At 38.3% G+C, this 72,089-nt stretch overlaps 1 protein-coding gene across 2 annotated transcripts; it reads left to right on the forward strand.

Moving 5' to 3' along the window:
* Positions 1-3,437: 3,437 nt before the first annotated feature.
* LOC122709265 (cytochrome P450 2C9-like) lies at positions 3,438-29,298 on the forward strand. 2 transcript variants are annotated; one of them, XM_043926486.1, is made up of 9 exons: positions 3,438-3,675; positions 5,184-5,346; positions 5,555-5,704; positions 10,883-11,043; positions 12,216-12,392; positions 20,096-20,237; positions 25,011-25,198; positions 27,927-28,068; positions 28,784-29,298. In XM_043926486.1, the coding sequence occupies exons 1-9, from the start codon at positions 3,499-3,501 to the stop codon at positions 28,963-28,965; spliced, it is 1,482 nt and encodes a 493-aa protein (XP_043782421.1). In that variant the 5' UTR covers positions 3,438-3,498; the 3' UTR covers positions 28,966-29,298. The 2 variants fall into 2 exon arrangements, with proteins under 2 accessions (XP_043782421.1, XP_043782422.1); XM_043926487.1 differs by lacking the exons at positions 27,927-28,068; positions 28,784-29,298 and adding an exon at positions 25,940-25,995.
* Positions 29,299-72,089: the final 42,791 nt, after the last annotated feature.

The following is a 72,089-nucleotide window of genomic DNA, read 5'->3' on the forward strand; positions in this document are numbered from 1 at the left end:
TCTACAAACAGTAAATGTTGGAGAGGGTGTGGAGAGAAGGTAACCTTCCTGCACTGTTAGTAGAAATGTAAATTGGTACATCTACTGTGGAAAACAGTATGGAGGTTCCTTAAAAAACTAAAACTAGAGTTACCATATGATCCAACAGTCCCACCCCTGGGCTTATATCTGTAGAAAAACACTTCGAGATTATACATGCACCCCAGTGTTCACTGCAGCACCATTTACAAAAGCCAAGACATGGAGTCGACCTAAATGTTTATTGACAGATAAATAGATGAAGAAGGTGTGGTACATATGACAATGGAATGCTACTCAACCTAAAAAACGAAGGAAATAATGTCATTTCTAGCAGCATGGATGGACATAGAGATTATCATAGTAAGTGAAGTCAAAGACAAATATATATCACTTACATGTGGAATCTAAAAAGTGATACAAATGAACTCATTTACAAAACAGAAACAGACTCAAAGTTATGGCTACCAAAGGGGAAAGGGAGAGGGGGAGATAAACTAGAAGGTGGGAATAACCTACACACACTACTATATAAAAACAGATAGTAAACAAGGACCTCCTGTATAAGACAGGGAACTCTACTCAGTATTCTATAGTAACCCATATGGGAAAATAATCTGAAAAAAAATAGGTATGTGTATAACGAAATCACTTTGCTGTACACCTGACAGAGAAGACAATGGCGCCCACTCCAGTGTTCTTGCCTGAGAATCCCAGGGGCGGGGGAGCCGGCGGGCCGCTGTCCATGGGGTCACACAGAGTCGGACACAACTGAGGTGACTTAGCAGCAGCAGTACACCTGAACTTAACACGACACTGTAAATCAACTATGCTCCAATATACTCCAATATAAACTATTGGAGTAGTTTATATAGTAGTTATATATACTCCAATAAAAACAATATACTCAACTAGACTCCAATATAAAATAAAATTTTTAAAAATTTTGTAATTGGGTCTTGACAAAAACTTATTTCTCCCTGCAAAAAGATCTTAGAAATAACTGCACTAGTCAATCTAAACAAATATGATATCTTTGTAGAATATGTGATTATAAAGGACTGCTGTTAGTGATCTAGTGATGTTCACCCCTCCAGTGATATTTAGATCATCATGACCACTAACTGTCTTCTATTTGGATCTGCATGTACTGGTGGTTCTGGGCTGAGGGTCTGTTTAATGAAGTCTATGCCTGTGATCCTCCACTGAATCCACACCTGTTGTTCTGTGTAAAATCTTCCTTGCTCTTGATGACAAATTGGAATTATAATGGAGTAATCACAGTTGAGACATACAAAAATGGAGTCAGCAGGCCATTGAGTATCCAGTCTCAGGGTTGTCTCCGCACCTCTGAGAACCTGATGTTTCTTTGACCTGTACCAGACCCAAGGACAGGACTAGCCCTATTCAGAAAACACTTACCAGCTACATCCTTATATTCTCAAGGTCTCCCATTGTAACTGTGCCACCATTTTGGACCCCAGCTAACGGTTACTTAATAGGAACCCCTACTTTGCCAGCTCCAACAGTGATTCTTGACAAACACTTTTTGTAATTTTGTGAATTTTGCCCTCATAAGCCTCCACATTTTTATAGTCCAGCAGAGAGAGTGTGATTCAGTTGTTTCTTGAATCTCTGTCTCTTGGGCTGCAGTCCTAACAAACTCCCAGTAAACACCTTTTTATATCAGTCAAGTCTGCATTTTCCGTGTATTCTTAATTTCATTATTTCTGACAAAGACAGACTCCAAAAGGCAACAGAAACAATTGTGTCTGGAGGCAAGTAGGAGGCTTGAGTCATAGTTTCTCAAGCCTTCCCCACTAAATTCTTGAGACTGTCTATTCCCTCTATTGCCTGAGCAAGTTTTGCTTTTTGGTGTTGGAGAAGGGTGAATATCTTTTTAGAATTTCTTGTCTTAAGAATCTATGACTTTTCCCCTCGAAGTCCAGGGACATGTGTATCCTGTGATGCCTGTTATTTCTGAACAATCAATGAACAATCAGTGGGGTGCATATTCAGAGTAATATTTTAGGCTATTTGGTTTTGTTTTTCTAAAATTGTTCTTGAGGCAGCTGAGGTATATATGAGAATGCATCACAATGGGAGTCAGAAGATCTCAGTTTAAATCCTAATTTTATTTATTATGAGCCTTGTGATGCTAGACAGTTCTCTTATCTCAGAATCACCTTTTCCCTCATATAAAAAATATCAAATTACTATCTCTACCTTCCTTTTTTTTTTTTTTTTTTGCTAAGGTAGATGTGAGATTTCAAGGTAAAAATCCCGTAAATTTACTTAGATAATTACTGTATATGTCTTTGGTCATTTAAGAGGTTTGAATTATGTTAATGTTAAGCATGAATTCCAAGAATGACGATCTGGTTAAAATCAAGAGGTGTTTATTTGGACCTTGATAGGACTGTAGCCCAGGAAGCACAGATCCAAGAAGGTCTTAAATTATGTTCTTCTAGGCTACAAAATGGGGAATTTATAAAGACAAGAAACCACAAGAGTAGGTGAAGTTTTTGTCAAGAACTAGACTTGTGCTGCGGTTCATGGGGTTGCAAAGAGTCGGACACGACTGAGAGACTGAACTGAACTGAAGTGAGACTTGTAGATGGCAAGAGGTAAGGATGCTTGTAAGCAAAATTGGTTGGACTTAGAAATGGTTACAGAGTTGTGAAGCAGTGGATGCAGGGATGGGGGATCGGAGGGAGGAGAGTCTGGAGAGGACTTTGAAAATACAAAATCGTAGCAAGTACCTGCTAACATATATTGTTTTGAAAATGGTTGGTGGAGTCCTTGAGTTTGACACAGAAAAGAATTCAAGTTCTCAGTGATACAGGAACATTTATGTCTAAAAACCACATCCACAATGACTGCCGAACTTCATTTTGGATGCCAGAACCATAGTTACTCTATTCTGATTTTTAAACTATCTTAAATATGTCATAATTAATTATTTTTTTATAACTGTAATGGTAGTGCAGTACATTAAAAATTTTAAACACATACATTTTCAAGGACAAATTATCCTATATTGCATTACAAGATAATTTTTTTTTTTTAATAAAAAAAGGCACAGATTACACCAATTTCCCTCAAAGTCATACATTTGCAACTGGTCATTGACTAGAATCCAGAGTTTTGAGCTGTTTGGGGCATCAAGTTATTTATTTTAGTGGTTCTAATTCTTGGCTGCACAATGGAAATACTTTTTTGTTGTTGTTGTTAGCAAACCTGATCCCAACCCAGTGCAATTAAATGACAGTCTCTACAGTCGTCATTGAACAGAAGGAAAACAAGACTAAAGGACACTTTAATTTTATCTTTATCAATGGCCAAAGTCCATTCAGAATAGAGTACAAAGTGGATGTGATCGAACGGTATCTTTATTCCTCAGAGAGGCCCAAGTTGAATTAGCAGGGCCTGTTACAAAAGCTCTTGATTTCAGGCTCACAGTGGTCTGAGTAAGAAGAGATGGCATCAGTGGATCTGGCTGTGGCCCTGGTGCTCTGTCTCTGCTGTCTGCTTCTCCTCTCACTCTGGAAACAGAGCTCTGGGAAAGGGAAGCTCCCGCCAGGCCCCACTCCTCTCCCAATCCTTGGAAACATCCTACAGTTATATGTTAAGGACATCAGCAAATCTTTAACCAATGTAAGTAGGTTTTATGTTCCTCCAGTGTCTTGTAAAAGGTAAGTAAAATAAGCCCAATTTAACGAATAATATATATTCTTACGAGCACACTGTTAAAGCAGGTCAGTTTGAAGCAAATTACTCCCTGTAAATTTGATATTTTTCTTGCCTTTTCAGGCCTGTTATTATCATAAATAGAGGAACAAATTAATGTGTTTTGTGAGTAGAGAAGCGTTTATGCCTTTGTAAGGTAGAATCAAAATAATTAACTTTTAAAAGCTGGGAGTGTTGCCTCCTTTATTTCACATGGGACTGGAAGTAAAGGGTAAGTGAAATGTTCTGTGATTAGTGATTTCTTTCCAGAAATAATTTACTATATTGTTGATCAGTTGCTCAGTTGTGTCTGACTCTTTGTGACCCCATGGACTGTAACACGCCAGGCTTCCCTGTCCTTCACCACCTCCCAGAGCTTGCTCAAACTCAAGTCCATTGAAGTTAGTGATGCCATCCAGCTATCTCGTCTTCTGTCGTCCTCTTCTCCTGCCTTCAATCTTCCCCAGCATCACAGTCTTTTCTAGTGAGTTGGCTCTTCACATCAGGTAGCCAAACAAAGTACTGGAGCTTCAGCTTCAGCATATGATTAGTGATTTCTTTCCTGAAATCATTGACTATATAAGTTGTGTGTTTTGTTCAAATGACCAGGAAAACAGAACTTTTCTGAAGAAGGGCATTGTGCCTGGTGTTAAGGAATTAATTTAGGATTAGGATGATCACGGAGGAATGAAAGAAACAAGTCATCAGTTAGGGTCCCACTGGTGGCAGCAGCGTTCATTTGGATTCTGCAGGAAACTGCCATCTGTACCCTGTGAATGCTGCCACATAGAAAGTGTTGTTCTTCCATGAGATGCTGCATGTCCTGGCACTGCCTCTATGATGCTTCCTCTCTTTCTGTGTTAGTGATACCAGAGGATCTCAAACTAGGCTGGGCATTAGAGTTATATGAACTTATTTTTTAAATTATAAATTTCTAGTATTCATCATAGGGCTACAGAATCAGAATTCTAATGACTGCTCCACCGGTGATTCTGAAGCAGTGAGTTGGCTGTTGGTCCAAAAGGTGGGCCTTGAGGATTGCTACATTGCTCTCAAGGATCAGAGGGTGACTATGATCTTCAAATTTGAATCGTCTACATATTAGCCCTGGGATGCTGGACATGGAACAGAATTCTGCAACCTCAGTTTCCTTATTTATAGTGGGGAAAATAAACCCACTGAAAGTGCTGATCTGAGGATTAATTATAATCTGTGCACCAGCTACTTGGGCCATTACCCAGCATTTCAGGTCATTCATAAGTAGAACCTATAACATTACCACCATATTTATGCATTAAATTCTGAATTTAATACATAATTAGGCTCTCTCTGGCAGAACAAAAACATAATAGCAGGATGATAATACATTCAGCATCAGGCACAGCATAGTATCTCATATTGACTTCTTTTGCTGTTACATGCCTCTTCATTCCCAGCTCTCAAAAGTCTACGGCCCTGTGTTCACTCTGTATTTTGGCATGAAGCCCACCGTGGTCTTGCATGGATATGAAGTAGTGAAGGAAGCTATGATTGACCTGGGAGAGGAGTTTTCTAGAAGAGGCAGTTACCCAGTGATTCAGAGAGCTACTAAGGGATACGGTAGGTATGTATGTGTGGGTGTTCAGCATTGGCAAAGGGTAGGAGTGGGGATGATGGAAAAGAGGAATTTGAAAATGCCGCCCCCCTCTCTCCGCCCCCGCAACGTGGCCCCCCAGCAGATCGTGTTCCCTCTCTGAGGCTGCCATGTGTCAGCTCACTCCTCCTTCCCTAGAACTTCCTTCCTAGTTTCTGTTTCGCTCCCTGGTAGGAATCGCTTTCAGCAATGGCAAGATATGGAAGGAGACCCGGCGCTTCTCCCTCATGACCCTGAGGAATTTCGGGATGGGGAAGAGGAGCATTGAGGACCGTGTTCAAGAGGAAGCACGCTGCCTTGTGGAGGAGTTGAGAAAAACCAATGGTGGGTGATTCTATTTTCTCTTAAGTCTGACCTTAACAGGCTGCTCTCTCTCCAGTGACATCCTTGGAAATATTTCAGGGAAGGCCGCATCTTTCATATGGGTATTGGCTGTCAGCCCTCAGATGGGGGGAGGGGGTTATAAAGCATAGGCAGCCAAGGAGCTTTTGTGTATCTGTGCTTATTGTGTGTGTACTCCCATGACTGTGCATGCAGTGTGGGCATAAAGATCATTTAATCAAATTATCTCCTAAACTTTTTGTTTTCAAACCAGAAACCACAAAACATAGTTTTGAGTCATTTCCTAAAAATATTAAAGAACAGATAAGGGTAGAGATAATGTGGTTGTCTATTCTGGAATATTTTACCAGGGAATACTTGTTAATTGGACAGGGTGGGAATGACCATTATGGGACATGAAACAAGTGACATGTGTGTTCACTTAGGTGGACTATATTTATGTATTCAGCCTTACAGACAATTTTGAGAGTTACTTCCAGGGCTCAGGCCTACAATTCTGGCCAATAGTAATACGATCTATGGTTTTAATCATCTTGGTATATCTTAGTGCAATTCTCATCAATTATGCTTTCTTTGAAAATACAGCAGTCTTTAAAAAGTATCAGCATTCATTATTTCTTGTTATTCAATACTAATTTTACTAATTTGTATATTTTGAATAAATGTATGCTACATCTTAGTTCTGTTAAAACACACATATACCAAGTCAGTTCAGTTGAGTTCAGTCTGTTAGTCGTGTCCGACTCTTTGCGACACCATGAACCGCAGCACGCCAGGCCTCCCTGTCCATCCCGGAGACCACCCAAACCCATGTCCGAGTCGGTGATGCCATCCAACCATCTCATCCTCTGTCATCCCCTTCTTCTCCTGCCCTCAATCTTTCCCAGCATCAGGGTCTTTTCAAATGAGTCAGCTCTTCGCATCAGGTGGCCAAAGTATTGGAGTTTCAGCTTCAACATCAGCCCTTTCAATGAACACCCAGGACTGTCTCCTTTAGGCTGGACTGCTTGGATCTCCTTGCAGTCCAAGGGACTCTCAAGAGTCTTCTGCAACACCACAGTTCAAAAGCATCAATTCTTCTGTGCTCAGCTTTCTTTATAGTCCAACTCTCACATCCATACGTGACCACTGGGAAAACCATAGCCTTGACTTTTGTTGGTAAAGCAATGTCTCTGCTTTTTAATATACTGTCTAGGTTGGTCATAACTTTCCTTCTATGGAGTAAGTGTCTTAATTTCATGGCTGCAATCACCATCTGCAGTGATTTTGGAGCCCCCAAAAATAAAGTCAGCCACTGTTTCCACTGTTTCCACATCTATTTGCCATGAAGTGATGGGACCAGATGCCATGATCTTAGTTTCCTGAATGTTGAGCTTTAAGCCAACTTTTTCACTCTCGTCTTTCACTTTCATCAAGAGGCTCTTTAGGTCTTCTTCACTTTTTGCCATAAAGGCAGTGTCTGCATATCTGAGGTTATTGATATTTCTCCTGGCAATCTTGATTGCAGCCTGTGCTTTATCCAGCCCAACATTTCTCTTGATGTACTCTGCATATAAGTTAAATAAGCAGGATGACAATATACAGCCTTGACGTACTCCTTTTCCTATTTAGAACCAAGTCATGAAATATTTATTTAACTAAATTTTATCTTAGCAACACCTGCTTATCTTGTCTTCTCCAAGTAGAATTTGGTTCTGTTTTCAGTTTGTAAATTTTGCCCCATCTTTTTTGGATTTTAGTAACCCACTCCAGTGTTCTTGCCTGGAGAATCCCAGGGACGGTGGAGCCTGGTGGGCTGCCATCTAAGGGGTCGCACAGAGTCGGACACGACTGAAGTGACTTAGCAGCAGCAGCAACAAATGTACAGTCTGGAATATATTTCTCTGCCATCTCATTTTGTCTAAATTCCTGTGTTTGTGGTCTCTTTTCCACAGGCTGCAGGACTGTAGTTCTTCTAGCTTGTCTGCCCCTTGGTGCTTGAGATTAGTCCTGGAGCTGTGCAGGCTTCCTGGTGGGTGGGACTGAAACCTGCTCATTGGTGGGTGCAGCTGGGTCTTGTCCCTCTTGTGGGCAGAGCTGTGTCACAGGGTATGTTTAGAGGAAGCTGTTGGCTCAGGATAACTTTAGACAGCCTAAAGTTAATAGGTAGAAGTCACCATTTTGGTAGAAATATAAAAAACCTCAGATATACAGATGACACCACCCTTATGGCAGAAAGCGAAGAACTAAAGAGTCTCTTGATGAAAGTGAAAGAGAAGCATGGAAAAGCTGGCTTATTCTCTCAGATCATCCCACCCTCGCCTTCTCCCACAGAGTCCAAAAAGTAGTTAGCTTCCAACTAATAAAAATAAATGGAAAAAAAAAAAAGAAAAAGCTGGATTAAAACTCAACATTCAAAAAAAAACTAAGATCATGGCATTTCCCCCCACCCCTATCACATCATGGCAAATAGATCGGGAAACAGTGGAAACAGTGACAGACTTTATTTTCTTGGGCTCCAAAGTCACTGCAGATGGTGACTGAAGCGATGAAATTAAAAGACACTTGCTCCTTGGAAGAAAAGATATGACAAATCTAGACAGCACATTAAAAAGCAGAGACATCACTTTGCCAACAAAGGTTCAGATAGTCACAGCTATGGTTTTTCCAGTAGTCATGTACAGATGTGAGAGTTGGACCATAAAGAAAGCTGAGTGACGAAGAATTGATGCTTTTGAACTCTGGTCTTGGAGAAGACTCTTGAAAGTCCCTTGAATAGCAAGGAGATCAAACCAGTCAATGCTAAAAGGAAATCAGTCCTCAGTATTCATTGGAAGCATTCATGCTAAAGCCCTAATACGTTAGTTATCTGATGTGAAGAACTGACTCTTTGGAAAGACCCTGATGCTGGGAAAGATTGATAACAGGAGGAGAAGGGGACAACAGAGGATGAGATGATTGGCTGGCATCACTGACCTGATGCTGGGAAAGATTGATGACAGGAGGAGAAGGGGACAACAGAGGATGAGATGATTGGATGGCATCACTGACCTGATGCAGGTGACTTTGAGCAAACTCCAGGAGTTGGTGATGGACAGGGAAGCCTGGCATGCTACAGCCCATGGGGTCACAGAGGATCAGGACAGGACTGAGCAACTGACCTGAACTGAACTGATTGATATTTCTCCTGGCATCTTGATTCTAGCTTGTGCTTCATCCAGCCTGGCATTTCACATGATGTATTTTGCATATAAGTTAAATAAGCAGGGTGACAATGTACAACCTTGACATACTCCTTTTCCAATTTGAAACCAGTCTGTTGTTCCATGTCTGGTTCTAACTGTTGCTTCTTGACCCGCATGCAGGTTTCTTGGGAGGCAGGTAAGGTGGTCTGGTATTCCCATCTCTTTAAGAATTTTCCACAGTTTGTTGTGGTCCACACAGTTAAAGGCTTTAGTGTAGTCAATGAGGCAAAATTAGATGTTTTTCTGGAAGTCCGTTGCTTTTTCTATAATACAACAGATGTTGGCAATTTGATCTCTCGTTCCTCTGCCTTTTCTAAATCCAGCAGGTACATCTAGAAGTTCTCAGTTCACATACTATAAGCAATATCATGTGATAGTTATTTTTCTGGCTTACTTCACTCAATACAATAATTTAATATTGCTGAAAATGGCATTATTTCTTTATTTTAATGACTGAGTAATATTTATTGGGGGTTTTTTGGTGACATTAGTGGTAAAGAATCTGCCAGCCAATGCAGGAGATGTGGGTTCAATTCTTGGATTAGAAAGATCTCCTTGAGAAGCAAATGGAAACCCACCCCAGTATTCTTGCCTGGAAAATCCCATGGACAGAGGGGCCTGGCAGACTATAGTCCCGGGGTCACAAAGAATCAGACATGACTTAGAGACTAGACAACACAACAATATTCATTACGTGTGTGTGTGTGTGTGTTTCACACCTTCGGCATCCAGGCATCTGCCGATGGACATTTAGGTTGTTTCTGTGTCTTGTGCCAAGTCACTTCAGTCGTGTCTGACCTTTTGTGACCTCACGGACCGTAGCCCACCCAACTCCTCTTTCTATGGGATTCTCCAGGCACGGATATTGGAGTGGGTTGCTGTTGCCTTCTCTAGTTTCCTTGTCTTGGCTATTATAAATAGTGCTGACATGAAATCGGGATGCATGTATCTTTTTGAATTAGAGTTTTTATCTTTTCTGAATATACGCCCAGGAGTGGGATTGTTGAATCATATGGTAGCTCTATTTTTAGTGTTTTAAGGAATCTCCATACTGTTCTCTATAGTGGTTCCATCAATTTATATTCCCACCAACAGTATAGGAGTGTTTCCTTTTCTCCAAATCCTCTCTAGTATTAATTCTAAATATATTAATTTTAATGGCCATGGTAAATGAGGGACATTAATTCTTAAAAAAGAAGAAATTTTAAACATGGAAACAAAATTAAGGGAATTCCACTCATCAAGTTACTTTTTTTGTTTCACTTATCTAGGGATTTATGTTTGAAATTAAAATGTTACATTTTATTAATATAAATTAGGCAAAATATAATTAGACAAAAATCCAATTTATAATAATTGGTTAATTGTTCACTTGTATCTTAGTTTTTCTTCTCATATAGCATGGATACTTTGTGTTTTATTACATTTATTCTTTCAAATGCATGACTTCAACTACAGTCTCTCTCTCTCACTTTAGCTTTTCCTCCCTGATTCTGCACATGAGTTTTTCAACTATTCATTTTGAGTTCCCTAACAATTTTCTTTCTTTCTGTCAGTGTTTAATTTGCAGACAGATGATATTGAACATTGATAACTTTCGTTATCAAATCATACAAAATGGCCTCTTTAGATGTTCTTGTCATTTTCCCTTCAAATTTATAGGCACCTTGAGTGAAAAGGGTACAAGTAAAAGTGGGAGGAGTGAATTGAATAGTTGTAAAAGCCTGTTATTTAACTAGCTGTGCTGAAATATCCTACTCAGGTTAAGGTAAAGTGATGTGTTGATTTTATGCATGCTGAATATTTATTTTTAAAGGAATTTGTTGATGAGATATCACTTTAGAGTTTCTAAAATTACCTTTACCTGTTATCTCAAACACCAAGTGTCTCTTGCCTATGTTTTAATGGTGTTTTCAAATTGTTTGTTATTCTTTAGGGTCGCCCTGCGATCCCACTTTCATCCTGGGCTGTGCCCCCTGCAATGTGATCTGCTCCATTATTTTCCGGAATCATTTTGATTATAAAGATCAGATTTTTCTAGATCTAATGGAAAGACTGAATGAAAACATCAGGATTCTGGGCTCTCCATGGCTGCAGGTGAGGCCAAAGTCCTTTCTTCTCAAGGATTCATTTTGGCTCTTTCCCCCATGAGATCCAGATCTCTCTGGGCACCAAGCTGTGAGGTGAATGTGTGAACAACACAGTCCTGCCCAGAGCTTAGCATCATGGCGTACTCATCTGGGGATGACTGCAGAGCCCTTAATGATAGACAGGAAAATACGTGCCCAGAATATAGAACTGCAGCTCAGTCCCATTTACCTTGTTCAGTGGTTTTTCCACCAAGATCCAAAGACCAATTTCTGTAAACTACTTTGGTAACTTCCCCAAAGCATGACCACAGCAGTAGAAGTACTTCCAGGTCCTACTGGAAAGGCTTCCATTGCCCACAAGTCTTGTTCCCCAATTTCTACTCATGGATTCTTCAGCATGTTAGCTGACAGAAATATCTATTTGGGAAGAAAGAGAGTATTTCCTTCAAGGGGCTCCCAGGGGACACTGAATATGATAGGAGAGTTTGATGCTTCAGTTGGTATCTTAACTAACAAAATAATTGCTTTGAGGATGACAAAATGATGATGTTTTAGTGTAGGAACCGCAAACCAACATCACTGGTGTACCCTGTGCTGAGCTAAATGTTCTGTCCTCTGCCTAAAAGTCAATGGTTTGACCTTACAGAGGTCACTTAATTGCTGTGGTTCCCAGTTACTTTATCCATAAAATGTTGAGTTGTGTTTCATGGTGTCTTTAGGACCCTTTTAGTCCTAAAATACCGATTTTATGATTGAGGCCACTAAACAGAAATAGAAATATCAGGGATCAGCTTGTTTTCTGTATCAGATTACCTAAACTCCCATAATCTGATATCATCTATAAAAGGTGAATCATTGTGTTTCATGGTATCTCTTATTACATAATTGTGAGGAGAATTGATGCAGAAAATGAAAGAATTGATACAAAGATGCCTTTATACTGTAAACATGATGTATGAGTATAGGAGATGAATACCATCTTTGATCCCTGGTCATAATGTTCTCCCTGAAATACATCTATTAGCATAGAAAACTATGCATTTGTGAAGTTAAAAAGTCCCATCTATACAGTGACTGAATTATTTTGATATTTATAATTCATTTTCTAACCAGGGCTTGGCATATAATATTTAAATCTTCATTAAGTGTTTTCTTTTAATGAACAATTTTTTTTTCTAGCTCTGCAGTTTTTTCCCTGCTCTCCTTGATTATATTCCAGGAAAACATAAGAAATTCTTTGAAAATTTTGCTTGTTTGAAAAGTTATGTTTTGGAGAAAACAAGGGAACACCAAGCATCTCTGGATATTAACGACCCTCAGGACTTTATTGATTGTTTCCTGATCAAGATGGAACAGGTAAAATGTTAATGACAGCTCAATTATTTGATTGCTTGTGCATTTTTAGGGCTGTTGAATTTACCAGTGATGTTTCAGTGGTTTGGCCAGCAATGTTGACAAACATTTTAAGTACATGATGTATGTCCAAATATATGGTATGCATTATGGAAGATATAATGTTTAATTGTTAAATTAGTTGAATATGTTGATTCTACTGTTTACCTACTAATAATCTTCCTACAGAGAAGTACAGAATGACACCTCAGATGAAATGGAAACAATTAGAAACAAGTTAGGAAATGCAAAATATCATGGAATAATATGAAGTTGAACATGATCATTGCACACACTGTATTAGGGAATGGAAAAGAATGGCTTAATCTAGCTGGGCTTCCTGCATACCAAGTGTTTGGAAATAAATCTTAATATATTTGCAGTGAAGGACAGGGGAAGGAATTTTAGGTGGTGAATACTGTATATATTATATATAGTATACATAGGCCTGTGATGAGGAAGAGTAGGTGGATGGAAGAAAGAGAGCACTTTGAGTGTGAAGTAAAAATGAATTGTTATGAATGAAATGAAATGAAATGGAATGGAGTGGAATTAAATGGAATGGAATGAAATGAATGGAATGAAATGATATGGAGCTGGAATTATATGTCTGTGGGCATGAATTCTATACCATGTGTTGAAAAGACACCCCTTTTCCCTCTTGGCCCCTTTGTCAAAAATCAGTGCACTCAAAATTTGACCCTTTATTTGTGTAAGTAAGTAAGTGTTAGTCACTCAGTCGTGCCCAACTCTTTGCAACCCTGTGGACTGCAACCCACCAGGCTCCTCTGTCCATGAGATTTTCTAGGCAAGGATGTTGGAGTGGGTTGCCATTTCCTTCTCCAGGGGATCTTCCCAACTAGGGATTGAACCCGGGTCTCCTGCACTGCAGGCAGATTCTTTACTGACTGAACTACAAGGGAAGCCCTAGATTATTTGTGTAATCTGACATCTATTCCATTAATCTAAATGTCAGTCCTTATACTAGTAGCATATCATCTGGTCATCTTAATTATTAGTTTTGTGTTTAGTTTTCAAGTTGAGAACTGTGAGTCCTCTAATTTTGTTGTTAATTTTTAAAAGTGTTTTGGCTATTCTGAATGCTTTGAATTTTCAGGTTAATTATAGGATAAACTAGTCAATTTATGCAAAGAAATTAATGATTTTTATAAGGATTGCAGGAAATCTATTGATCGATTTATGGAGTAACATCATTTTAAAATATAGGTAAAATTCATATAACATGCAATTCACTGTTTTAAAGTATATGATTTAGTTGTATGTACTTGCATTCACAGTGTTGTGTGATCACTAGTTCTCTTATTTCAAAACTTTCCTATTGCTCTCCAGAAACATACCATATCCATTAAATGATCACTTTCCATTCCTTCCACCCCATCATGTGTTAACCTGTTTTCTGCTTTATGTCTATGGATTTGCTTGTTATGAATATAGTATGGGACTACTCAGGTGGTGCTAGGGGTAAAGAACCCTCCTGACAGTGCAGGAGACATAAGAGATGTGAGTTCAATCCCTGGGTTGGAAATATCCCTTGGAGGAGGGCATGGCAACCCACTCCAGTATTCTTGCCTGGAGAATCCCATGGATAGTGGAGCTTAGCAGGCTACAGTCCATGGAGTCACAAAGAGTCTGACACGACTGAAGCGACTTAGCATGCGTGCATGAATATAGCATATAAAAGAACTTATAGCATTGCCCCTTTTGTTTTGGGCTTCATCTAGTATAATGTTTTGGATTCTTGTCTAAGTTATCATGTATATCAGTATTTGTTCCTCTCTTGTATGGCTGCATGATATTCCATTTTAATATACGTACCATGACTTTTTATACATTCATGTATTTGTGGACATTGGTGGTGTTTCCCTTTGGGTCTGAATGAACACTGTTGCCACAAATACTTGTGTACAAATTTCTTCATGGACATATTTTCATTTATATTGAGTATATTCCTAGGAGTAAATCTATGAAGCCTATGGTAATTTTAAGTCTGACATTTTGAGAAATAGCCAGACTTTCCCATGGTGACTGAAGCATTTATATTCCTACCAGCAATGTAAAGCATTCCTATTTTCCCATGTAATTACCATTATTTATTTTCTAGTTTCTTGTAGTTATTAAAGCTAGTCTGGTTAATGTGATCTCTCTTTGTGGCTTTAGTTTGCATTTCCTTAATGAACAATGATTTAGAATATATTTCATGTGTCATTACCCATTTTTATTTCTTCTTTGAAGAAATATTGTTATTCAAGTCCTTTGCCCCTTTAAAATTAGGTTCCTTGTCTTTGTTGTTGAGCCTTGATATTTTGGTATTATAAAAATAAAGTAAAAATTGATATTTTTGGTATTATATCCTTACATATATGTTTGCATGCATGCTCAGTCACTCAGTTGTGTCCGACTCTTGCAACTCCATGGACTGGAGTTGGCAGTCCATTAGGCTTCTCTATCCATGGAATTTTACAGGCAAGAATACTGGAGTGGGTTGCCATGCCATCCTCCAGGGGCTCTTCCCAACCCAGGGATTGAACCCAGGTTTCTTGCATTGCAGGTGGATTCTTTACCATCTGAGCCATCAGGGAAGTACAAATTATTAGAGAAATACAAATAAAAACTACAATGAGGTGTCACTTCACACTGGTCACAGTGGCTGTCATCAGAAAGTCTACAAATATGGCTCAATGGTAAAGAATCTGCCTGCCAATGCAGAAGCCACAGGAGATGTAGGGTTTGATCCCAGGTCAGGAAGATTACCTGGAGAAGGAAGTGGCAACCCACTCCAGTATTCGTGCTGGGATAATTCCATGGTCAGAGGAGTCTGTCAGGCTGTAGTCCGTGGAGTCACAAAGAGTTGGACACGAATGAGTGACGAGGCATGCATGCAGTAAATGGTAGAGAGGATGTGGAGTAATGGGAACCCTCCTACACTATTGGTGTGAATGTAAATTGGTGCTGCCATTATGGGGAACAGTATGAAGGTTTCTCTAAAAACTATTAATAGAGTTCTCATATGATCAGCGATCCCACTCCTATAGTGTTCTCCCCACTATAATTTGAAAAGTTATGCACCCCAGTGTTCATAGTAGCATTGTTTACAGTAGCCAAGACATGAAAGCAACCTAAGTATTCATCAACAGATGAATGGATAAAGAGGATGTGATATATATATTCAATGGAATATTACTCAGCCATTAAAAATGAATTAAGTAATGCCATTTGAGCAATATGGATGGACCTAGAGATTATCATACTAAGTGAAGCAAGACAGAGAAAGACAAATATTATATGATATCACTTATATGTGGAATCTAAATATATATATATATATATATATATATATATATAAGTTAACTTATTTATAAAACAGAAACAGACTCAGACATAGTAAACAAACTTATTTTGTTAGGTAATAAAGGGAAGGGGGTGATGAAATGGGAGTATGGGATTAATAGATACTCAACTACTATATATAGAATAGATAATTACTGTAAAACACAAGGGACTGTATTCAATATCTTGTAAAATCCTATAATGGAAAAGAATCTGAAAAAGTGTATATCCTCTGCTGTATACCTAAAACTAGCACAGTTTTAAAAATCAACTATACTTCATTTAATTATTTTTTCCTTTTGCCCTTCCTCTGATGGAAACATGAGTGGATTTTTTTTTCCAGTTGCACTGTCAGAATTTGCTCAAGCTCCTAGAATAAATTTCAAAAATTATGGTAGCTCCTGGATGACTCAGTCATCCTGTGGAGTCATCCCTCTCTCAGTGTTTTCCACACTGAGCTTTTAGCAATTTCTCAAATATGATTCAGATTTTCCTACCCTAGCACTGAATTTCATTGTGATTTCTGTTCGTGAGCTCTTCTTTGGTAAGTCTGACTCCCTTTCAACCTCTCCAATTTAGGGGGCAGTGGTTTTCCTTTTGTGCTCAACTCTCTTAGGAGTCTTAAAAGAATTGTTGGTTTTAGTCTGTTCAGGTTTTCACTTGTTATTAAGAATGGAGTTGAAACTTCCAGGGTCTTTACATGTGGAGCTATCAGATTTATTTTTCTACATTTATGCATTTGTAAATTTTCATTCTGTTTTTTATTTCTAGCCTCATTTTATTGTGGTCAGAAAAGATAGTTTGTATCATTTTTATTTTTTTCAATTTGTCAAGAATTGTTTATGACTTCACATATAGTTTACTGTGGAAAAAGTTATATGTACACTGGAGAAGACTCTGCATTCTTCTGTTGTTGAGTAGAGAATTCTTTATATGTTTGTGAGAATAATTGACTCTAGGGTTGTTCAAGTCTTATGTATTTACTCATTGATCTTTTGTCTAGGTGTACTATACATTATTGAAAGCTGAGTTTTGAAATCTCCCACTGTTATTGTAGACTCTCCATTTATCCTTTCAGTTCTATAAATCTTTGCTTCATATATTTTGGGGGCTCTGTTGCTTGATGAATATGTGTTTATAATTATATGACTTGATGAATTCACCTTTCTTCAGTTCAGTTCAGTTCAGTCTCTCAGTCGTGTTCCACTCTTTGCGACCCCATGAATCGCAGCACGCCAGGCCTCCCTGTCCATCACCAGCTCCTGGAGTTTACTCAAACTCACACCCATCGAGTCGGTGATGCCATCCAGCCATCTCATCCTCTGTCGTCCCCTTCTCCTCCTGCCCCCAATCCCTCCCAGCATCAGGGTCTTTCCCAATGAGTCAACTCTTCGCATGAGGTGGCCAAAGTACTAGAGTTTCAGCTTCAGCATCAGTCCTTTCAGTGAACACCCAGGACTGATCTCCTTTAGGATGGACTGGTTGGATCTCCTTGCAGTCCAAGGGACTCTCAAGAGTCTTCTCCAACACCACAGTTCAAAAGCATCAATTTTTCGGCGCTCAGCTTTCTTCACAGTCCAACTCTCACATCCAAACATGACCACTGGAAAAACCACAGCCTTGACCAGACGGACCTTTGTTGGCAAAGTAATGTCTCTGCTTTTTAATATGCTATCTAGGTTGGTCATAACTTTCCTTCCAAGGAGTAAGCGTCTTTTATTTTCATGGCTGCAGTCACCATCTGCAGTGATTTTGGAGCCCCCCAAAAATAAAATCTGACACTGTTTCCACTGTCTCCCCATCTATTTCCCATGAGGTGATGGGACCAGATGCCATGATCTTAGTTTTTTGAATGTTAAACTTTATTATCACCTTTCTTAGTCCACTATGAAACATCCCATTCTTATTTGGTCCCTTTAAACTATTTTTGATAAAAATTTTTTCTAACATTATTATAGCCAGTCTTGCTTTATTTGGCTACTCATAATTTGCAAAATCTCCTTCCCTCTTTCTCATTCAATGTATTTGTGTTTTGGCATCTCAAATGTACAACATCTTGTACCACATGCAAGGTTTTTTGTTGAGAATAGTTGACATATAACATATTAGTTATAGATTATAGTGCCACATAATGATTCAACATATGCATATATTAAAAATGATGACTACAATGTATATAATTAACATTTATTGTCACACATAGTTATAGATTTTTTCTTGTAAATCTTAGAATTTGCTCTCTTAGCAATTCAATAGGGAATATGTCATTAACTATAGTCATCATGCTGTATATTACATCACCAGGACTTATTTATTTTATAACTGGACTATTTGCATCTTTGATTCCCTTCATTCATTTTTATCTCTCCTCCCAACTCTTGCAGCCACCAATATATCCTCTCTATTTATAAGATCAAGTTTTTAAAATATTTCACATATAAATTTGATCATATGGTAATTTGTCTTTGTGTGTCTCATTTATTTCACTTAGCATAACTTCAAGGCCCATCCTTGTTGTCACAGACATCAGGATTTCCTTCTTTTATGGCTAAATTATATTCTATACTAGTATAGATATATTAGGATTATGTAGTGGAATATTTAGATGCACAGTTTAAAATCTTATTCCTTCAATATCTGTCCTACACCATGAGTTTCAATTGATTAAAGTAATTACTCATATTGAAGAATTTATTTCTGCCCTATAATTTTTTGCTCTAATGTATTTTATAATTTTTGTTTCTTAGTTCCTTAAATATGGCTTATTTTTGTTTGATCTTTTTCCAATGTAGCTTTTTTAATTTCCTTCCAAATTTTTTGTGTGTTTTAAAATTAATTTCTTAGTACTTATAAAAGAGATTACTGTTAACATGCTAAATTCATAACAATTCAGTATGAACTGATTCCTCAATAGCTTCAAATCATGTACATTAACTCTGCTCCCATCCAGCTTCATCCCCCTTTATTTCATTGGTGTCACAAAATCACATCTTTATATTTTGTGCCTAGAATCATAAACTAGAATCATATAATGATTGTTTCATGATTTTTTTTCTTTTAAATAATATGGGAAATGAAATGAGGCTTTTATATTAGAATGCAGTAGCTTTTGCTTTTCCATTTATCTACATAGTTATTTTTAACAAGGAACTTTGTTTGTCAATCTGGCTTTGAATTATCATCTTGTCCTTTGGTTTTGCTAACTGGAACCCCTTAGCTTTTAATTTGGGGATGTCTTATGTCTCCTAATTTATGGAGGGATGGTTTTACCAAATACAAAATTCTTGGTTGACGTATTTACACTTAAGATTTTAAATATATCTTTCCATTGATATTTGGCCTATACAGTGTCTGTGGAAAAAATGAGTGATTATCCTAATGATGATCCTTTGTGCATGACGAGTTACTATTCTCTTGATGCTTTGAACATTCTCTCTTTTGCTTTGGCTTTTGACAGTCTGATTAAAATATGAAACAGATCACCAGCCCAGGTTGGATGCATGAGACAAGTGCTTGAGGCTGGTGCACTGGGAAGACCCAGAGGGATCGGGTGGAGAGGGAGGTGGGAGGGGGGATCAGGATGGGGAATACATGTAAATCCATGGCTGATTCATGTCAATGTATGGCAAAAACCACTACAATATTGTAAAGTGATTAGCCTCCAACTAATAAAAATAAATGGAAAAAAAATATGCCTTACAGTGAGTCTGTTTGGTTTCATTCCTCTTGGAGTTTGTTTAGCTTTTTGGATTTCTAGATTCATGTACCTCATAAAATGTTGGAAGTTTTCAGTCATTCTTATTCAAATACATATTTTCTATTCCTTCCCTAACTCTTTTCTGGGATCTCATAAAATGGATGTTAGTACAATTGATTGAGTGCCATGGGTCCTTAGATTCTATTCATTTTTCTTTATTCCTTTTTCTTTCTGATAATCACACTGGAAATTTTTATTCTGCTTCATGTTTGCTGTTTCTTTCTTGGATTTCCCATAGTCTACTGTTCAAACTTTCTGATAAATTGAAAAATGTTCAGGTAGTGTGATTTTTAGCTCCAAAATTCTGTTTGATTTATTTCTATAGTACCTTTCTTGTTATTCTATACTTGTTTGTACACTTTTCAGATTTTCTTTAGTTCTTGATGATTTTCATTAGCTATTTAAGCATATTAAAGACATGTATCTTAAAGTTTTTGTTTAGTAAGTCCATATCTGGACTTCCTCAGGAATGATTTGTGTCAACTTATTTTTTTTGCTAATTCTGGTCCATAATTCCTCCTTTTTTGTATGGTTTGTAACTTTTTAATTAAACTATTCCTAGGAAAAGCACAATCAAGAACTGGAGTATACAGTTGAAAACTTGGCAAACACCGTATTGGATTTGTTTGCAGCTGGGACAGAGACGATGAGCACCACACTGAGATATGGGCTCCTCCTCCTGCTGAAACACCCTGAGGTCATGGGTATGATAACATGGTGGGCAGGGTGACTGCAGAAGAGATGATAGAAAGATGCTTGAATGTATTCTACCTTGTTTCTCTTAGAGAATCACTTAAATCTCTGACTAAGCAGCTTAATTTTTTTCCCCAGATTTAATGAAGGGATAGTAATGTGATGTCTTTACATAATATGTGAAGATATTAAGCACCTGACTTTCATAGGAGGTCATGTGTAGCAAGCACGGCCAGCATGAATTGGCCTCGAGCTGCATATTGGTTTTGATTATGGAAAGACTACTCTGATGTCCCTACATGCTGAAAATGCAGTGTTCTAGAGCCATGGTCCAAGGACTTCCCCAGTGGTCTAGTGGTGATAACTCAACCTCCAATGCAGGGAGTACTGATTCAAACCCAGGTCAGGAAACTAAGGTCCCACATGCTGTGGACAGAGCTGCCAAAAATCAAAAAAAGAAAGAAAGAAAGAAAGAAACCAGGGTTGGGAAACTGGAAGCTCTCCTTATTAAAGAGATTGGAAATCAGAAATTTAGTGAGGTCACCTGATGCAATTTCAACAATCTAAGAAGTCCTCTAAAGAGTTAGATTGATAATAAATTAGCTTAAGATGTGTATGTAAAGAAATTGTATTAATCAATAGGTTTTTTTTCCAGAAAAATGGTTGTTGCCAAAATACACATTTTAAGGGGTCAAGAATTTTATCTTTCAAAAAGAACTCCAACTCTTTGTGACCCCATGAATCGCAGCATACTAGGCCTCCCTGTCTATCACCAACTCCCGGAGTTTACTCAAACTCATGTCCGTCGAGTCGGTGATGCCATCCAGCCATCTCATCTTCTGTCATCCCCTTCTCCTCCTGCCCCCAATCCCTCCCAGCATCAGGGTCTTTTCCAATGAGTCAACTCTTCCCATGAGGTGGCCTAAGTATTGGAATTTCAGCTTCAGCCCCAGTCCTTCCAATGAACACCCAGGACTGATCTCCTTTAGGATGAACTGGTTGGATCTCCTTGCAGTCCAAGGGACTCTCAAGAGTCTTCTCCTACACAACAGTTCAAAAGCATCAATTTTTTGTTAGAAATTAACTTAAAAAAATTAATTAAAAAAAATTTACAATACTGTATTGGTTTTGCCATACGTTGACAAGAATCCGCTGTGGGTGTACATGTGTTCCCCATCCTGAAGGCCCCTCCCACCTTCCTCCCCTTCCCATCCCTCTGGGTCATCCCAGTGCACCAGCCCCGAGCACCCTGTATCATGCATGGAACCTGGACTGGCGATTTGTTTCACATATGATAATTTACATGTTTCAGTGCCATTCTCCCTTATCCCACCCTCGCCCTCTCCCACAGAGTCCCAAAGTCTGTTCTGTACATCTGTGTCTCTTTTGCTGTCTTGCATACAGGGTTGTTGTCACTATCTTTCTAAATTATATATATATATGTGTTAGTATACTATATTGGTGTTTTTCTTTCTGGCTTACTTCACTCTGTATAATGGGCTCCAGTTTCATTCACCTCATTAGACCTGATTCAAATGTATTCTTTTTAATGACTGAGTAATATTCCGTTGTGTATATGTACCACAGCTTTCTTATCCATTCATCTGCTGATGGACATCTGGGTTGCTTCCATGTCCTGGCTATTACCAACAGTGCTGCGATGAACATTAGGGTACACGTGTCTCTTTCAATTCTGGTTTCCTCAGTGTGTATGCCCAACAGATTGCTGGGTCATATGGAAGTTCTGGTTCCAGTTTTTAAAGGAATCTCCACACTGTTATCCATAGTGGCTGTACTAGTTTGCATTCCCACCAACAGTGTAAGAGGGTTCCCTTTTCTCCACACCCTCTCCAGTATTTATTGCTTGTAGACTCTGATAGCAGCCATTCTGACAGGCATGACAGGGTACCTCATTGTGGTTTTGATTTGCATTTCTCTGATAATGAGTGATGTTGAGCATCTTTTCATGTGTTTGTTAGCCATCTGTATGTCTTCTTTGGATAAATGCCTATTTAGTTCTTTGGCCCACGTTTTGATTGGGTCATTTATTTTTCTGGAATCGAGCTGCAGGAGTTGGTTATATATTTTTGAGATTAATTCTTTGTGTGTTGCTTCATTTGCTATTATTTTCTCCCATTCTGAAGATTGTCTTTTCACCTTGCTTATATTTTCCTTTGTTGTGCAGAAGCTTTTAATTTTAATTAGGTCCCATTTGTTTATTTTTGCTTTTATTTCCTATACACTGGGAGGTGGGTCATAGGGGATCCTGCTGTGGTTTATGTCAGAGAGTGTTTTGTCTATGTTTTCTCTAGGAGCTTAATAGTTTCTGGTCTTATGTTTAGATCTTTAATCCATTTTGAGTTTATTTTTGTGTATGGTGTTAGAAAGTGTTCTAGTTTCATTCTTTTACAAGTGGTTGACCAGTTTTCCCAGCACCACTTGTTAAAGAGATTGTCTTTTCTCCATTGTATATTCTTGCCTCCTTTGTCAAAGATAAGGTGTCCATAGGTGCATAGAAATTAACTTTTAAAGGCTATGGTTATGTTTAGAAGCACATATTTTCTTGTTTGTCAGAATACCACTGAAATGGTTATAACCTATAACCTATGAGAATTAGCCTTTCTAAGTTGGAGTCAGGAAGCAGCCAACAAATATTCAACAGATTTTTGAATCATAGAGAGCATATTGAGGGTTGACAATGAAGTCAGTAGAGAGGATGAAGTTATAGCCTAAATGTCAAAAGAGGAAATGTCATAATTTTGTGGTTGTTGTTCAGTCACTAAGTCGTATTCAACTCTTAGTGACCCCGTGGACTTCAGCATTCCAGACTCGCCTGTCTTTCCCTATCTCCCAGAGTTTGCTTAAATTCATATCCATTGAGTCGGCGATGCTATCTAATCACTGCCATAAAGTGATGGGACCAGATGCCATGATCTTAGTTTTTTGAATGTTGAGTTTAAAGCCAGCATTTCACTCTCCTCTTTCACCCTCATCAAAAGGCTCTTCAGTTCCTCTTCACTTTCTGCCATTAGAGTGGTGGCATCAAACAAGGAGAAGTCATTTATGTTCTTACAGTCCTTAAGGTTATGTTTGGAAGTACCTAGTTTCAAAAAAGGTAGAGGAAGACATAGGCTGATAAAGGAAACTCTGCCAACCACAAGTCTTGATAACTTCTTTCAAGTAACTCTGTTTCTCCAATAGGATGAAAGGTTTACTGTCTAGAGAAAGGGAATCTAAGAGGCCCTACTTAAGACACTGGGCAGAGACAGGGGAAAAGAGTAAGGTCACAGCTTAGAGGAAAGGTTAGGGAAGAATCCACTTCTTGAATTCAGAGATTTTTAGCTCCTTTCCCATCCTGCTTCCTGAAATTCAGCAGCCAGAGGAAAACTCCAGTGAGTGAGCACTCTGGAGAAAAGACTTCCAAGTTTTGCAATATAGACAGAAAATTCTCTCAACAGGTCTCACAGAGTGAATGAAATAAGAACATCCACCCTAATACACAGGGTCATGATATTTCAGCATACCTGGATAAAAGAGAAAAATATCACAAAAACACTTAGAGAGATGTAGCAGGTTCTAGATAAAAGAGTTTACAACCACATCATAATTCAAGAGCAACTATCAAACTGGGTATTAATTTTTAAAAGGGTATTTTCAGACTTGTATGTTTAACAAATTTTTACCCACTCTTTCCCCTTTCTCATCCAAATGCCTGAAGTCATGTCAGAGGAAGTCATGGGCTCCAGGGTTTGGAAACCTCATGAAGGAGAGTGAAATTATCAGTGTTGTTGCTAGACAGCAGGCCTGGAAAGTATCCATTTCTAAATGGGTTAGATGAATAAAGCAGATGTTTCGGGAGATACCAAGAACAAAAGAGAGGTGATGGACTCCCTGTGGCTTCTGAATAATAGGGTTATTATGATTAGGACTTTGAACATCTACCTAAGCATTTGGAAATAATCCTGAATCAGGGCACAGAATTTTATGAATTGACCTAAAGAGATGTGGTTAAGTCCAAGAAAGTACCAAATATGAAGCATGATCATAATTGTCTTACCAGAGAGCATTGTAGAATGATGATACAATGAATATTCTAACCATCAAAATTTGTGGTGTAAATATATTGGGGAAATAGATTAAGGGGGTGTGTATGTGTGTGTGGTGTGTGTGTGATTTTGTATGAGGAAGGATGGAGATGTAAATTCTCAACTCTCATACCAAGATTTCATATTGTTTAAGAATCTGTGAGTGAGAAATAAAAATAGAGAGTCATTATTTAGAATAGGACATGAATTTCAGAAGAAACTGCTAGAATGCTGAAGGTGGTGGCATTTGAAAGCTGGAGAATGACCTGAGTACCATTACAAATTGCACACGCATAATACACAAATACACAAAACACACATATTATAATTTAACTTTTCAACCCATATTATTCTGATATAAAATTAATATTTGAGTCTTGTTTCTTTCTTCAAGGACTATAATTTCTTGACTTTATATTCTGTTTATATTTGAAACATTCCATCATTTCTCTTTGTTTTATCATGTATGCTAATATAAAAGGATGTATAGATGTATCTTAAGCCAGGCTTGTAAGAGACTTTTACGTGTCTGTATTATGGCCATTATCTCGCTCAGTTTAGTTCCATTTCTGGCCATATAGTTAATGTGTACAATGATACTGGGACACCATCATAGTGTCTCATGTATCGCTGAATTGGTATGGAATGTGGTGTGAATTTTCCTCTTTCTCCATCAATCTTCCTTACCTTCCTTATCAGCTAAGGTCCAGAAAGAGATTGACCGTGTAATTGGCAGACACCGGATCCCCTGCATGCAGGACAGGAGCCACATGCCCTACACGGATGCTGTGATCCACGAGATCCAGAGATACATTGACCTGGTCCCTACCAACCTGCCCCATGCTGTTACCCGTGATATTACATTCAGAAACTACTTCATCCCCAAGGTAAGATTGGTTTCTCTTTTACTGACCTCATTGGTCTTGAAGTTCTCATTTACACAGTATGGGGGCAACCCTCGATGAACACAAGGTGAGAGAAGTAAAAATAGTCATGTGTGTGGTGGCTTGGTGGGTTGTGTGTTGTTTCCAGTTTAGTCTGTAAAGCTTTATAACAGATTTTGACAGGTAGCAGTGCAAGACTTCCAAATTTGTTCTGCTTCTTTTATGTTGTTGGGCTAACCATAGCTGTCCACATTTCCAAATGAACATTAGTATCAATTTGTCAATTTACCAGAACACTGCTGGGATTTTTTATCAGAGTGACATGCTAGATCAGTTTGGAAAGACTTAATATCATGACACATTGAATTTTTCATTTATTGGATATGATATAGTCTTTCTATTTTAAAGGCTTTCTTTAATTTTTTTCAGCCAGTGATTTGCATATTTTTTGTCTTTCCAAGGTGTTTATTGTTATTGTTATAAGCATTTTAAAATGCATTTTCCATTTTTATGTGGAATATCAAAATATATAATTGATTTTATCATTTTGATGACCTTATATGTAACAACCTTGCTAAATTTAAAGTCATTTTGAAAACATCTCTAGTTAATAGCAATTTCTATATATATTATCCTGCTATCTGGGCTAATATCTTCATGTCATCCTTGTTTCATTTCTGATATGAAGGAAAGTGGAAGTTAACATCTCACTATTGGGAATGATGTTTTATGTATATTTGTTAGAATTTTTTTTTATCAGATTAGAGAAGTTTCCCTGTGGCTCAGTGATAAAAGAATCCACCTGCCAATGTAGGAGATGCAGGAGATACCATTTCAATCCCTGAGTCAGGAAGATCTCCTGGAGGAGGAAATGGCAACCCATTCCAGTATTCTTGCCTGGAAAAACCCATGGACAGAGGAGCCTGGCAGGTTACAGTTCATGGAGTCAAAAAGAGTCGGACATGACTGAGCAGGAGCATGGACAACATATATTTGATAGAGCATAACAGGATGTTTTACTTAATACAGAATTCAAGTTAAATCATTTATAAAACAGAACAACTTCACTATATGGCAATATGTGAAAATTTCTTCCATTAATAAATGCTTATCTATCCATATCTGATATCCATTAAAAGCTCCCTACTTCAGTATGCATACCTCAATAACAGTGATTATTGTATGCAGAAGAATAATAGCATGTGCACACAGGAGTTATCACTGAAACAATAATATTATTTAATGTACAGGCTATACTTAAAATTTCCTAATTTTCTTAGTATAACCTTTATAGTTTCTTTTTCCTCATAAACCAGGTGAAGGCTTATACTGTCATTTACCCCATTATTATTGATTATGCAGTGTTGTTCACATGATAAAGTGGTACCTGTCAGATGTCTCCAGGGAACAGGTCTTTTTTTTTATACTTAATACATAAAAATCTATTGCATGGTACATTAGAGCTTTGAGAGAATAACACTTCTTAATCATTCGCCCAACAGTTTTAACTTTGCTAGTAAAGCTTGTTTAAATTAATGATACTAAGCTGAATTGGTGTAAAATGATGTTTCTAGTTTTATCATAGTTCCTGTGTCTCAAATCTAGGATTAATCTGCAATGAAAGCAACCACATATTGTTTTAAAAATAATTTTATTTATTTATTTTTGGCTGTGCTTTGTTGCTACCTGTGGGCTTATCTCTAGCTGTGGTGTGTGGGGGTTAATCCTCGTTGCAGTGCACTGGCTTCTCATTTTGCCGTGACTTCTCTTGTTGTGTAACATGTGCTTTAGGGCACATGCTTTAGGGCACTAGTTGCAGTGTCTGGGCTCAACAGTTGTGGTTCTCAGGTTCTAGAGCAAAGGCTCAGTATTTGTAGTGCTTGGGCTTAGCTGCTCCATGATTCCAGCATGTGGGATCTTCCCAGGGCAGGGATTGAACCTGTGTCCCTGCATTGACAGGTGGATTCTTTACCACTGAGCTACTAGGGAAGCCCTACCGTATGTTATTATGGCAACGGTAAACGGTCTTCATGGCAACGGTAAACACTAATGTTTGTTACCATGCATGCAAGCCAAGTTGCTTCAGTTGTGTCCTACTCTGTGACCCTATGGACTGTAGCTCACTAGGCTCCTCTGTCCAAGGGATAACCCCAGGCAAGAATACTGGAGTGGATTGCCTCCTCCAGGGCATCTTCCAGACCCAGGGATTGAACCTGTGTCTCTTAAGTCTCCTGCGTTGGCAGGCAAGTTCTGTACCACTGAGTCACCTGGGAAGCCCCATTTGTTGCCATACTTATTATCATAGAAGATCATAATCCATTTACAAAAACACTATGAACAGATAACTCCAGACCTTTCAAGTCCAATAGAGACTTCCCATATTCAACCATAATCCACATATAAGATGAGTGAAAATTGAAATGATAAAGAAAAGCATCTGGTGGGGTCAGACACCACTGTCCAAATGTGATAAGCAGAATTGTTCATAAGGTCTGGAAATACCTAGAAATACCTAGTATTTCAGAGGCTGTTCACTTAGCAGTATCTTTGCCACTAGTCTTAAACTTATTCTTCTTTATTGCTTGTTCTTTCTGCCTCAAAATGTCACTGCCCTTCTTTGGACTGAGGATTCTTCATTATTGATCATAAGATTGTACTAAATGATTTGCAGCAGTTCTTGAAGCTCTGTGACTTTTTCATAGTTCAGTTTATCTTCATCTGTTCTTTCCAGGGCACAGATATATTAACATCACTGACTTCTGTGCTACATGATGACAAAGAATTTCCCAACCCAGAGGTGTTCGACCCTGGCCACTTTCTGGATGAGAGTGGCAACTTTAGGAAGAGTGACTATTTCATGGCTTTCTCAACAGGTAATAATTTTTTTTCCCCCATTCAGTACTTTAGAGGACAGGATACCTTCTAAGGATCAGTTGGGAGTTATATAGTACTTACCCTGGGGCTGGTAGAAATGCTCATGCCCATGATGAGGGGCAGCAACCCAATACCTATGCACTTTCCCTCCCCATGAAACATGCTCATTATTGGGCTAGATTACTGGAGCTTTGGAGAGGTGACCCAGTTCTTCCCCTTTAGAAATAAAACTTGAACTGGGAACTGAAAATATCAGAGAACTACAACTTAGCCAAAGAGAATCTTCTGTTATAAAACTTGAAACTTCAAGGTGTGTTAGAGTTTGATGAAGAGTAGGTATACTTAGAGCAGAGAACAGAGGCTGTGAAGAATGAAAAGAAACATGTGGGACTATTAGACTAGGATCAGAAAATACAGCCAATGTATGTGAGTTTCTAGAAAAAGATGGGTAGAAATTTGAAAATATGAAATTGCAGTTATAATGCATGAATAATCAAGTGCTTGGAATAGTCAATAAATATTTCTTGAAGGAATGATATTTGTTATGATAAGATGTTAGGTGGATAGCATATGTGTTCATCCTTTTCCCATCTGTCCATCCAGCCATTCCATCCATCCATTCAAACATTCGTCAAATGGATACTACATAGTCTCTTTCTGACAGCCAGAAAGACAGAGTTCAAGGAGTATGTACCCTCTGTTTGTTGTTTCCAGGGAAACGGATTTGTGTGGGAGAGGGCCTGGCCCGCATGGAGCTGTTTTTATTCCTGACCACAATTTTACAAAAATTTACCTTGAAATCTGTGGTTGACCCAAAGGACCTCGACACCACCCCAGTTGTCAATGGGTTACTTTCTGTGCCACCTTTTTACCAGCTCTGTTTCATTCCTATGTGAGGAATGTTAGATCCTCTGATTTCTTCAGTGATGTTGTCTTCAACTCCCTCTCATCTGCGGTATCGTTCACCTGCTTCCCATCATCTTTTCTGAGAGTGCCTGCTCTGACCTCTCCTCATTTATTGTGTAATTTCAATGTAGAAATGTATCTGCTGTTCTTCATACTCTGTAACATCCATATGGCCACCAGATATGCAAATAATTATATAATGTTGAGTAGTTTTATGTGCATAGTACTATGCGCTCCATACAATATAGAACAAGATGATTACTGTGTGTACAATACAGAGCTATTTCTGCTATGCATATTCCTAATAAAACACATAATTTGATAAGCCAGCTCTCAAGCTTTCCTTCTTTTGTGCATATTGCATATAAGGGAGGAAAGAAAGAAGGCAAAGATGTCACGTGTCCTCATATGCACAGAGGACAGAGGGAATAAGAGTAGAAAAGCTCCCTGGGCTGAATCTGAAGGTGGAGGAATTGTTTTCAGAAGCACTTTCATCCCTGTAGGAAATATTGAGATCAGTGATTGTTGTCATTTAATCGCTCAGCCATGTCCAACTCTTCTGCGATCCCATAGCCTGTCGCCCACCAGGCTCCTCTGTCCATGGGATTTCTCAGGCCAGAATTCTGGAGTGTGTTGCCCTGCCCTCCTCCAGGGGATCTTCCCAACCCAGAGATTGAACCTACACCTTTTAGGACCTCTCATTGGCAGGCAGATTCTTTACCATTAGCACTATCTGGGTAGCCTGTTCAGTGTGTACTAAGAACTCTAAAACTCAACAACCAGAAATACAACAAGCCCATTTTAAAAATGGGCAAATTACTTCCCAGGTGGTCCACTGGTTGAGATTCTGAGTTTCCACCTCAGGGGGTAGGAGTCTGATCCCGGTTGGGTACGTTTCATTGGACAGCACAGTGCAGTCAGAAGAAAAAAGAGCTAGTGATCTGAATGGATACCTCACCAAAGTAGATATATGCATGGCAAATAAGTATGTGGAAATGCTCAACATGATATATCACTAGGGACTTGCAAACAATAACAGCAGTGAGATACCATTACACCCAGATAACAATTAGTAAAATCCAAATCACTGACAAACCAAATATTGGTGATGACGTGGAAGCAACAAGGACTGTTATTGTTGTGTACAATTTTGCATGGTGCAGTCACTTTGGAAGTCAGTTGATAGTTTTACAAAACTAAATATATGATTATGAAATGATCCAGCAATCACACTCCTTGGTATTAACCCAATGAGTTGAAAACTTCTGTCCACATAAAAACCCTCACATGAATTTTCATAGTTACTTTATTTATAATTGCCAAAACCTGGAAGCTACCAAGAATCCTTCAGTAGGTAAATGCATAAACTGCAGCACTGTTTACATTTACCTACTTCAGTAGGTAAATGCATAAACTGTTCAAAATAATTGAACATTATTTTGTTATTAGAAATGAGCTGACAAACCATGAAAACTCATGGAAAAACCTTATGAGAATTACTTAGTGAGAGAAACCATCTGAAGACTACATACTATGATTTCTACCATACAACATTCTGAAAAAGGCAAAATTATGGAGACAGTGAAAAAAATCAGTGGTTGCCAGGAGTTTGGTAGGAGGGAAGAATGAAGAAGTGAATCACAGATTTTTAGGGTAATGGAACTATTCTGTTTGCTACTGCAATGATCTATTCAAGTTATTATGGTTTTGTCAAAAAACATAGAACATAACGCAGAAGATGAAACTTTTAGAAACCATGGACTTTGGTTGATGATGCTGTGTCAGTTCATTGAGTGAAACAAATATACCACACTGGTGAAGGCTGCTGATAGGAGAGGTTTTTGGGTATGGTAATGGACATGTGGGAATTGTATACATTTCACCTAGTTTGGGTGAGAACCTAAAACTTCTCTAAAAATAGCTTCTAATATTTAAAAGAAAAAACCCAACTCTACTTCACAACTCTTGTCAAGGCAAGGTGCATTCATCTATGGTGGTGCAGACTTTAATGCTGATGCCCTCCTGATCATTTGGACATCAATTGGAATTTCAGTTGATGTGCGATATCACTAAATTGAGAATGAAAAATGCAGAATTCTCAGATAAGTTCTGGTATTAATGAATTGATGACAGTTTAATTTCATGGTTGCAGTTGCCATCTACAGTTCACTTGAAAAAATTTAAGATCAGGTGAGTTGATCACAGAGCTCCAATTATTTGTCATTCTTTCATACCATAAGAAGAATCGCCATTCATAAACCCTAGCAAGAAGAAGGAGGTACAGAGCAAGACCCTCCTTTCTCAAAGAATAAAATAGTTGCTAAAGGAGAATGAGTGAGCTTATTTTACTCAAAATAAACTGATTTAGTTCTATCAGAGTGAGAGCCATTTGAGCTAGGCAACAAATCAGTGCTTAGGTGTGTCCTGATTAAAGTGGTCACGGAGACCTAGGTTCACTCAGCTCAAAAGATTACAAAACCAAACTTTTCTGACCTCCAATTAAATAAACAGGTTCTATAATTATTAACTATATTAATATTTACTTTGAAAGCCACTGATTAGGGTGCATTATGAACCTTAATGGTACAGTAGATACTGGTGTACCTAGTTGCACTGAATGTTTTGCTAGAAGGAGAAGTCCAAGACCAAGTATGTGGGTTCCAATGTGAACCCTTATACCTGTGGTCTGTATGTCCTTGCCTTAAGTACTGACTCTCAGAGAACCTGTCTCTTCACACTTAAGTTGAGAGCAGTTTACATTAGGCAAAGTTATTTGAGAAAATCTGAAGAGATATGATGGTATGGAAACCGTGTGAATTGTCAATCTCCCAAAAATATCAGGGGTAAAACATTTTGTAACAGGGGCCTTGACAAAACTTAATTTTTCCTTAAGAGCTTAGAAACAACTGGACTAAAATTTGGGCTTCCCTCATAGCTCAGCTTCCTGGAGAAGGAAATAGCAACCCACTCCAGTATTCTTCCCTGGAGAATCCCATGGACAGAGGAGCCTGGCAGGCTACAGTCCACGGGATCGCAAGAGTCAGACACGACTTAGTGACTAGACCACCACCACTATAGCTCAGTTGGTAAATCATTTGCCTGCAATGCAGGAGACCTGGGTTGGATTCCTGGGTCAGGTAGATCCGCTGGAGAGGGAAATGGCAAACCACTCCAGTATTCTTGCCTGGAGAATCCCATGGACGGAGGAGCCTGGCAGACTACAGTCCACAGAATCGCAAGAGTCTGACACAACTTAGCGACTAAACCACCATGTTGACATTTGTACATATTTTCATTTGTGCAGATTCATTAGTGATCTAGTAAGTATGTCTTTCCAGGGATACTTAGATCTTCATGACCAGTACATGTCCTCTGTGTTTAGCTGTGTGTACTGTGGTGCTTCTGGCTGTGGGTGCATTTAATGAAGTCCCAGCCTTCCCTCCTGTACTGAATCTTCAACTGTTGCTCTTTGTATAATGTCACTTCCCTGGTGTGCATCCTTCAGTCCATTATTTCTGACAATGACAGACTAAAAAGCGACAGGAGAAGCTATATCTCAAAGTGACTGAGAGGTGGGGAAAGACATGGTATTTCAAACTTTCCCAATAAATTATTTTTCAGTTACACTGATATTTTCAGATTGTGTCTTTATCAGTTAAACTGATGAAATTTTAACTCTTCAGTGATGGAAAGGGAAACCATGTATTTTTCTTTTTCTTCTTTTATTGTAATATAGTTGATTTACAATGTTATATTAGTTTCAGATATACAACATAGTGATTCAATATTTTATGATTATACTTTCTTTAAAGTTATTACAAAATAATGACTTCATTTTCCCATGTTGTATAATATATCCATGTTGCTTATTTATTGTATACATAAAAATTTGTTTCTTAATCCCATCCCCTGTTACACCCCTCTCTATTTGTTTCTCTCTACTGGTGACTACTAGTTTGTTCTCTACATCTCTGAGTCTGTTTTGTTACATACATTCATCTTATTTTTCAGATTTCACATGTGTGTTGACATAAAATATTTGCCTTTCTCTTTCAGACTTTACTCACTAAGCATAATGCTCTCTAAGTTCACTAATGTTGTTGCAAATGGAAAATTTTCATTCTTTTTTATGGCTGAGTAATATTTCAAAGCATATGTGTATACCAACTATTTTTTTTAATCCATTTATCTGTTGATGTTCATTTATTCAGGCATCTCCATTTGCAGTTCTCAAAAGTCTATCGCCCTCATATTTCAGTATGAAGCCCATTGAGGTCTTGCATGGGTATGAAGCAGTGAAAGAAGCCTGAATTGATCTGGGAGAGGAGTTTTCTGGAAGAGGCATTTTGCCTTTGGCTGAAAGATCTAATGAAGGACTTAGTAGGTGTGCATGTGTGTGTGTTCAGCATTGGTTCACCCACGGCTGGCTGTGGAGAGGATGGAAGAGAGGAATTTGAAGAACCCCCAAACATACTTCGTTTCATCTCTAAGGCTGCCATGTGTGACACAGCCTCCCTCCTAGTTTCTGTTTCCTCTCCTGGTAGGAATCATTTTCAGCAATGGGAAGATATGGAAAGAGACCTGGCATTTCCTCCCTCCTGACCCTGGGGAATTTCAGGATGGGGAAGAGGAGTCTTGGGGATCGAGTTCAAGAGGAAGCTGGTTGCTTTGTGGAGGAGTTGAGAAAAACCAATGGTGGGTGATGCTATACTCTAACTCTGACCTTAACAGACTACTCACTTCTCCAGTGACGCCCTTGGAAACATTATAGGAATGGCCATATCTTTGCCATGAATAGTGGTTGTCAACCCTCAGATGGAGGGAATAGGGTGTGAAGCAAAGAACCAAGGGGGCTTTTATGTATCTGTGCTTATTGTATGTATGCTCCCAAGATTGCACATACTGTGTTGTTATAAAGGGTTATTTATTCATAGTCTCTCCTGGGCTTTATTTTAATAAAATCAGAAATCACTAAAAATAGTTTTGAGTCATTTCCTGAAAGGGAGAACAGTGGTTTTCCTATCTCACAAATATATGGTCTATTCCAGAGCATTTCACCTGGGAATACTTTTAAGTGGACAGGGTGGGAATGACCTCCTCATATCCTTATGGAGCATGAAACAAGTGTCATCTGTATTCACTTAATTGAACTAAATTTATATGTTCAGCCTCACAGAGAAATTTACTTCCAGGACCCAGGCCTACAGTTCTGGCCTAAAGTTCTTCCATCTATGATTTCAGTCCATTAGGAATATCTTCATGCAGTTCTCCTTAATCATGAGTTCTCTGTAATCATGCAGTTCTCCTTAATCGTGAGTTCTCTTAATCATGAGTTAAGGCAGCACTATTTTAAAATACCAGCATTAATTATGTGTTGTTATTCAACACTCACTATATTTATATTTTAAAAATATATGCTATGTCATAATTCAACAAAATACACAAAACCAAGTTATTAATATGAAATGTTTTATTTAACTAGATTTCAACCTAATCAATACCTTTTTACCCTGTCTCTTCTAAGTGAAATTTGACACTATTTTCAGTTTGATAAAATTTGCTTCATCTTTATTGGATTTTAATAGTAAATCTCTGGTAATTATTTACCTCCCACTACTGGGCCTATAATGTTCATCACAATGACTCTGATAGCAGTTGCTAAATACACATGCTCCTTTTGTTCCATGCCCTACCATTTCTTTGAAACATTTAGAAATTTTTGTACTAAACAAACAAACAAAAAAACACATGTTATCTAGCCTCTTAACATGTTGTTAAGTGTACATGATACTATTCTTAACTATAATCATGTTCTTGTACATCAGGCCTCTAGACTGTCATCCTGTATGGCTGATACTCTATTGAACTCTCCATTTCCTCTCCCCAAAGCCCTGCTAATCAGCAGTCTACTTTCTGTTTCTATGAATCTGGCTTACTTTGGCTACTTCATGTAAGTGGAATCATACAACATTGGTCCTTTTGTGATCTACTTTTTTCACTTAGCAAAATGTGCTTATGGGTCATTCATATTGCAGCATGTGACAAGATTTCTTTCATGTTTATGGCTGAATAACACTTCAGTGTTTGTATTTACACATTTTTAAATTCAATAATTATTGCGAGATCTTTAGGTTCGTTCCACATCTTGGCTATTGTGAACAATGCAAATATCTCTGAGATCCCAAATCATTCTTTTGGATAAAAACTCAGAGGTGGAACTTCTGGGTAATATAATAATTTTACTTTTAATTCTTTGAAGACTCCATAATCAAAATATGAATGCAAGGACCAGTCCAACCACAGCATTGGTTATTGATAAGCTGAGGCCAGCACAGAACTTAATGATTAGTGACGTTGAGCATCTTTTCAGATACCTGTTAACCAATCTTCTTTATTTTTTAAATGAACACAAATTAAAGATACTATTTATTTCATTAATGAGGAAATCAGTTACAATCAGCTGTAACAAGGTGTTCCAAGCTGTTCAAAGAACGTGGATGGAAAAGTTCAAATTTATTTAGTGTAAAAGAATGTTGATTTGAATGTGCAAATGAAGGCAAATTAGCTAGGGAAGTCACTGAATCTGAAAGAACAGAGTTTGTATGTCTCTAGACAAGAATTATTTTGCATCACTATCTATTATTGAAAATTTAGAAAGCTGCACAATAGCTCCCATAAAATTGCAGAAAGGTGAACTATAGACAATGAATAGTTTTCTGCTGAACTATACATTGTTCCTACACTGTAGCTGTAACTATACCTACATATCCAGTTTTTAAAAAATCAACTTCCTGAGTGAGTGTGGTCTGCATTCAATATTTTCTCCTAGTTTTATTGAGATATAATTGATATTGTGTAAGTTTAAGGTATACAATATGTTTATTTTATATACTCATATATGCAGATTACCACCTCCATATAGCCTTGTTTAACACCTCCACCAACTCGCTTAATTACCCTTTCTTTAGAAAACATATGAAATCTAATTTCTTGGCAACTTTCAGTAATGATTATGTTAACTGTAACCATAATGCTGTGCATTAGATCTCCATGCTTAATTCATTTTCTAACTGGGAGTTTGTTCTCTTTAACCAACATCTCGTCATTTCCCTGACCTCCTAGCCCCTGGTAATCACCCTTCTACTTTCTATAGTTTAGGTTTTTTTTTTTTAGATTCCACATATATATTATATCCTGTAGTATTTGTCTTCCCCCTTTGTCTTTTTTCACTCAGCATAATGTGCTCAAGATCCATTTGTGTTGTGACAAATGCAAGGATTTCCTTCCTCTCATGGTTGGATAGTATTCCATTGCATCTATGGATGTATATACAGTTGACATTTGAACAACATGGATTTGAACTCGTGGGTCCACTTATATGTGGTTATTTTTCAATAAGTACTTGCTATAGTACTACATGACTGCTGCTTGGTTGGATCCTGGAATGTGTAACTGCACATATGGTGGTCCAACTCTAAAGTTATACATGGACTTGTCAACTGTATGGTGGGTCAGTGCCTCATCCCCATGTTTTTCAAGGGTCAACTCCCTGTGTGTGCATGTGTGTATATATATATATATATTTTTTTTTTTCTTTATCCATTCAACAGTTGATGGACACTTAGTTTCCATATGTTGGGTACTGTGAATAATGCTGCAATAAACATGAAGTATAGAAACCTGTGTAATATCCTATTTTCATTAAATTCAGAAATATATCCAGAAGTAGGAGTGCTGGATCATATGGTAGTCTTTTAAATATGCACAGGAACCTCCAGACTATTTTACATAGTGACTGTACCAGTTTACATTCACACCAACAGTGCATCAGTTCAGTTTAGTTCAGTCACTCAGTCGTGTCCGACTCTTTGCAACCCCATGAATCGCAGCATGCCAGGCCTCCCTGTCTATCACCAACTCCCGGAGTTTACTCAAACTCATGCCCATCGAGTCGGTGATGCCATCCAGCCATCTCATCCTCTGTCATCCCCTTCTCCTCCTGCCCCCAATCCCTCCCAGCATCAGGGTCTTTTCCAATGAATTAACTCTTCGCATGAGGTGGCCAAAGTATTAGAGTTTCAGCTTCAGCATCAGTCCTTCCAATGAACACCCAGGACTGATCTCCTTCAGGATGGACCGGTTGGATCTCCTTGCAGTCCAAGGGACTCTCAAGAGTCTTCTCCAACAGTGCATGAGTGTTCTATTTTCTCCACATCACAGGCAACCCTTATCTCTTGACTTTTTGATGGTAGCCATTCTATCAATGGCTTCCCTACGAGCTCAAATGGTAAAAAATCTGCCTGCAATGCAGGAAACCTGTGTTAGATCCCTAGATCAGGAAGAGGCCCTGGAGAAGGGAATGACAACCCAGTCCAGTATTCTTGCCTGGAGAATTTCATGGACAGAGGCTCCTGGCAATCTACAGTCCACAGGATCGCAAAGAGTCAGACACCTCTGAGAAACTAACACTTTCATCCTATCGACAACATGCATTTTGTGATTTTGATCTGCATTTTCTTGACAACTGGTAATATTGACAACCTTTATATGTACTTGTTGGCCATTTGCGTGTCTTTTTGGGAAAATGTCTATTCAGTTCCTCTGCCCATTTTTAATCAGGTTGTTGTACTTTTTACTGAGTTGTATGAGTTCTCTACATAATTTGGCTATTAACCCTTTATAAGATGTATGGTTTGCAAATATTTTCTCACATTTTATAGGTTGCCTTTAATATTTATTTTGTGGTTCAGTAAGGCTTTTTTTCTTTGACGTAGTCCTATTTGTTTATTTTTACTTTTATTGCTTGTGCTTTTAGTGTCACATTTAGAAAGTCATTGATTTCGTTCATTCATTCAAGTAATATCTAGTAACTACTACATGACATTCAGATAGGAGGAATAAAGAGGGAATTAAAAAAAAAACTTGTTTCTTAGACCAATGTCAATGAGTATTTTCTCTAAGATTTATTCTAGTAGTTTTATGGTTTCAGGTCTTACACTCAAGTCTTTAAACCACTTAAAGTTAACTTTTGTGAGTGATAAAGATAGGGGTCCTGTTTCATTCTTTTGCATGTGAATTTGTAGTTTTCCTAACAGTATTTATTGAAGAGACTATCCTTCTCCATTGAGTATTCTTGGCTCCCTGTCAAATATTAGTTGATAATATGTGTATGGTTTTATTGCTGGGCTCTGAATTCTGTTGCATTGGTTTATGTGTTTGTTTTTATGTCAGTACAACGTTCTTTTGATATCTTAGCTTTGTAATATGATTTGAAATCAGAAATTTGAATGTGTTCAGCATTTTTCATTCTTCTTGGAACTTCTTTGGGTATTTGGGGTCTTTTTGTAATTACATGTGGATTTTTAGAATTATTTTTTTATTTCTGTGAGAAATGCCATTAGAATTTGATAGAATTACAATGACTCTACAGACTGCTTTGGATATTATGGACATAATAATAATATTAATACTTTTGATTCATGGACACTAAATAGCTTTTCATTTATTCATGCCTTATTTAATTATTTTCATCAGTGTTTGTGAGAGATCAGTATACAGCACTTTTGTTTCATTGGTTAAATTTATTCCTAAGTATTTTATCATTTTATTGTGAGAAAATGGGATTATTTTCTTTGTTTCTTTTCCAGAGAGTTTGTTTTTAATGAACAGAAATGCAAATATTTTTTATGTTGACTTCATAGCCTGCAACTTTACTGAATTCACTGATTAGTTCTAACAGTTTTTAGTAGTATCTTTAGGGTTTTCCATATATAAGATCATAGCATGGGCAAGCAGACTTTTTCACTTCTTCCTTTTCCTTTGTGTGTGCATGAGTGCTCAGTCGTGTCTAACTCTAGAACCCTAGGGTCTGTAGCCCATCAACATTTTCTGTCCATGTTATTTTCCAAGCAAGAATACTGGAGTGAGTTGCCACTGAGAGATTCTGGGGCTAGGATTCCAGTACTATGTTGAATAGGAGTGGTAAGAGTGGGCATTCTTATTGTTCCTGATCCTAGAGGAAAAGCTTTCAATCTGTCACCTTTGAATACAATGTTAGCTGTGGGGTTGTCATAGATCGCTTTACTGTGTTGAATAAAGTAATATAGAAGAGTTTTTATCCTGAAATTTTGTAGTTGTTTAGTTGCTCATTTGTGTCCAACTCTTTGCAAACTCATGGACTACAGCATGCCAGGTTTCTCTGTCCTTCACTATCTCCCAGAGTTTGCTCAAATTCATATCCATTGAGTCAATGATGCCATCCAGCCATCTTATCCTCTGTTGTCCCCTTCTCCTCCTGCCCTCAATCCTTACCAGCATCAGGGTCTTTTCCAATGAGTAAGCTCTTCACATTAGATGGCCCAAGTATAGGAACTTCAGCTTCAGCATCAGTCCTGCCAATGAATATTCAAGGTTGATTTTCTCTAGGGTCAACTGGTTTGATCTCCTTGCTGTCCAAGGGACCCTCAAGAGTCTTTTTCCAGCACCACAGTTCAAGAGCATCAATTTTTCGGCACTCAGTCTTCTTTATGGTTCAACTATGACATCTGTACATGACTACTTTAAAAACCATAGCTTTCACTATACGGACCTTGATGGGCAAAGTGATGTCTCCTGTTTTTAACACACCATCTAGGTTGGTCATAGCTTTTCTTCCAAAGAGCAAGAGTCTTTTGATTTCATGGCTGCAGTCACCATCCACAGTGATTTGAGAGCCCAAGAAAATAAAATCTGTCACTGTTTCCATTTTTTCCTCATCTATTTGACATGAAGTGATGGGACTGGATACCATGATCTTAGTTTATTGAATGTTGAGTTTTGAGCCAGCTTTTTCACTCTCCTGCTTGTTTCGCCTTCATCAAGAGGAACCTCTTCACTCTCTGCCATAAGGGTGATGTCACATGCGTATCTGAGGTTGTTGATATTTCTGCCAGCAATCTTGATTCCAGCTCATGATTCATCCAGCCCAACATTTCACATGATGTACTTGGCATATAATTTAAATAGCAGGGTGACAATATACAGTCTTAACCTACTCCTTTCCCAATTTTGAACCAGTCCATTGTTCCATGTCTCATTCTGTTGCTTTTTAACCTGCATACAGGTTTTGCAGGAGGCAGCATAGGTGGTCTCATATTCCCATCTCTTTAAGAATTTTCAAGTTTGTTGTGATCCACACAGTCAGATTTTCATGTGGTCAATGAAGCAGAAGTCAGTGTTTTTCTGGAATCATCTTGCTTTTGCTATGATTCAATGGATGTTGGCAATTTGACCTCTGGTTTCTATGCCTTTTCTAAACCCAACTTGTACCTCTGGAAGTTCTTGGTTCAGTGCTGTTGAGACCTATCTTGAAGAATTTTGACAACCTGTCTTGAAGAATTACCTTGACAACACATGAAATTAGGGCAATTGTGCAGTAATTTGAATATTCTTTGGCATTGCCCTTCTTTGGGACTGGAATGAAAACTGACCTTTTCCAGTCCTGTGGCCACTGCTGAGTTTTCCAAATTTGCTGGCATATTGAGTGCAGCACTTTAACAGTATCAACTTTTAGCATTTGAAATAACTCAGCTGGAATTCCATCACCTCCACTAGCTTTGTTGATAGTAATGCTTCTTAAGACCCACTTGACTTCGCATTCCATGATGTCTGACTCTAGGTGAGTAATCACACCATCATGGTTATCTGGGTCATTAAGAGCTTTTTTGTACAGTTCTGTAGATTCTTGCCACCTCTTCTTAACCATTCTGCTTCTCTTAGGTCCTCACCATTTCTGTCTTTATTGTGCCCATCTTTGCATGAAATGTTGTTTTGGTATCTCTAATTTTCTTGAAGAGATCTCTAATCTTTCCCATTAGATTGTTTTCCTCTACTTCTTTGTATTGTTCACTGAAGAAGGTTTTCTCATCTCTCCTTGCTATTCTTTGGAACTCTGCATTCAGTTGAATGAAATTTGATATTTGTCAAATACTTTTTCTACATCTGTTGATATGATTAATTTTTGCTTTTCATTTTGATAATATGGTATATTGTATTTATTAATTTGCACATGTTCAAAAGAACTTTAGAAGGTGTGGCAATGTTTTTCTAATCCTTAAATGTTTGTAGAGTTCACCAGTGAAACCATCTGATTCTGAGCTTTTTTGTTGTTGGGTTTTGACTACTGATTTGACAACCTTATCATTTTTGGTTTGTCAGATTTTCTATCTATTCATAAATCAGTCCTAACTGGTTGTCTCTTTCTAGAAATATGTCTGCTTCTTCTAAGCTATACATTTTGTTGATGTATAATTACTCATAGTAATCTCTTCAACTTTTTTGTATTTCTGTGGCATCACAGAAATGATATCAGTATCAGTTGTAATGTCTCCTCTTCATTTCTGATTTTATTTATTTGAGTTTTCTCTTTTCTTTATAGATAATCTAAGTAAAGGTTTGTTAACCTCTTTTAACTTCTATATTAGAAGTAATGGTGGTTTATACACCACCTTCACATTAGTATGACATTCTTGATTAGTCTGTATATTTACATATATCAACAAGTTGTATACTTTTGTATGCTTTTGTGTTACTGTTCAATGTCCTATTGTTTGAACTTTAAGGACACCTTTTAGCATTTCTTGTAAGACATGTCTAGTGGTGATAAACAGCTTCAGCTTTTGTTTATCCTTTTTTTTTTTTTTTTGAGAATTGCTTACTAGATATAGTATATTTGATTGGCAAATTTTTTCTTTCTTTTCTTTGAATTTATCATCCCACTCATTTCTGTCCTGCAACATCTCTGCTTAGAAATATGTTGTTATTGTATGATGCTTTTGTTGTAAGTGACAAGTCACTTTTTTCTTGCTGTTAACCATAATTCTTTCTTTATCTTTGACAATTTGGTTTTCATATATCTCATTTTAGATTTCTTTTGTTCATAGTTAGAGTGTGTTGGTCTTCTAGAATCAGGGTATCAGTTTTCCCCTTGATATGGAAAGTTTTTTGCCAGTGTTTCTTCAAATAAGCTTTATGTCCTCTCTCTCTTTCCACATAATGAGCATATTGATAGAATTATTGATGTCCCATAAGTCCCTTAGGCTTTCTCCACTTTTTTTCATGTTTTTCCTTTAGTTCTTCTGATTGAATAACACCAGATGACCTATTTGAGTATATTTTTAGGTGAATTATTGTGTTCTTTAACCCAACAAATTTTAGCTGCTGGTTCTTTTTTATATGTCCTACCTCTTTGTTAACATTTTTGTTTTGTTCATGGATCATCTTAACCTTATGGAGTATCTATCGCATTTAAAAAAACCCTTTGTTCATGTCAGTGATGTTCTCCATTTCTTTAAGACCAATTTCTGTAGATTTACTTTCTGCCTTTATTTGAGCCATGTTTCCTGCCTGTTTTTGTGTTTTATGACTTTGTGTTGGGATTCAGGATTTTGAAAAAACTGCCACCTCTCCCAGTCTTTGTGGGTCAACCTAATATAAAGCAAAACACCAGGAATCATGGTCAGGGCCTCTGGAGGCCTCTGAAGCATTTTTCTTTTCTGGATGCTGCTTCTCTGGCCTTTCACAGTTAAGGATGCTTATCAAATTAATTTCAGGTAATCTCTTATTCCCTTTGTTGTCTGCCTGCAGCACTGTGATTTCTCTAGTTCAACAGAAGCAAACAACTCCACTTTCCCTTATCTCACTGACATCTAAAGATTGCACGCTCCCCCTTAGTGCCCTGAATCAGATGTGACAGATACTATTCCCTTGTGTAGCCCTCCGAAAGATCAGAGCACCAGATGCAAGCTCTATGCCTCTCCCATCCCTTTCAAACAAAAGCCTGAAGTGGTTTAACTTCTCTAGATTGTGCCAAGCCACGCTGGCCCTAACAAACTAGTGTCCTTACTTTCCTTTATCCTCAGTGCTCCCAGACATCTGTACTGTGCTAGTTTTGAGAGCTTTCTAAGTGAGGTAAGAAAGAAAAGCATTTCTTCAAGCAGCCACTGAAAAGCTGTTTTTTTTTTTTTTTTTTTTCTTTTTTCTTTTTGATGCATGCTTCATCCTTTTTCCTGCATGGCTCTTCTTAGCTGTGTACTCACATACAGTACTGCAACTACTTAACTGAATTCTGAAAATATCAAATTGTTTTAGCTCATTCATCATCACTAAATTAGTGTTTCTTTGGGAGGACAAGGGCTGGGGCTTCCCATTTCACCATCTTCCTGATGTCACTCTGTCAGTAGTTTTGTTTTTGTTTGTTTGTTTGAATATTTATTTGTTTGGTTGGGTCGGGTCTTAGTTGTGGCTTGTGGGATCTTTCATTGTGGTGCACAGATTCTCTAGTTGTGGCACGCAGGCTTAGCTGCTCCACAGCATGTGAGATCTTAGTTCCTGATTGAGAGCAAACCCACATCCCCTGCATTGCAAAGTGGATTCTTAACCACTAGGGAAATCTCTTATTTTTCATTCAAGTAGTTCTTAATTACTTCTTTAGATGTGAATTTCTTTATCTCTCTCTGTATAACAAATTTCCATTCATCATTTGATGGAAGCAATTTTATTTTATAGATCTCCTACCAAAAAAGAAAACTTTTCCTCTATATAGTTTCTTTACTGGAAACATGATAATGTTGATTTAGATGATAATTTAAAATTTATTGAAATGTGCTGTTCTGTTGATGGCTACATAGAACAATATTCCAAATGGTTGCATAGGGCAGTTTTGCCAAAATACATTAATTTTTGATCATTAATAGAAAAAAAAATGAACTTTTAACCCCAAGGAGAGAATTTTTTAACATTGGAAGTTAAAAAATTCATCAATTTACCTTTTTGTTTCAGTTACCTAAGATGTATGTTCAAAATAAAAATTTTACATTTTATTCATATTTTAGAAAGGTAAACCATCTTATAGAAATTGTTTACTTGTATTAGTTTTTCTTCTCATGCATCATGGTTAGTTGCTGCTTTTAAAAATCTGTTCCTTCAGATACATGAATTCACCCACACTCTCTCTCTGTTTAGCTTCCCTGTTGATTCTAGAGATGATTCTTTCAACTATTCATTATATAAAAAGCATTTTGCAGTCCCTAACTATTTTATTTCTTTCTTTATCAGTGCTTAATTTTCTACTGGCTTTGCAAACAGGTAATATTCAGCCCTGATAAATTTAAGTTATTATTAATAAATGACATAAAAATGGCCTTTGAAAGTGTTTTGCTTTTTTCCCTTCAACTTAACAGGCACCTTAGGTGAAAAGGATACAGGTAAAGGCAGTGGATGTGAGATAATTTTTTTTTTCGCCCCAAAACTGTTATGAGCTAGCTAGGGTGAAGTGATCTACTTAGGTTAAGGTAAAAGTGATGTGCTGATTTTGTGCATATGGAATACTTTGTTGTTAAGGGTTTTAGTAGGTAAAATATTGTGTTAAAGTTTCTAAAATTAGTTTTATCTCAAAGACAAAGTATTTCATGTATATCTTTTAATGATGTATTTAAATTGTTTATTATTCTTTAAGGTTGGCCTGTGATCCCACTTTCATTCTGGGCTGTGCTCCCTGCAATGTGATCTGACCCATTATTTTCCAGAACCATTTTGATTATACAGATCAGATTTTTCCAAATCTAATGGAAAGATTGAATGAAAACATCAGGATTCAGGGCTCTCCATGGGTTCAGATGAGCCCAGGGTCCTTTCTTCTTCAGAAATCATTTCTGCTCTTTTCTCCATGAGGTCCACGTCTCTATACAGCAAGCTGTGAGCTGTGAGGTGAATGTGTGAGCAGCACAGTTCTGCCCAGAGCTTAGCATCATGAAGTGTTCATCTGGGGACAATGGCAGAGCCCGATATGATAGACAGGCAAATGCATGCCCAGAATTGTTGTTGTTGTTGTTCCTTCACTAAGTCATATCCAACTCTTTGCAATCCCATGGACTACAGCACACCAGGCTCCTCTGTCCTCCACTGTCTCCCAGGGCTTGCTCAAATTCATGATCATTGAGCTGGTGATGCTAACTAACCATCTCAAACTCTGCCTCCCCCTTCTCCTTTTGCCTTCAAGCTTTCCTAACATCAGGATCTTTTACAATGAGTTGACTCTGCATCAGATACCCAAAGTATTAGAGCTTCAGCTTCAGCATCAGTCTTTCTGTTGAATATTCAGGGTTGATTTCCCTTAGGATTGACTGCTTTGATATCCTTGCAGTCAAGGGACCCTCAAGAGTTTTCTCTAACACCACAATTCCAAGCACACTGTTCAGTGGTTTTTTTGCTTGTTTGTTTTAACCAATTTCCAAAGCCCAATTCCCATAAACTACAATAGTGACTTCCTCGAAGCGTGCCCACAGCAGTAGGACTTCCAGGCCTTTCTGGAAAGGCTTCCATTGCCCACAAGTCTTGTTACCCAGTCACCACTCATTGCTTCTTTGTCACATCAGTTGACAGAAATATCTGTGTTTGGCAAGGAAGAGAATGTCTCCTTCAAGGGGGAGAGTGCTGCTCGGGGTCACTGACTAGGATAGGAGTGTTTGATACTTCAGTTGGCATTCTAACTGACAAGGTAATTGCTTTGAGGATGACAAAATGATTGTTTTGTGTGTGTGTGTGTGTGTGTGTGTGTGTGTGTGTGTGAAGGAACCACAAACAAACATTGCAGGTGTACCCTCTACTTTGCTGACACGTTCTGCCTCTGTCTAAAAGACAATGGTGTGGTATTACAGAAGTCACTTAATTGCTCCGCTGCCCAGTTACTTTATCTATAAGATGTTGAGTTGTGTTTCATAGTTCTTAGGATGCTTTCAGTCTTAAAATAACTGATCTTATGTTTGAGTCTATGAGACAGAGGTAGAAACATCAGGGACCAGCTCTGGCTTGCATATCAGGTTGTCCAAACTCTCTTAACCTCTATTGTCATCTGCAAAATATGAGTCAGTTTTTCATGCCATTCCATATTTCATGATTGTAGGGAAGACTTGATGTAAGAAAATGAGATCATTTTTGTAATGATAATTTTATTCTATAAAAATGTTGTATGAGTATAGGAAATGATTATCATCTTTAATCCCTGGTCAGTATGTTCTCCCTCATGGAGACATCTATCAGCATGGAAAATTAAGTACCTGTAAAGTAAGAATTCCCCTTAATACAGAGACTGTATTATATTAATATTTATGATACCATTTCTGACCAGAGCTTGGCGTAGGGTATGCAAATATTCATAGGGGTTCTTTGTTTAATAAACTATTTTCCTCTCTTCTAGGTCTGCAATAATCTCCCTATGCTCATTGATTATTTCCCAGGGAGTCAAAACAAAGTACTTAAAAATATTGCCAATTTAAGAAGTTATATTTTGGAAAACACAAGCGAACATCAAACATCCCGGAACATAAACAACCTTCAGGACTTTATTGATTGTTTCCTCATAAGAATGGATCAGGTTCAGTTATCTGGTTGATTGTGCATCCTCTCATTCATTGAATAGTTCTGTATTTACCAGGGTTATTTTCATGGTTGGGCAAACAAAGTTGTCAAGCAGTTTAAGGACCTATTGTGTGCATGAATATACAATGAATATAATGGAAGACATAATATTTGATTCTTAAATAAGTGAAAAAATTGATCCTGCTCATTGGGGACAAAGAATCTCTCCAAGGAGTGACTGAATGACACCTCGTGTGAAATGCAAACAATTATAAGCAATTTAGTAAGTCACAAGACTTACTCTGAGCAACTTTCAAATATACAATATATATAAACTATAGTCATCATGCTCAGGAATTATTTGGACTTCCCTGGTGAGTGGCTCAGATGGTAAAGAATCTGCCTGCAATTCGGGAGACCCAGGTTCGATCCCTGAGTCAAGAAGAGCCCCTGGAGAAGGACATAGCAACCCACTCTAGTATTCTTGCTGGAGAATGCCATGGACAGAGGAGCCTGGTGGGTTACAATCCATAGGGTCAGAAAGAGTCAGACACAACTGAAGCAACTCGAGGGGTGGTCCTAAGATGGCAGGGGAATAGGATGGGGAGACCACTTTCACCCCCACAAATTCATCAAAAAATCATTTGAATACTGAGCAAATTCCACAAAACAACTTCTGAACGCTGGCAGGGGACACTAGGCACCCAGAAAGGCATCCCATAATCTTCAAATGGAGGTAGGGAAAAATATAAAAGATAAAAAGAGAGGCAAAAGAGTTAGGGATGGAGATCCATCCCAGGGAGGGAGTCGTGAAGGAGGAGAAGTTTCCAAACGCCAGGAAACCCTCTCACCAGTGGGTCTGTGGGGAGTTTTGGAATCTCAGAGGGCAACATAACAGGGAGAAAAAAAAAAAACACCCACAGATTACGCACCTAACCTCAACTCCCATTGGAGAAGTAGCCCAGATGCTCCTGTCCATCAGAAGCCACAGGGGGCTGAACAGGGAGGTGCAGGCTGCATGCTTAGGGTAAGGACCAGGCCTGAATGCCCTGAGGAGAATCAGAGGGAACTAATGTGAGATAGCAACCCAAGCTGTAGGATAGCCAGAAAGGGGGAAAAAAAGAGAGAGAGAGAGAACTTTCCGACAAAAAGCTATAAGGCACAACTTGGCCTGCTCACAGAAAAAGGATTGAGTGAATACCAGAGGAGAGCTAGCTGGCTGTGGACTGGTCCCTACCCCCGCCAGAGGCAGAGAGGCAGGTGGACGACAGCCAGAGCCGGAAGACAAGGGGCAATCTCAGCCCTGGAGAGGGCATCTTCCACCAAATTATGAGCAGGCTCCCAGTTGCTAACCAAATTTTCCTGGATCCTGGATGGTTGACATCTGCCAGGAGGGTCGCAGGCAGAGATCAGTGCACTAGAGGAGACATGCAGCACACCTGAGATGGTGCTTCTGATGCGCACCCAGGAAACTGAGGGGCTGGGACCAGGGAGGTGATAAGACACACTGCCCACCTGGGGAGACTGTGCTTGCCAAGCACCTGGCTGCCTGAGCTGCCTGGACCTGGGAAGGGCACAAAACGCAGGCCCAACTGAATCTGTGCCTCTGTGGAGTACCCAAGAACCTGAACCTGAGCGTCTTAGACGTGGGAAAGGCATGCAACCCAGGGCCCGCTTTGGACAGTTCCCCTGCAGAGCAACCTGGGGCCTGAGCAGTGTAGACCAGGAAAGCACACACGCCGTGAGTGGGGGCAAACCCAGTGTGGCCCAGACACTGCTTGTTTGCAGCGTTCCTCCCTCCCTACACCACAGCTGAACAAGTGAGCCTAAATAAATGACCACATTCTCCCCCATGTGTCATGACAGTAATTAGACACTGGAGACTTGCAAACAGAGGAAGCCAAAATAAACAAAGAACAGGGAACCGCTTTGGAAGTGACAGGTGAAACAGATTAAAAACCTGTAGTTAGCACTGGCTACATTGGAAGGGGCCTATAGACCTTGAGAAGAAGTGTAAGCTGGAACAAGGAACTCTCTGAAACTGAACTGACCCCACACTGCATTCAACAGCTCCAGAGAAATTGCTAGAAACATTTTACTATTATCATTTTTTAATTAAATATTTTTTTATTTTTAAGTTCTTTGTTACTCCTTTAATTTTCATTTTCATAACCTACTGTTATCTGCAAAAAAGACCCCATTTTTAAAGCATATTTCAGACATATATATTATAATTTTTGTGATTTTGTTTTTTTTTAATATTGTATTTTTTACAGTCTAAACTCTACTCTAGATTTTTAATCTTTGCTTTTTGGCATTTGTTACAATTTTATACCATTAAGAATCCATTCTTCAGTACCCATTTTTACTTAGGAGTGTGATTACTGGCTTGATTGCTCTCTCCCACTTTTGCCCCTCCTTTTTCTCCCCCAGGTCACCTCTATCTCCTCCCTCCCCCTTCTCTTCTCTACTTAACTCTGTGAATCTCTCCTGTGGAGAACACTTAGGGAACTGATTACTGGATAGATCTGTCTGTCTCATTTTGACTCCCCCTCTTCTCCTCCTGGTCACCTCTATCTTCTTCTTCCCTATCCCCTTCCCTATGTAACTCCGTGAACCCCTCTGAGTGTTCCAGACTGTGGAGAGCACATAGGGAATTGATTACTGGCCAGACTGCTCTCTCCTCTTTTGACTCCTCCTCTTCTCCTCCTGTTCACCTTTATCTCCCTCCTCCCTCTTCTCTTCTCCACGTAACCCTGCAAACCTCTCTGGGTGTCCCTCACTGTGGAGAATCCTTTCTCCATTAACCTAGATGTTTTATCATCAGTGCAGTATGGATGGAGAAGTCTTGAGGCTACTGTAAGAATAAGACTGAAAGTCAGAGGCAGGAGGCTTAAATCCAAAACTTGAAAACACCAGAAAACTCCTGACTCCAGGAAACATTAATTGACAAAGCTCATCCAAAAGCCTCCATACCTACACTGAAATCAAGCTCCACCCAAGAGCCAATAAGTTCTAGAGCAAGACATACCAAACTAATTCCCCAGCAATGCCAGAACATAACCCTGAGCATTAAAATACAGGTGGCCAAAAGTCACACCAAACCCATAGACACCTCAGAACTCAATACTGGACACTTCACTGCACTCCAGAGAGAAGAGATCCAGCTCCACCCACCAGAACACTGACGCAAGCTTCCCTAACCAAGAAACCTTGACAAGCCACTCGTCCAACCCCATCCAGAGGGAGCAATCTCCACAATAAAAAGGAACCACAAACTTCCAGCATACAGAAAGACCCCCTCAAACATAGTAATCTAAACAAGATGAAAAGGCAGAGAAATATTCAGCAGGTAAAGGAACATGATAAATGTCCACCATGCCAAACAAAAAGGAGGAGATAGGGAGTCTACCTGAAAAAGAATTCAGAATAATGATAGTAAAAATGATGAAAAATCTTGAAAACAAAATGGAGTTACAGATAAATAGTCTGGAGACAAATATTGAGAAGATGCAAGAAATGTTTAACAAAGACCTAGAAGAAATAAGAAAGAGTCATTCGATAATGAATAATGCAATAACTGAGATCAAAAGCACTCTGGAGGGAACTAACAGTAGAATAGCTGAGGCAGAAGACAGGATAAGTGAGGTGGAAGAGAGAATGGTGGTAATAAATGAAGCAGAGAGGAAGAAAGAAAAAATAATGAAAAGAAATCAAGACAACCTTAGAGACCTATGGGACAATGTCAAACGCCCAAACATTCGAATCATAGGGGTCCCAGAAAAAGAAGACAAAAGAAGGGCCATGAGAAAATACTTGAGTAGATGATAGTTGAAAACTTCCCTACAATGGGGAAGGAAATAGCCACCCAAGTCCAAGAAACCCAGAGAGTCCTAAACAGGATAAACCCAAGGCGAAACACCCCAAGACACATATTAATCAAATAAATGAAGATGAAACACAAAGAGCAAATATTAAAAGCAGCAAGGGAAAAGCAACAAATAACACGCAAGTGGATTCCCATAAGGATAACACCTGATCTTTCAATAGAAACTCTTCAGGCCAGAAGGGAATGTCAGGACATACTTAAAGTTATGAAAGAGAAACACCTACAACCCAGATTACTTTACCAGCAAGGATCTCATTCAAATATGGAGGAGAAATCAAAAGCTTTACAGACAAGAAAAAGCTCAGAGAATTCAGCACCACCAAACCAGCTCTTCAACAAATGCTAAAGGATCTTCTCTAGACAGAAAACACAGAAAAGGTGTATAAACTCGAACCCCAAACAACAAAGTAAATGGCAATGGGATCATGCTTATCAATAATTACCTTAAATGTAAATAGGCTGAATGCCCCAACCAAAAGACAAAGACTGACTGAATGGATACAAAAACAAGACCCCTATATATGCTGCCTACAAGAGACCCACTTCAAAACAAGAGACATATACATACTGAAGGTGAAGGGCTGGAAAAAGATATTTCACACAAATGGAGACCCAAAGAAAGCCGGAGTAGCAATACTCACATCAGATAAAATAGACTTTAAATTAAAGGCCGTGAAAAGAGACAAAGAAGGACACTACATAATGATCAAAGGATCAATCCAAGAAGAAGATATATCAATTTTAAATACATATGCACCCAACATAGGAGCACCGCAATATGTAATGCAAATGGTAACAAGTATGAAAGGGGAAATTCACAGTAACACAATAATAGTGGGAGATTTTAATATCCCACTCACACCTATGGATAGATCAACTACACTGAAATTTAGCAAGGAAACACAAACTTTAAGTGGTACAATGGACCAGTTAGACCTAATTGGTATCTATAGACATTTCACCTCAAAGCAATGAACTTCACCTTTTACTCAAGTGCACACAGAACCTTCTCCAGGATAGATCACATCTCGAGGCATAAATCTAGCCTTGGTAAATTAAAAAAAATTGAAATAATTTCAAGCATCTTTTCTGATCACAATGTGGTAAGATTAGATGTCAACTACAGGAAAAGACATGATTAAAAATACAAACATATGGAAGCTAAACAACGTGCTTCTGAATAACCAACCAATCACAGAAGAAATCAAAAAAGAAATCAAAATATGCATAGAAACCAGTGAAAATGAAAACACAGCAACCCAAAACCTAAATTCAGTAAAAGCAGTGCTAAGGGGAAGGTTCATAGCAATACACACTTACCTCAGGAAACAAGAGAAAAATCAAATAAATAACCTTGCTCTAACCTAAAACAACTAGAAAAAGAAGAAATGAAGAACCCCAGGGTTAGTAGAAGGAAAGAAATCATAAAAATTGGGGCTGAAATAAATGAAAAAGAAACAAAGGAGACCGTAGCAAAAATCAACAAAGCTAAAAGCTGGTTCTTTGAGAAGATAAATAAAATAGACAAACCATTAGCCAGACTCATCAAGAAAAAAATGGAGAGGAGTCAAATCAACAAAATTAGAAATGAAAATGGAGAAATCACAACAGACAACACAGAAATACAAAGGATCATAAGGGACTAGTATCAGCAACTATATGCCAATAAAATGGACAACTTGGAAGAAATGGAAAAATTCTTAGAAAAGTATAACTTTTTGAAACTGAACCAGGAAGAAATAGAAAACCTTAACAGACCATCACAAGCTTGGAAATCGAAACTGTAATCAGAAATCTTCCAGCAAACAAAAGCCCAGGACCAGAAGGCAACATGAGAGATGTCATATATCAGACACTTTTATTTAAGTACATTGGTTGTATTAGACTAGTGTCTGACTAGTCTCCAGAGTACCAACATAGTTTCTCACTCTGTCCATAGACAAGTTTCTGAAACTTCCTCTCTGCCTTCTTTGTGACATTAATCCAGTAATGTTATCATAACAATACTGACTTTTGATCTATGTAAAGAAAGGTTTTTAAAATTTACATAAGTTTTAAGTTCTTTCAACACTGTTTTTACAATTCCTTTCAGCAGTGTTTTGTGTCATCTAATAAAGATGGGCTGTGTACACATAACCACCTTATCTCCAAATCCAATTCAAGAAACAGAAATACTAATATTGTTTTATGAGTGCACTGCTTTTCTTACTGACTTTATATTAATTTTGAATTTCAAGCTCATAGCTTGTGTGAAGCCAAGGGCAATGATTCTTTTTCTAACAAGTACACACATTCAGAGTGTTTAGTCTGTCTTGATTGCATTTATTACTTAACATTAGACATGGCACTGGACCCCTGGAGATTGCAAATGCATCCCAAAATTAATACTGGTCTAGGGATGGTTTTGCAAAAACATACTTTTTTGCATGTTAACAATCCCTTCTATTTAGTATTTGAAACTGTCTTGTTGTCTATTCTATGTGCCATCATCTCCTCAGTCCTAAAACAATATTACTTGTACTTATCAAGTGCTTTTTCTCTCCCAGTTTCCAAGTGACAAGAGCTCCATTCTATTAGTCTGTCAGTCTTTGCATTTGCATTATCCCCATCTGTCCTTTTGCCTTAAGGTCAGTGAAGGTCCCAAATTTTCATCTTCATGAATGTGGTGATAATTCAGATTGTATGTTTCAATTCATTCTGTATTTGTTTCCTAGACCAAGCTGCTCATTGCATTGCATGCGGAACACCATCGTGATGGCCCTGTATTGTCTTTGTGAATCCATCCACTCACTATCATTCATTTTAAGTTGTGCTTCAATATTAGCTTTTGCAAAATTTCAATTTCATAGTGAATGTACAGACAATTTGGGGTTCATATACATTTTTAACAAAGAAAAGAATTATGAAATGTTGATTCAGGCTTATAACATATTTCATAATATGGCCCTAAGTTATCTGTTTCTACTAATTAAGATTGTGTTCATCTAAAAATAAGAGAAAATTTGTTAATAGTGGCTTTAACAAATAGTGGGTTTAATTGCCTCATATACAGGAGTGTTGTCATGTGTCAATATAGGGATACTATAGTAGCCCCGAAACATGAGTTCTAAATGCTTTCCAGTTTTCTTTACCCATACTTAATATATAGCCCTCATTTGATGGCAACATTCTCCTGTCCCCAAATCATGTGTACTCTATCAGTTCAGTCACTCAGTCATGGCCAACCGTTTGAGACCCCATGAACTGCAGCATGCCAGGCCTCCCTGTCCATCACCAACTCCTGGAGTTTACTCAAACTCATGTCCATTGCGTTGGTGATGCCATCCAACCATCTCATCCTCTGTCATCCCCTTCTTCTCCTGCCCTCAACCTTTCCCAGCATCAGAGTCTTTTCCAAATGAGTCAGCTCTTCGCATCAGGTGGCCAAAGTATTGAGTTGCAGCTTCAACATCAGTCCTACCAATGAACACCCAGGATTCATCTCCTTTAGGATGGACTTGTTGGATCTCCTTGCAGTCCAAGGGACTCTCAAGAGTCTTGTCCAACACCATAGTTCAAAAGCAACAATTCTTCAGCATTCAGCTTTCTTTACAATCCAACTCTCACATCCATACATGACCACTGGAAAAACCATAGCCTTGACTGAACGGACCTTTGTTGGTAAAGTAATGTCTCTGCTTTTTAATATGCTGTCTAGGTTGGTCATTAACTTTCCTTCCAAGGAGTAAGTGTCTTTTAATTTCATGGCTGCAATCACCATCTGCAGTGATTTTGGAGCCCAGAAATAAACTCTTTCAAATGCTTGTTTTTTTAAAAATTTTTATTGTAGTATAATTGATTTACAATGTTATGCTAGTTTAAGGTGAACAGCAAGGTGAATCAGTTATGAATATACATATATCCACTCTTTTTAAGATTCTTTTCCCATATAGGCCATTACAGAGTATTGAATAGAATTCCCAGTACTATAAGTAGTCCTTATTAGTTAACTATTTTATACATAGTAGTGTGTATGTATCCATCCCAATCTCACAATTTATCCCTCTCTCCCACCTCCTGCCTCAATCCCTGATAACTCTAAGTTTATTTTCTACATCCATGGCTCTATTTCTGTTTTGTAGATAAGTTCATTTGCACCCTTTTATAGATTCCAAATAAAAGCAATATCATATGATATTTGTCTGTCTCTGACCTACTTCACTCAGTATGGTGATCTCTAGGTCCATCCATGTTGTGCACATGGCATTATTTCACTCTTTTTTAACAGCTGAATAATATTCCATTGTATATATTTACCACATCTTCATTATCCCTTCCTCTGTTGATAGACATTTAGGTTACTTCCTGTCCTGGCTATTGTAAATAATGCTGCAACGAACATTGGGGTCCATGTATCTTTTTGAATTGTGGTTTGGTTTTCTCCAGGTATATGCCCATGAGTGGGGTTGCTGGGTCATATGGTAGTTCTATTTTTAGTTTTTTGAGGCACTTTCATACTGTTCTCCATAGCAAATATAGCAATTTACATTCTTACCAATAGTGTAAGAGGGTTCCCTTTTCTCCACACCCTCACCAGCCTTGATTGTTTGTAGGTTTTTTCTGATGATGTCCATTCTGACTGGTGTGAGATGATACTCCATTGTAGTTCTGATTTACATTTCTCTAATAATTTGTGATGTTGAGCTTCTTTTCTTGTACATCTTGGCCATCTGTATATCTTCTTTGGAGAAATGTCTCTATATCTTGTGCCCAGTTTTTTGTTTTTTGATACTCAGTTGCATGAGCTCCTTGTCTATTTTAGAAATTAATCCTTTGACAGTTTCTTCATTTGCAAATATATTCTGCCATTCTGAGGGTTACCATTCATCTTGTTTATGATTTCCTTTGCTGTGCAAAAACTTTAAAGTTTCATTAGGTCCCAGTTGTTTTTGTTTGTTTGTTTTTATTTCCGTTACCCTAGGAGATGGATCAAAAAAGATCTTGCTGCAATTTACATCAAACAATGTTCTACCTATGTTTTCCTCTAAGAGTTCTGTAGTATCTGGCCTTATGCTCAGATGGTAAAAAATCTGCCTGCAATGCGGGAGACCTGGGTTCAATTCCTGGGTAGGGAAGTTCCCCTGGAGAAGGGCACGGCAACCCACTCCAGTATTCTTGCCTGCAGAATTCCATGGACAGAGGGACCTGGTGGGCTACAGTCCATGGGATCACAAAGAGTCAGACAGGACAAAGTGACTTACACACATAATCCATTTTGAGTTTATTTCTGTGTATAGTATTCTAATTTTATTCATTTACATGTAGCTGTCCAATTTCCCCAGCACCACTTATTGAAAAAGCTGTCTTTTCTCCAGTGTGTATTCTTGCCTCCTCTGTCATAGATTAGTTGACCATCGGTATGTGGTTTTATTTTTGGACTTTCTACCCTATTCCATTGGTATATCTATTTCTGTTTTTGTACCAGTACTATACTGTCTTGATTACTGTAACTTTGTAGTATAGCCTGAGGTCAGCGTGCTTGACTCTTCCAGCTCTGTTGTTCTTTCTCAAGATTGCATTGGCCTCTTGGGGTCTTTTGTGTTTCCATATAAATTGTAAAATTTTGTTCTGATTCTGTGAAAAATGCCTTGTTAACTTGGTAGCGGTTGCATTGAATTGTAGATTGCTTTGGGCAGTAAAGTAATTTTCATAATACTGATTCTTCCAATCCACGATCATGGTATATTTTTCCATCTGTTTGTATCATCTTTGATTTATTTCATCAGTACCTTATAGTTTTCTGAGTACAGGTCTTTTGCCTCCTAGGGTAGGTTTATTCCTAGGTATTTTATTTTTTGATGTGATGGTAAATGAGATTTGTTCCTTGATTTCTCTTTCTGATCTTTTGTTGTTAGTGTATAGGAATGCAGGATATTTCTGCATATTACTTTTGTACCCTGCAACTATACCACATTCATTGATGAGCTTTAGTAGTTTTCTGGTAGCATCTTTAGGGTTTTCTATGTATAGTATCATGTCATCTGCAAACAATGACAGTTTTACTTCTCTTCCAGTTTGGATTCCTTTTATTTCTTTGTCTTCTCTGATTGCTCTAGCTAGAACTTGCAAAACTATGTTGAATAGTAGTGCCAAGAGTGGACATCCTTATCTTGTTCTTGGTCTTAGAGAAAACGCTTTCCATTTTTCACCATTGAGAATGATATTTGCTGTGGATTTGTCATGTATAGCCTTTATAATGTTGAGGTAGGTTCCCTCTATGCCAACTTTTTGGAGAGTTTTTAATCATCAATGGGTATTGAATTTTTTAAAAATCTTTTTCTGCACCTATTGAGATGATTGTATGGTTTTTATTCTTCAGTTTTTTAATATGATGTATCACGTTGATTGATTTGTGTATACTGAAGAATCCTTGCATTCCTGGGATAAACCCCATTTGATCATGCAAGGTATATGATCCTCTTAATGAGTTGGATTCAGTTTACTGTCAGGACAATGGTGGCCTCATAGAATGAACTTGAGAGTGCTCCTTCCTCTGCAATTTTTTGGAAGAATTTGAGAAGTGTAGATGTTAACTCTTCTCTGAGTGTTTGATAGAATTCAGTTGTGAAGTCATCTGGTGCTATACTTTTGTTTGTTAGAAGATTCTTAGCCACAGTTTCAGTTTCAGTAGTTGTGTTGATCTGTTCATATTTTATGTTTCTTCCTTGTTCAGTCTTGGAAGGTTGTAAATATTTGTCCATTTTCTAAATATTTGTCCATTTCTAGGTTGTCCATTTTATTGACATACAATTTCTGATAGTAGTCATTCTGATCCTTTTTGTGTTTCTATGATATCCCATGTAATTTATCTTTTTATTTATAATTTTGTTGATTTGAGTTTTTTCTTGATTTTTTCTTGATAAGTCTGTCTAAAGGTTTATCAATTTTGTTTATCTTCTCAAAGAATCAGCATTGGTTTCATTGGTCTTTGTTATTCTTTTATTCACCTCTATTTCATTTATTTCTGCTCTAATTTATGATTTCTTTCCTTCTACTAATTTTCATTTTTGCTTGTTCTTCTTTCTTTAGTTACTTTAGGTGTAAAGATAGGTTGTTTATTTGTGATTTTTCATGTTTGTTGAGGTAAGACTGTATTGCTATAAACTTCCCTCTTAGAACTGCTTTGTTGCATTCCATAGATTTTGGATTGTCATTTTTTGAGGTCATTTGTCTCCAGGAATTTTTTATTTCCTCTTTTATTTCTTCAGTTATGCATTGGTTATTTAGTATTATATTGTTTAGCCTCCATGTGTTTGTGTTTTTTTCCAGTTTTTTCTGTGATTGATTTCTGATTTCATAGCCTTGTGGTCAGAAAAGATGTTTGATATGATTTCAGTTTTCTTAGATTTACTGAGTCTTGATTTGTGTCCCAAGGTGTGATCTATCCTGCAGAATGTTCTATGTGCTTTTAAGAAGAAAGTGTATACTGTTGCCTTTGGATGGATTGTTCTATAAATATCAATTAAGTCTATCTGGTGTAATGGGTCATTTAAAGCTTGTGTTTCCTTTTAAAATTTCTGTCTGGATAATCTGTCCATCGCTGTATGTGGAGTGTTAAAGTCCCCCAATATTATTGTGTTACTGTCGAATACCCCTTTTATGGCTATTATCATTTGCCTTATATATTGTGGCTCTCCTATGTTGGGTTCATATACATTTACATAGATCTTCTTCTTGGTTTGATCCCATGATCATTGTGTAATATCTTTCCTTGTCTCTTGTAGCAGTCCTAGTTTTATTTATTTATTTATTTTTTGTTTGTTTGAACTGCTCCAGGTCTTAGTTTTGGCACAAGGATTCTTTGATCTTTCTTGTGGCATGTGAAGTCTTAGTTGCAGCATATGAGGTCTAGTTCCCTGACCAGGAATCAAACCCAAGCCCCCTGCAGGGGGAGTGTGAAGTCTTAGTCACTGGACCACCAGGGAAGTTCCAGTCTTTATCTTAAAGTCTATTTGGTCTAATATGAGTATTGCTACTCCAGTTTTCTTTTGATTTCCATTTGTATGTTGTATCTTTTTCCATCCCTTCACTCTCATTCTGTCAAATACCTGTTTTGGGTAAGAAGAAGAGAAAGTGTACCTTCTACTTATACCTTACTGGCAAAAACTAAGCTGCATAGCCTACCTAAATGCAAAAGAGGTTGATGAGTGCAACTTTTTAGGCAAGTGAGGAATAAGATAGGAGAAAATGATGTCTGAGTCAACAGGTCTCCAGTAGTTTTGTTTTACTGTACAGTAGTTTTTTTCTTGAGCTTCCCTAGTGGCTGAGTGGTAAAGAATCTGTCTGCCAATGCAGGAGATACAGGTTTGATCCTGGGTTGGGACGATCCCCTGGAGAAGGAATTGGCAACCTGCTCTAGTATTCATGCCTGGGATACCCCACGGATAGAGGAGTCTGGTGAGCTATAGTTCATGGGGTCGCAAAGAGTCAAACATGACTTAGTGACTAAAAAGCAACAACAATTTTTTTTCTATAAGTGCACTTTGTGTTTATATGTTGCTTTAACTTTAAAGGGCTTCCCTTGTGGCTCAGCTGGTAAGGAGTCCACCTGCAATGTGTGAGATCTGGGTCGCATGAGATCTAGGTTGCAATGCATGAGATCTATCCCTGGGTTGGGAAGATCCCCTGGAGAAGGGAAAGGCTACCCACTTCAGTATTCTGGCCTGGAGAATTCCATGGACTATATGTATATTCCATGGGGTAGCAAGGAGTTGAACACAACTAAGCGACTCTCGCTTTCACTTTCTTTAACTTTAAGACACTATGAGCTATTTTGGACTAACTGCAATTCTGGTAAATTAGGTTGTCAAACAGTTTTATCAAATCATTCCTAGGAAAAACACAGTCAAGAATTGGAGTTTACTGTTGAAAACTTGATGATCACTGTATCTGATTTGTTTGGAGCTGGGACAGAGATGACAAACACCACTCTGAGATATGGGCTCCTCCTGCTGCTGAAGCACCCAGAGGTCACAGGTATGATAAGTGGTGGGCAGGGTAACTTCAGTAGAGATGATAGAAACATGCTTTAATGTATTCCACTTTGTTTCTCTCAGATAATTATTTCAATCTCTGTTTGAGCAGCTTAATTTTTTCAGATTTAATGAGCAGATGGTAATGGCGGCATCTTTATATAATACAGGAGGATGACAGGGGAGTGAAGACACTGTGAATAATAGGAACATCAACATTGCAGCATCTGGATTTCATGAGGTCATGTGTAGCAGCCATGGCCAGCATGAATCGTCTTGGAGCTGCATACTAGTTTTATTATGGAAAGACACTCTGATGTCCCCTCATTGTAAAAATGTAGTGTTCTAAAGCCCAGATGGGCAGAATTCCCACACGATCTAGTGCTTATGACTCTGTCTCCCAATGCAGGGGTATGGGATCAATCCCTGTTCAGGGAACTGATGTCCCACATACTGCAGGTGTGCCCAAAAATAAAAAAAAAAGAGAGCCAGGGATGGGAAAATGGTAACTCTCCTTATTGAAGCATAATTGGAAATTGTAGAAATTTAGTGAGGTTGCCTAATATAATTTCCACAGTCCAGGAAGTTCTCTAACAAATTAGATTCACAAGAAATTGGCTGAAGATATGAATATAAAGGAATTGTATTACTCCATAAATTTCTCTCCAGAAAAATGGTTATTGCCAAAATACACATTTGAGGGGTCGGCAATTTTATCTTTCACAAAGAACTTTTTGTTAGAAATTAACCTTTAATGGCTTGTGGTTATGCATAGCTGTTTAGAAATACATTTCATCTTGTTTAGTGTCAGAATACCACTAAAATGATTATAACCAATAACATATGAGAATTAGCCTTTTAAAGTTGGAGAAAAGGAGGTCAGGAAGCAGCTAACAAACATTCGACATATTTCTGAAACCCAAAGAGCATATTGAGAGGTGGTAATGAGGTCAGTAGAGAGGATGAAGTTAATGTCAGAGAGGAGGCTGTATAATGAGAAGTCATTTATGTTCTTAGAGTCGTGTAAGGTTCTATATTTGGAAGCACTTCATTTCAAAAAGGATAGAGGGAGACATAGGCTGATAAAGGTAGCTCTCCCAGCCATGACTCTTTGATAACTCCTTTCATCAGGTAACTTTATTTCTCCAATAGGATGAGAAAGGTTTGCTGTACAGAGAAAGGGAAGCTAAGAGGCCCTACACTCAGGACACTGGGAAGAGACAGGAGAAAAGACTGAGGTCACAGCATAGAGGAAAGGTTAGGGAAGAATCCACTTCTTAAATTCAGAGATTCTTAGATCCTTTCTCCATCCTGCTTCCTGAAATTCAGCAGCCAGAGGAAAACTCCAGAGAGTGAGGAATCGGTTATGTCCAAGAAAGTACCAAATATGAAGCATAACCGTAATTGTTTTACTGGGGGCATTGTTTATTTAGTCAGAATGGTGTTAAAATGAATATTCTAACAGTCAAAATTCATGGTGTAAATATATCGGGGAATTGGACTAAGGGGATTTGTGTGTGTATATTTTGTATGAGATGGGGATGGAGGTATAAATTTTCTACTCGTACCAATAAATCAGTTTTTTAAAATTTTTAAATAAAAAATAGAGACAGAGAATCATTATTTAGAAACAGGATGTGAATTTCTAAAAGAAACGGCTAAAATGCTGAAAGTGTTGGCATTTGGCAATTGGAGGATGAAGTGAGCACCATTGCAAATTGCACACACATAATACACAACACAAAACAGATATATTATAATTTAACTTTTTAACCCATATTGTTTTGATATAAAATGAATATTTAATTCTTGTTTTTTTCTTCAAGGACTATAATTTCTTGACCTTATGTTCTGTTAATATTTGAAACATTTCATCATTTCTCTTTGTTTTATTTCATATGCTAATATAGAGGTATGTATAGATGTATCTCAAGCCTTGTTTGTAAGAGACTTATATGTGTATTATGACCATTCTCTATATATATTTAGATGCATTTCTGGGCATATAGTTTATGTGTATATGATGCTGGGACACCTTCATAATGCCTCACATATCTGATTTGGTATGAAATGTGGTGTGCATTTTCCTCTTTCTCCATCAGTCTTACTTACCTCTCATCAGCTATGGCATCACCAACTCAATGGACATGGGTTTGGGTGGACTCTGGGAGTTGGTGACGGACAGGGAGGCCTGGCGCGCTGCAGTTCATGGGGTCACAAAGAGTCGGACATGAGTGAGGGACTGAACTGAGCTGAACTTTCCCCACTGCCAGAGATTGAGCTGTGTGGTGGCAGTGTCCTCTCCTGTGGAGAAGGTGGAAAGCAGTGAGTGAGTGCCTGGCCACCTTAGCTGTGTAGGATGCAGCTGGCTAGACTCATTTCTTTCCAGCAGCAACCAGAGTACTACAGCAGGACTCACATGACCAGGGGCAGAAAGGCAGGTAAGAATTTCAGAGGCCATTACGGGGGACACAGCCCTGCTGGCTGTTTATGACTTCAGCAGGGAGTCTGCCCGCAAGCCTCTGGCAATGCCTCACATTGAGGACCTCCCCACAAGGTCTGCAGGCACTACCACTGCCTGGAGTGCTAAATCCGGTACTTGCCCACTATAGTTGGATACTAATGCCTGTTGCCTATTGCAGTGGTGTGGGCAGAACTAGCAATCAGAGTACTCTCAGAAAATCAGACCAGAGTGTGTTGGACAAGTGAGAAACTATAAAATGGAGCTTTAGTCCTATCTTCTGGAAAACAGAAAAGAGGTTTCCACCAGCAAGTCTGGTTAGTTTTAAGAACAAGAGAAAACACAGAAGATTAAGAATTCTGCCATAAGAGAGAGCAAAGAAAGAGTGTGCATTTTCAGTACAAAACCTAGGACACCTCAGATAGAGAAACACCAATAAATAATACCACTATCTGTAGACAACCAGTTAATATTTAAGAAGGTGTCTGCTATTTCAAATGTGAAAGCAACACAACAAAACTACAAGAACATGAAAAATGAAGGCAACAGGCCATTGCCAAAAGAAATCAATGATTCTCTAACAACTACGGAGGAGGCACTGGTGACCCACTCCAGTACTCTTGCCTGGAAAATCCATGGACGGAGGAGCCTGGTAGGCTGCAGTCCATGGGATTGCTAAGAGTCAGACTTGACTGAGCGACTTCACTTTCACTTTTCACTTTAATGCATTGGAGCAGGAAATGGCAACCCACTCCAGTGTTCTTGCCTGGAGAATCCCAGGGATGGGGGAGCCTGGTGAGCTGCTGCCCATGGGGTCGCACAGAGTCGGACACGACTGACGCGACTTAGCAGCAGCAGCAGCTAACAACTAAACACAAATTCATGGACTATTATGATCTAGTCACTAAAGAATTCAGTATAGCTGTTTGGAAAACAGCAAATAGAATTCAGGAATATATAAAAAAATTTATAGCCTATGACCATGTGGGATTTACTTTATGTATGCAAGATTGATCCATCATTTGGATCAATTAAGGTTCAATAGTAACAGGTTAAAGAAGAGAAATCAACATGATCATACTAATAGATGTAGAGAACAATTTGGCAAAATCAAAGTCATTCAGGATAAAAATTCTCTGGAAAGCTGGAATAAGGAGGGAACTTCCTTGACTTGATAAACAGCAGGACATTTACATGCAAAAAAAAAAATAAATAAGGTCTACACACAGATGTTATATACTTTACAAAAATTAACTCAACAATGGATCATAGAACTCAATGTAGAATGCAAAACTTTTAAAAGGCAACATAAGGAGAAAATCTGATTACTTTGAGTTTGGTGATTATCTGTTAAATACATTATTAAAATCATCATCCATTAAAGATTTGATAACTTGGATTTCATTAAAGTTAAAAACTTCTGCTTTGTGAAATAGACAGCCAAGGGAATAATAAGATAAGCAACAGACTGGGATAGAATGTTTGCCTAATGCATATGTTATTTGTGGTTGTTCTGGGACATGTCAGGCTTTCCTGTCCTTTACTATCTCCCAGAGTTTGCTCAAACTTATGTCCACTGAGTCAATGATGCAGTCCAACCATCGAATCCTCTGTTTCACCCTTCTTCTGCCCTCAGTCTTTCCCAGCATCATGGTCTTTTGCAGTGAGTCGGCTTTTCACATCAGGTGGCCAAAGTATTGAAGTTTCAGCTTCAGCATCAGCATCAGTCCTTCCAATGAATATTCAGGGTTGATTTCCTTTTTTTTTTTGTTGGTTTCTCTATTTCTCTTATAGTTTTGCCTTTAGGATTGACTGGTTTGATCTCCTTGCAGTCCAAGGGACTTTCAAGAGTTTTCTACAGCACCACAGTTTGAAAGCATCAATTCTTTGGCCCTCAGCCTTCTTTATGATTCACCTCTCACATCCATACATGACTACTGGAAAAACCATAGCTTTGATCTTTTTAATATGCTATCTAGGTTTGTTACAGCTTTTCTTCCAAGGAGCAAGCATCTTTGAATTTCATGGCTGCAGTCACCATCTGCAGTGATTTTGGAGACCAAGAAAATAAAGTCTGTCAGTGTCCATTTGGCATGGCATCCGCTGATCTCATGATCTTCATTTTTTGAATGTTGAGTTTTAAGCCAACTTTTTCACTCTCCTCTTTCACTTTCATTAAGAGGCCCTTTAGTTCTTCTTCGCTTTCTGCCATTAGGGTGGTGACATCTGCATATCTGAGGTTATTGATTTTTCTCCAGGCAATGTTGATTCCAGCTTGTGATTAATCCAGCCCAGCATTTCCCATGATGTATTCTGCATATAAGTTAAATAAGTGGGGTGACAATCTACAGCCTTGTCATACTCTTTTCCCAATTTTGAACCAATCAGTTGTTTCATGTCTAGCTCTAACTGTTGCTTCTTGACTCTCATACAGGTTCCTATGGAGATAGGTAAGCTCCTATGGTATTCCTGTTTCTTTAAGAATTTTCCAATTTGTTGTGATCCACACAGTCAAAGGCTTTACAGAAATAAATGTTTTTCTGGAATTCCCTTGCTTACTTGCACATGAACATTTATAGTTGCTTTATTCATAAATGTATGTGTATGAGCAAAATGATATTTATGTTTATTCATTAGCCAAGTGGTTATAGTTGCCTTATTCATAAGTTTATGTCAAAACTTGAAAAAACCCAAGAAGTACTTCAATTGATGAATGTATAAACAAACTGTGATACATCAGTATAATGGAATACTGTTCACTCATAGAAAGAAATGTGGTGTTAAGCCATGAAAAGACATGCTGAATGTTACTAAGTGAAAGAAACTTATGTAAAGGCTTCATGCCATTATTGTCCAACTCTATAATATTCTAGAAAAGGGAAAACTTTTAAGAAAATTAAAAAAATCAGTGGTTATCAGGGTCTTGGGCAGGTGGATGGATGAATAGATGAAGTACAGACAGTTTCTAAAACAGTTAAACTATTCTGTGTGATTTTAGTGGTGGATACATGCCATTATACAGTGGTCAAAATCCATAGAAGTCTCAAAATTAAGAGTGAATCCTAATGTTATTTATGGACTTTTGGTTTATAATGTATCAACGTTGTTTCACCAATAGTGACAAATATACAAGGCTGGTGAGGGTTGTTGGTGGTGGCAGAGACTGTTTTGGGTGGGGGAGGTGTGGTGTGAGAACTATGTACATTCTGGTTAGTTTTGTTGTGAACTTAAACTGTTCTAAAAAATAAATTATATTAATTTAAAAAAAAAACCAGAATCCACAACTCTAGTCAAACTAATTGAACTGGTTTTCATTAGTCTGTGACAGTGGAGGGCTTGATGTTGATGACCTTCTGATCATTTGAAAAGCAATGGGAATGCTATTTGATGTGCAATGCCAATGAACTGAAAGTTGGGAAACTGGGGTTTGTGAGACAAGGTCTTGAACCAGCACAGTGATGATGCTTTATCTCACTGTCACCAATTGCTCTTTAGGAAAAATAAAGATTAGAAGACTAATTGATCTCAGAGATTCCTTCTATTTCTAAATTACATTTGACTCTCATTCCATAAAAAGAAATGAGCTACAACAGAGGGGAAGTGGGACAGAACAAGGACACTATTTTCCCAAATAATAAAATGAGTGCTCTAGAGAAAGTGACCAAATTTGTTTGATCCAAAATAAACTGGTGTACATCTTTTACAGTATAGAGTCACAGTATAGAGCTGTGTGAGTTAGGCAGCAAATCACTGATTCTCTTTGTCCTAAATAAATATTACACAGATTCTTGGAGTCAGTAAAGTTTAAATTTCACATACAAAGCTAAACTTTTCTGACCCTCATTTTATTCAACTGATGCTGTAATTATTAACCAAATTTATTTATTTGGAAAGTCATTACTGGAATGAATAACAAAATATTGAGTCATAGTACATAATCAATGAATGCAGTGCACCTGGAGAACTGAATGTTTGCTTGGAGAGAAGCATGAGTGTCTCAGGAAGAGGTAATTGAAAGAATCCAAAGAGTTATCACAGGTATGCCAATTCTCAGTTACATGAGGAATAAAACATGAATCCATGTAAACATTAGGAACAAAACATTTTGTAATTAGGTCTTGACAAAAACTTATTTTTTTCCTTATTAAAAGTACTTAGCAATAAATACACTTATCACCTTAAACTAATATGAAGGTATCTTTGTAGAACATATATTTGTAAAGTACCAGCATTAGTGATCTAGTGATGTTTACCATCCCAGTGATATTTAGATCTTCATGACCACTAACTATCCTCTCCTGTTCAGGTCTGCATGTCTGGTAGTTCTGTGCTGAGCATCTGTTTAATGAAATCCTTGTCTCCCATCCTCCACAGAATCCACACCTGTTGTTCTATGTAAAAACTCCCTTCCTTGCTCTTGATGACAAATTGATATTATAAAGAAGTAATCACAGCTCAGACATACAGAAATGGAGTCAGTGGACCTTTGAGGATGTGGTCTTGGGTGTGTCTTTATATCACTGAGAGCTTGGCATTTCTTTGACATGATCCAGACCCAAGGACAGGACCAGTTCTATTCAGACCAACACATACCAGCTGCATCTTCATATTCTCAAGGTCTCCCCTTTTAACTGTACAACCATTTGAGACACCAACCAATACTTACTCAATAAGAACACTTCTTTCCACCATCAATGATACTTCTTGATAAATAACTCATGTTACTAACTGTAACCTTGCAATCTTTGCACTTATAAACTTCCCCCATTTTGTAGTCCAGGGCAGCACAATTCAAGTGTTTCTTGAGTCTTTGTCTCCTAGGGTACAGTACTAACAAACCTCCAATAAACACCTTTTTATTTTAACCAGGTCTTCATTTTCTAGAATTTTGGTTGACACTGTGCATACTTCATTCTGTTATTTTTGACAAAGAGAGACTTCAAAAGAACAGAAGCAATTGTGTCTGAAGGCAGCTAGGAGGCTTGAGCCATAGTTTTTCAAACTTTCCCCTCTAAAATCTTGAGATTGGTTCTTTCCTAAGTACCTGAGGAAGTTTCACCTCTGCAGTGATTGAGAGGGGAGAATTCCTGTCTTTTATTTACTCTCTTGAGAATCTATGACCCTTTAATCCTTGGAGTCAAGAGGTATCTATGCAGTCTAGTTTTTGTGAACAGTCAGTGGGGTGTACATTCAGAGTAACATGTTTGAAGAGGATTGAAGAAATTATCATGAATTGAGATACAGGGAAGTCATTCTGCTTATACATGATTTAACCTGAGGTTTATGATAACTAGGAGAGCCTGTCTTATGGCTTTAGGTTATCATACATTGTACATCTACTTTAACCATTAATGAAAAGAAGATAAAATTCAGAAGCAACGAATGTTCACTTTGAAAACAGGGGTAAAATGCCTCCCTTCCTATGGTATACTAGTAGTCCATTGAGATAAGATTTCATCTCAGATGCCGAGGTCACACAACCTCGTTGTGTACGTGCTAATCTGTCTCTTTTCAAATCTTGAAGGTATGTACCCCTGTCATGTTTGATGTATGACCTTTCCTCTGATGAGATATAAAACTGTGATGAAACCGTCCTTCTCTGGAGCAGTTTATAAGGCTACTGAGAGACTGTCTCCTGGGCTATAGTTATCAGTTTGACTCAGATAATGCTCTTTTCTATTGTGTGTTATGGGCTTCCCTTGTGGCTCAGTTGTTAAAGAATCCGCCTGCAATGTGGGAGACCTGGGTTTGATCCGTAGGTTGGGAAGATCCCCTGGAGAAGGGAAAGGCTACCCACTCCAGTATTCTGGCCTAGAGAATTCCGAGGACTGTATAGTCCATGGGGTCGCAAAGAGTTGGACGTGATTGAATGACTTTCACTTTCACTTTCATTCTTTATCATAGACTGCTTATTGCTTGTTGGTTATTATGAACTCCCCAGGTTGGTAGGTGCCAAAAATGCTACTAAGAAGTGTGGAGAAATAACTCCAGAAGGAATGAAGGGATGAAGCTAAAGCAAAAACAGTTCCCAGTTGTGGATGTGACTGGTGATGAAAGTAAAGTTTGATGCTGTAAAGAATAGCAATTTATGCAAAGGAACTGGGATTGTTAGAACCATGAAACAAGGTAAACTGGAAGTGGTCAAATAGGAGATGGCAAGAGTGAACATCAACATCTTAGAAATCAGTAAACTAAAATGGACTGGAATGGATGAATTTAATTCAGATTACCATTATATCTACTACTGTTGGCAAGAATCCCTTAGAAGAAATGGAGTAGACCTCATAGACAGCAAAAGAGTCTGAAATGCGGTTCAGTTCAGTTCACTCACTCAATCGTGTTTGATTATTTGCCACCCCATGAACCGCAGCATGCCAGGCCTCCCTGTCCATCACCAACTCCTGGAGTTTACTCAAACTCATGTCCATTGAGTTGGTGATGCCATCCAACCATCTCATCCTCTGTCATCCCCTTCTTCTCCTGCCCTCAACCTTTCCCAACATCAGAGTCTTTTCCAATGAGTCAGCTCTTCACATCAGGTGGCCAAAGTATTGGAGTTGCAGCTTCAACATCAGTCCTACCAATGAACACCCAGGATTCATCTCCTTTAGGATGGACTTGTTGGATCTCCTTGCAGTCCAAGGGACTCTCAAGAGTCTTCTCCAACACCACAGTTCAAAAGCATCAATTCTTCGGTGCTCAGCTTTCTTCACAGTCCAACTGTCACATCCATACATGACTACTGGAAAAACCACAGCCGTGACTAGACGGACCTTTGTTGGCAAAGTAATGTCTCTGCTTTTTAATATGCTGTCTAGGTTGGTCATAACTTTCCTTCTATGGAGTAAGCGTCTTTTAATTTCATGGCTGAATCACTATCTGCAGTGATTTTGGAGCCCCCAAAAATAAAGTCTGGCACTGCTTCCACTGTTTCCCCATCTATTTCCCGTGAAGTGATGGGACCAGATGCCATGTAATTAGTTTTCTATATGTTGAGCTTTAAAGCCAACTTTTTCACTCTCCTCTTTCACTTTCATCAATAGGTTTTTTAGCTCCCCTTCACTTTCTGCCATAAGGGTGGTGTCATCTGCATATCTGAGGTTATCGATATTTCTCCCAGCAGTCTTGATTCCAGCTTGTGCTTATTCCAGCCCAGTGTTTCTCATGATGTACTCTGCATATAAGTTAAATAAGCAGGGTGACAATATACAGCCCTGATGTACTCCTTTCCCTATTTGGAAACAGTCTATTCTTTCATGTCCAGATCTAAACTGTTGCTTCCTGATCTGCATACAGGTTTCTCAAGAGGCAGGTCAGGTGGTCTGGTATTCCCATCTCTTTCAGAATTTTCCAGTTTATTGTGATTCACACAGTCAAAGGCTTTGGCATAGTCAATAAAGGAGAAATAGATGTTTTTCTGGAACTCTCTTGCTTTTTCAATGATCCAGCAGATGTTGGCAATTTGATCTCTGGTTCCTCTGCCTTTTCTAAATCCAGCTTGAACATCTGGAAGTTCACAGTTCATGTATTGCTGAAGCCTGGCTTGAAGAATTTTGAGCATTACTTTACTAGTGTGTGAAATGAGTGCAATTGTGCAGTAGTTTGAACATTCTTTGGCACTGCCTTTCTTTGGGATTGGAATGAAAACTACCTTTGTGGTCACTGCTGAGTTTTCCAAATTTGCTGACATATTGAGTGCAGCACTTTCACAGCATCATCTTTTAGCATTTAAAATAGCTCAACTGGGATTCCCTCCCCCCCGCTAGCTTTGTTCATACTGATGATTCCTAAGGCCCACTTGACTTCACATTCCAGGATGTCTGGCTCCAGGTGAGTGTTCACATCATCGTGATAATCTGGGTGCAATCTCACAAATGAGAGAATGATCTCTGTTCACTTTCAAGGCAAAACATTCAATATTACTGTAAGTCTATGCCAAACCACTAATTCCGAATAAGCTGAAGTTGAATGGTTCTATGATGACCTAAAAGGCCTTCTAGAACTAACACCAAAAAACGATGTCCTTTCATCACAGGGGACTGGAATGCAAAAGTAGAAAGTCAAAAGATATCTAAAGTAACAGGCAAGTTTGGCAAGGTAGTACAAAATGAAGTAGGGCAAAGGCTAATAGAGTTTTGCCAAGAGGATGCACTGGTCATACCAAACCCTCTTCCAACAACACAAGAGACGACTCTGCACATGGATATCACCAGATGGTCAATACCAAAATCAGATTGATTATATTCTTTGCAGCCAAAGACGAGAAACTCTATACAGTCAGCAGAAACAAGACCAGGTACTGACTGTGGCTCAGATCATGATCTCCTAGTCACAAAATTCAGACTTCAAGTGAAAAAAGTAGGGTAAACCACTAGACCATTCAGGTATGACCTAAATCAAATCTCACGATTATACTGTGGAAGTGACAAATAGATTCAAGCGATTAGATCTTCAGAGCGCCTGAAGAACTACGGGTGGAGGTTTATGACACTGTACAGGAAGCTGTGATCAAGACCATCCCAAAGAAAAAGAAATGAATTTAGGCAAAATGGTTGTCTGAGGAGCCCTAACAAGAGCTGAGAAAAGAAGAGAAGTGAAAGGCAAGGGAGAAAAGGAAAGATATAGTCATCTGAATGCAGAATTCCAAAGAATGTTAAGGAGCGACAAGAAAGTCTTCCTTAGTGATGAATGTAAAGAAATAGAAGAAAGAAATAGAATGGGAAAGACTGGAGATCTCTTCAAGAAAATTAGCGATATCAAGGGAACATTTCACACAAAGATGGGCACAATAAAGTACAGAAATGGTATGGACCCAACTGAAGCAGAAGATATTAAGAAGAGGTGGCCAGAATACACAGAAAAACTATACAAAAAAGATTTTCATGACCCAGATAACCACGATGGTGTGATTACTCACCTAGAGCCAGACATCCTGGAATATGAAGTCAAGTGGGCCTTAGGAAGCATCACTACAAACGAAACTAGTGGAGGTGATGAAATCCCAGTTGAGCTATTTCAAATCCTAAAAGATGATACTGGTAAATTGCTGCACTTAATATACCAGCAAATTTGGAAAACTCCACAGTGGCCACAGGACTGGAAAAAAACTGGCCACAAGTCAGTTTTCATTCCAATCCCAAAGAAAGGTAATGCCAAAGAATATTCAAATTACTGCGCAATTGCACTCATTTCACATGATAGCAAAGTAATGCTTAAAATTCCCCAAGCCAGGCTTCAACAGTACATGAACCAAGAGCTTCCAGCTGTTCAAGCTGGATTTAGAAAAGGCAGGGGAACCAGGGATCAAATTGCCAACATCCATTTACATAAAAGAAGCAAGAGAGTTCTGGAAAATAATCTACTTCTGCTTTATTAACTATGCCAAAGCCTTTGACTGTGTGGATCACAATAAACTGTTGGAAATTATTTAAGAGATGTGAATACCACAACTGACCAGCCTTAAGAAATCCGTATGCAGGTCAAGAAGCAACAGTAAGAACCAGAGATGGAACAAAGAACTGGTTCAAAATTGGGAAAGCAGTATGTCAAGGCTGTATATTGTCACCCTGCTTATTTAACCTACATGCAGAGTACATCATGCCAAATGCTGGATTGGATGAAGTACAAGCTGAAATCAAGACTGCTGGGAGAAATATCAATAACCTCAGATATGCAGATGACACCACCCTTATGGCAGAAAGTGAAGAGAGATAAAGAGACTCTTGATGAAAGTGAAAGAGGAGAGTAAAACCTGGCTTAAAACTCAACATTCAAAAAACTAAGATCATGGCATCTGGTCCCATCACTTCATGTCAAATAGATGGGAAAATAATGGAAACAGTGATAGACTTCATTTTAGGGGGGCTGCAAACTCACTGCTGATGGTGATTGCAGCCATGAAATTCAAAGACGCCTACTCCTTGGATGAGAACCTAGACAACCTAGACAGCATATTCAGAAGCAGAGACATTACTTTGCCAACAAAAGTCTGTCTAATCAAGGCTATGATTTTTCCAGTGGTCATGTATGGATGTGAGAATTGGACCATAAAGAACGCTGAGTTTTGAAAAATTGATGCTTTTGAACTGTGGTGTTAGAGAAGACACTTCAGAGTTCTTTGGGCTGCAAGGTGATCAAACCAGTCAATCCTAAAGGCAATCAGTCCTAATATTCTTTGGAAGGACTGATGCTGAATCTGAAGCTTCAATACTTTGGCCACCTGATGCGAAGAACTGACTCATTGGAAAAGAGCCTGATGTTGGAAAATTGCCTGATGCTGGAAAAGATTGAAGGTAGGAGGAGAAGGGGACGACAATCAGATGGCTGGATGGCATCGCCAACTTGATGAACACGAGTTTG

The sequence above is a fragment of the Cervus elaphus genome, chromosome 15 (assembly GCF_910594005.1).
Source record: "Cervus elaphus chromosome 15, mCerEla1.1, whole genome shotgun sequence".
NCBI classification, from domain to species: Eukaryota; Metazoa; Chordata; class Mammalia; order Artiodactyla; family Cervidae; genus Cervus; species Cervus elaphus.

Bases quoted from the DNA above. Each gene is read 5' to 3' on its own strand.
- LOC122709265 (XM_043926486.1), top strand. From the start codon at position 3,499: ATGGCATCAGTGGATCTGGCTGTGGCCCTGGTGCTCTGTCTCTGCTGT. The intron at 5,347-5,554 runs GTAGGTATGTAT...GCTCCCTGGTAG, and splicing joins GAGAGCTACTAAGGGATACG to GAATCGCTTTCAGCAATGGC. The intron at 12,393-20,095 runs GTAAAATGTTAA...AACTATTCCTAG, and splicing joins TCCTGATCAAGATGGAACAG to GAAAAGCACAATCAAGAACT.